The 72,089-nt window shown below is 44.5% G+C and overlaps 1 protein-coding gene across 1 annotated transcript; it reads left to right on the top strand.

Annotated features, from left to right (window-relative positions):
- Nucleotides 1–31,198: 31,198 nt before the first annotated feature.
- IL2RA (interleukin 2 receptor subunit alpha) lies at nt 31,199–71,265 on the top strand. The gene is made up of 8 exons (XM_067030197.1): nt 31,199–31,475; nt 57,845–58,027; nt 59,636–59,749; nt 61,935–62,156; nt 63,301–63,387; nt 63,731–63,802; nt 65,185–65,251; nt 68,748–71,265. Exons 1-8 carry the CDS (start codon nt 31,412–31,414, stop codon nt 68,770–68,772), a joined length of 834 nt encoding a protein of 277 aa, XP_066886298.1. The 5' UTR covers nt 31,199–31,411; the 3' UTR covers nt 68,773–71,265.
- Nucleotides 71,266–72,089: the final 824 nt, after the last annotated feature.

Below are 72,089 nucleotides of genomic sequence, written 5' to 3'. Positions count from 1 at the left end.
GAGCAGACATTGTATGATTTCTATTCTTTTAAATTTGTTAAGCTGTGTTTTATGGCCCAGAATGTAATCTACTTTGATGAATGTTTCATGTGAGCTTAATGTGTATTGAGCTGTTGTTGGATGAAGTGGTCTATGAATGTATTATATCCAGTTGATTGAAGGTGTTGTTAAGCTCTGCGATGTCCTTACTGGTTTTCTGTCCGCTGAATCTGTCCATTTCCGAGAGAGGGGTGTTAGGCCTCCAACTACAATAGTGGATTCATCTATTTCTCCTTGCATCTCTATCAGGTTTTGATACTGTCGTTAGGTGCATACATGTTATATTTTCTTGAAGAATTGACCCCTTTATCATTATGTAATGCCTTTCTGTATCCCTGGTAACTTTCCTTGCTTTGAAGTCTGCTCTGTCTGAAATTAATACAGCTACTTCTGCTTTCTTTTGATTAGTGTTAGTATGGTGTATTTTTCTTCATCCATTTACTTTTAACCTATATGTATCTTTATATTAAAAGTGGGTTTCTTGGGCTTCCCTGGTGGCGCAGTGGTTGAGAGTCCGCCTGCCGATGCGGGAGACACGGGTTCGTGCCCCGGTCCGGGAGGATCCCACATGCCGTGGAGCGGCTGGGCCCGTGAGCCATGGCCGCTGAGCCTGCGCGTCCGGAGCCTGTGCTCCGCAATGGGAGAGGCCGCAACAGTGAGAGGCCCGCATACCGCAAAAAAAAAAAAAAAAAAAGTGGGTTTCTTATAGGCAACATAGAGTTGGAAGACTTTTGATTTAATTTTAAAAACTTGAAAGGTTGAGGTGTTGGAAATATTTAGGAAGAAGTAGAAGAGAGCTGAGGACCCTCACCTTTGTGCTCTCCTGGTGGGCACGTGGTGATTCTTTAAATTGCTCCTGGTGTTATTAAAATGGTCTATATTGCCACAGCCATTTTATGACAAGTATGTGCATATTCCAACTTTCCAGGGTTTCAGCAGCAGCAGCAGTAACTTATTTGCACTGTGCATATGACTCAGTTCTGGGCTGAGTACAGAGAAGGAATTACAAAGGGGTATGGGGTGCACATAGGGGCCTACGGGGTGGAGGAACCCCAAGTACATCACTTGGGTCACTGAAATGGATATGTCACGACCCACATGTAATACACCAAAACATACCCAGACACATTTTCAGGAATGGGTACCAGTTGCCATTTCACTCACTTTCTCTCAAGAGACCAGCCATACACAGGTCAGTCAGAAGGAAGTTCTAAGGATATCTGTAGGCTAATTTATGAACCTGGTGAAGGCCGGGATTTTTTAACTAAGTACTGATACTTGTCACATTCCTCACCACAGGTAAAGACCCACCAGGGTGTCAGGATACCACTATTTCAAATCATCGACTAGATGACCTTAAGACCTCTTCTACTTCTGAGGCTCTACATCTAATGTCCTTTTAAGGGACAGGAAATGAGAGGAGGGTCTAGAACAGAGACATTTGAAACCTAGGAGGATAAGGTAAGGCCAGTCATTGGCCAAGTTATCACGAGCTGACTCCTACAATATCACCTGTGTCCACCCTCATCCACAAAGGAAGCATGCACGTTGCACGTATGGAGCACTCCCCTCTTGGACAACAAAGTCTTGCTCTTCGGGCCCTTTTCAGAAACTCTCTTTAAACAACCTTCCTCCTGTTAGCACATGCTTTCAACAGGCAACTAAAACTTTATCAGATTTAAGTTTTTAAAAATTACATTCATATCAAGGTATCACCTCACAACAGTCAGAATGGCCATCATCAAAAAGTCTACAGGGCTTCCCTGGTAGCACAGTGGTTAAGAATCCACCTGCCAATGCAGGGGGACACAGGTTTGACCCCTGGTCCGAGAAGATCCCACAGGTCGTGGAGCAACTAAGCCCGTGTGCCACGACTACTGAGCCTGCACTCTAGAACCCGAAAGCCATAACTACTGAGCCTGCATGCCACAACTACTGAACCCCGTGCACCCAGAGCCCGTGCTCCACAACAAGAGAAGCCACCACAACGAGAAGCCTGTGCATTGCAACAATGAGTAGCCCTCACTCGCTGCTCACTGCACAGCAATGAAGACCCAACACAGCCAATAAATAAATAAATAAAATTGCCATCTCTCAAACCACTAAAAAAAAAAAAAAAAAAAGGTTAAAAAAAAGTCTACAAATAATAAATGAGGGAGAGTGTGTGGAAAAAAGGGAACCCTCCTACACTGTTGGTGGGAATGTAAATTAGTGCAGCCACTATGGAGAACAGTATGGAGGTTCCTTAAAGCATAGAACTACCACATGATCCTGCAATCCCACTCCTGGGCATACACTCAGACAAAACTCTGATTTGAAAAGATACATGCACCACAATGTTCACTGCAGCACTATTTACAATAGCCAGGACATGGAAACAACCTAAATGTCCATCGACAGATGAATGGATAAAGAAGATGTGGTACATATATAGAACGGAATATTACTCAGGCATAAAAAAGAATGAAATAATGTCATTTGCAGCAACATGGATAGACCTAGAGATTATCATACCCAGTGAACTAAGTCAGAGAAAGACAAATATATGATATCACTTATATGTGGAATCTAAAAAAAAAAATTGAAACAAATGGACTTATTTACAGAACAGAAATAGAACTCACAGACATAGAAAACAAACTTATGGTTACCAAAGGAGAGGGAGGGAGGGATAAATTAGAGGTCTGGGATTAAAATATATACACTACTATATATAACATAGACAATCAATAAGGACCTACTGCATAGCACAGGGAACTATACTTAATATCTTGTAATAACCTATAATGGAAGAGAATATAAAAAAGAATATATATATATTTATGTATATGTATAACTGAATCACATTACTGTATACCTGAAACTAACACAACATTGTAAATCAACTGTATTTCAATAAAAATTCAATGAAAATAAAAATTACATTCCTATTCCAGCTCTGCCCACTTCTTACACACATTATCTTCAATGGACATGTGTTCCCAGATTTTCCCAGACATTCATGGCAATAATTTCTGATTTTACTTCACAGGGACTTACACTCCCTTGCTAACTTTTATTTTATTTTATTTTATTATTATTATTTTTTTTGCTCCGGATGCGCAGGCCTAGCAGCCATGGCTCACGGGCTTAGTTGCTCCGTGGCATGTGGGATCTTCCCGGACCAGGGCACAAACCCGTGTCTCCTGCATCAGCAGGTGGATTCTCAACCACTGCGCCACCAGGGAAGCCCCTAACTTTTATTTTAGAAGGGATTTTATTTCCAAGCTCTAGGCTTTTGTGCACTGACCACATGCATACTATTTAGTATCTCATATAAAAATATCCTCTGTAATAAAAATTTTAAGAAAATCTCTCTTACCATTTCTTTTTTTTTTTTTAACATCTTTACTGGAGTATAATTGCTTTACAATGGTGTGTTAGTTCCTGCTTCATAACGAAGTGAATCAGCTATACATATACATATATCCCTATATCTCCTCCCTCTTGCGTCTCCCTCCCACCTTCCCTATCCCACACCTCTAGGTGGTCACAAAACACCAAGCTAATCTCTCTGTGCCACGCAGCTGCTTCCCACTAGCTATCTATTTTACATTTGGTAGTGTATATATGTCCATGCCACTCTCTCACTTTGTCCCAGCTTACCCTTCCCCCTCCCCGTGTCCTCAAGTGCATTCTCTACATCTGCATCTTTAATCCGGTCCTGCCCCTAGGTTCTTCAGAACCTTTTTTTTTTTTTTTAAATTCCATATATATGTGCTAGCATACGGTATTTGTTTTTCTCTTTCTGACTTATTTCACTCTGTATGACAGACTCTAGGTCCATCCATCTCACTACAAATAACTCAATTTCATTTCTTTTTATGGCTGAGTAATATTCTATTGTATATATGTGCCACATCTTCCTTGTCCATCTGTCGATGGACACTTAGGTTGCTTCCATGTCCTGGCTATTGTAAATAGAGCTGCAGTGAACATTGTGGTACATGACTCTTTATGAATTATGGTTTTCTCAGTGTATATGCCCAGTAGTGGGATTGCTGGGTCATATGGTAATTCTATTTTAATTTGTTTAAGGAACCTCTGTACTGTTCTCCATAGTGGCTGTATCAATTTACTTTCCCACTAACAGTGCAAGAGGCTTCTCTTTTCTCCACACCCTCTCCAGCATTTATTGTTTGTAGATTTTTTGATGATGGACATTCTGACTGGTTTGAGGTGATACCTCATTGTAGTTTTGATTTGCATTTCTCTAATGATTAGTGATGTTGACCACCCTTTCATGTGTTTGTTGGCAATCTGTATATCTTGTTTGGAGAAATGTTTATTTAGGTCTTCTGCCCATTTGTGGATTGGGTTGTTTGTTTTTTTGTTATTGAGCTGCATGAGCTGCTTATAAATTTTGGAGATTAATCCTTTGTCAGTTGCTTCATTTGCAAATATTTTCTCCCATTCTGAGGGTTGTCTTTTTGTCTTGTTTATGGTTTCCTTTGCTGTGCAAAAGCTTTTAAGTTTCATTAGGTCCCATTTGTTTATTTTTCTTTTTATTTCTGTTTCTCTAGGAGGTGGGTCAAAAGGATCTTGCTGTGATTTATGTCATGGAGTGTTCTGCCTATGTTTTCCTCTAAGAGTTTGATAGTGTCTGGCCTTACATTTAGGTCTTTGATCCATTTTGAGTTTGTTTTTTTGTATGGTGTTAGGGAGTGTTCTAATTTCATTCTTTTACATGTTGCTGTCCAGTTTTCCCAGCACCACTTATTGAAGAGGCTGTCTTTTCTCCATTGTATATTCTTGCCTCCTTTATCAAAAATAAGGTGACCATATGTGCGTGGGTTTATCTCTGGTCTTTCTATCCTGTTCCATTGATCTATATTTCTGGTTTTGTGCCAGTACCATACTGTCTTGATTACTGTACCTTTGTAGTACAGTCTGAAGTCTGGGAGCCTGATTCCTCCAGCTCCATTTTTCTTTCTCAAGATTGCTTTGTCTATTCGGGGTCCTCTGTGTTTCCATACAAATTGTGAAATTTTTTTGTTCTAGTTCTGTGAAAAATGCCAATGGTAGTTTGATGGGATTGCATTGAATCTGTAGATTGCTTTGGGTAGTATAGTCATTTTCACAATGTTGATTCTTCCAGTCCAAGAACATGGTAAATCTCTTTATCTCTTTGTATCATCTTTAATTTCTTTCATCAGTGTCTTATAGTTTTCTGCATACAAGTCTTTTGTCTCCTTAGGTAGGTTTATTCCTGGATATTTTATTATTTTTGTTGCAATGGTAAATGGGGGTGTTTCCTTAATTTCTCTTTCAGATTTTTCATCATTCGTGTATAGGAATGCAAGAGATTTCTGTGCATTAATTTTGTATCCTACTACTTTACCAGATTCATTGATTAGCTCTAGTAGTTTTCTGGTAACATCTTTAGGATTCTGTATGTATAGCATCACGTCATCTGCAAACAATGACAGCTTTACTTCTTCTTTTCCGATTTGGATTCCTTTTATCTCTTTTTCTTCTCTGATTGCTGTGACTAAAACTTCCAAAACTATGTTGAGTAATAGTGGTGAGAGTGGACAACCTTGTCTTGTTCCTGATCTTAGAGGAAATGGTTTCAGTTTTTCACCATTGAGAATGATGTTGGCTGTGGATTTGTCATATATGGCCTTTATTATGTTGAGGAAAGTTCCCTCTATGTCTACTTTCTGGAGGGTTTTTATCATAAATGTGTGTTGAACTTTGTTGAAAGCTCTTTCTGCATCTATTGAGATGATCATATGGTTTTCTCCTTCAATTTGTTAATATGGTTTATCACATTGATTGATTTGCATATGTTGAAGAATCCTTGCATTCCTGGGATAAATTCCACTTGATCATGGTGTATGATCCTTTTGATGTGCTTTGGATTCTGTTTGCTAGTATTTTGTTGAGGATTTTTGCATCTATGTTCATCAGTGATATTGGCCTGTAGTTTTCTTTCTTTGTGACAGCTTTGTCTGGTTTTGGTATCAGAGTGATGGTGGCCTCATAGAATGAGTTTGGGAGTGTTCCTTCCTCTGCAATCTCTTGGAAGAGTTTGAGATGGATGGGTGTTAGCTCTTCTCAAAATATTTGATAGAATTCGCCTGTTAACCCATTTGGTCCTGGGCTTCTGTTTGTTGGAATTTTAAAATCACGGTCTCAATTTCAGTGCTTGTGATTGGTCTGTTTATATTTTCTCTTTCTAACTGATTCAGTCTCAGAAGGTTGTACTTTTCTAAGAACTTGCCCATTTCTTCCAGGCTGTCCATTTTATTGGCATATAGTTGCTGTAGTAATCTCTCATGATCCTTTGTATTTCTGCAGTGTCAGTTGTTACTTCTCCTTTTTCATTTCTAATTCTGTTGATTTGAGTCTTCTCTCTTTTTTTCTTGATGAGTCTGGCTAATGGTTTATCAATTTTATCTTCACAAAGAACCAGCTTTTAGTTTTATTGATCTTTGCTATTGTTTCCTTCATTTCTTTCTCATTTATTTCTGATCTGATCTTTATGATTCTTTCCTTCTCACTTTGGGGTTTTTTGTTCTTATTTCTCTACTTGCTTTAGGTGTAAGGTTAGGTTGTTTATTTGAGAGGTTTCTTGTTTCTTGATGTAGGATTGTATTGCTATAAACTTCCCTCTTACAACTCTTTTTGCTGCATCCCATAGGTTTTGGGTCATCGTGTTTACATTGTCATTTGTTTCTAGGTATTTTTAATTTCCTCTTTGATTTCTTCAGTGATCTCTTGGTTATTTAGTAGCATCTTGTTTAGCCTCCATGTGTTTGTATTTTTTACAGTTTTTTTCCTGTAATTGTTATCTAGTCTCATAGTGTTGTGGTCAGAAAAGATACCTGATATGATTTCAATTTTCTTAAATTTACCAAGGCTTGATTTGTGACCCAAGATATGATCTATCCTGGAGAATGTTCCATGAGTATTTGAGAAGAAAGTGTATTCTGTTGTTCTTGGATGGAATGTCCTATAAATATCGATTAAGTCCATCTTGTTTAGTGTATCATTTAAACCTTGTGTTTCCTTATTTATTTTCATTTTGGATGATCTGTCCATTGGTGAATGTGGGGTGTTAAAGTCCCCTACTATGACTGTGTTACTGTCGATTTCCCCTTTTATAGCTGTTAACATTTGCCTTATGTATTGAGGTGCTCACATGTTGGTTGCATAAATATTTACAATTGTTATATCTTCTTCTTGGATTGATCTCTTGATCATTATGTAGTGTCCTTCTTTGTCTCTTGTAAGTCTTTATTTTAACGCCTATTTTGTCTGATATGCGAATTGCTACTCCAGCTTTCTTTTGATTTCCATTTGCATGGAATATCTTTTTCCATCCCCTTGCTTTCAGTCTTTATGTGTCCCTAGGTCTCAACTGGGTCTCTGGTAGACAGCATATATACAGGTCTTGTTTTTGTATCCATTCAGCCAGTCTATGTCTTTTGGTTGGAGCATTTAATCCATTCACATTTAAGGTAGTTATTGATATGTATGTTCCTATTACCATTTTCTTAATTGTTTGCATTTTTTATTGTAGGTCTTTTCCTTCTCTGGTGTTTCCTGCCTAGAGAAGTTCCTTTAGCATTTGTTGTAAAGCTGGTTTGGTGGTGCTGAATTCTCTTAGCTTTTGCTTGTCTGCAAAGGTTCTAATTTCTCCATCGCATCTGAATGAGATTCTTGCTGGGTAGAGTAATCTTGGTTGTAGGTTCTTCCCTTTCATATCTTTAAATATGTCCTGCCACTTCCTTCTGGCTGGCAGAGTCTCTGCTGAAAGATCAGCTGTTAACCTTATGGGGATTCCCTTGTATGTTATTTGTTGTTTTTCCCTTGCTGCTTTTATTTTCTTTTCCTTGTATTTAATTTTTGATAGTTTGATTAATATGTGTCTTGGCGTGTTTCTCTTTGGATTTTTCCTGTATGGGACTCTCTGTGCTTCCTGGACTTGATTGACTATTTCCTTTCCCATATTAGGGAAGTTTTCAACTATAATCTCTACAAATATTTTCTCAGTCCCTTTCTTTTTCTCTTCTTCTTCTGGAACCCCTATAATTTGAATGGTGGTGCATTTAATGTTGTCCCAGAGGTCTCTGAGACTGTCCTCAATTCTTTTAATTCTTTTTTCTTTATTATGCTCTCCAGTAGTTATTTCCACTATTTAATCTTCCAGGTCACGTATCCATTCTTCTGCCTCAGTTATTCTGCTATTGATTCCTTCTAGAGAATATTTAATTTCATTTATTCTGTTGTTCATCATTGTTTGTTTGCTCTTCAGTTCTTATAGGTCCTTGTTAAAGTTTCTTGTATTTTCTCCATTCTATTTCCAAGATTTTGGATCATCTTTATTATCATTACTCTGAATTCTTTTTCAGGTAGACTGCCTATTTCCTCTTTATTTCTTTGGTCTGTGGGTTTTTACCTTGCTCCTTCATCTGCTGTGTGTTTCCTCTGTCTTCTCATTTTGCTTAACTTACTGTGTTTTGGGTCTCCTTTTCGCAAGCTGCAGATTCATAGTTCCCGTTGTTTTTGGTGTCTGCCCCCAGTGGCTAAGGTTGGTTCAGTGGCTTGTGTAGGCTTCCTGGTGGATGGGACTGGTGCCTGTGTTCTGGTTAATGAGGCTGGATCTTGTCTTTCTGGTGGGCAGGACTGCATCCAGTGGTGTGTTTTGGGATGTCTGTGACCTTACTATGATTTTAGGCAGCCTCTCTGCTAATGGGTGGGGTTGTGTTCCTTTCTTGCTAGTTGTTTGGCATAGGGTGTCCAGCACTGTAGCTTGCTGGTTGTTGAGCGGAGCTGGGTCTTAGCATTGAGATGGAGATCTCTGGGAGAACTTTCACTGTTTGATATTACATGGAGCCAGGAGGTCTCTGGTGGACCAGTGTCCTGAACTTGGCTCTCCCACCTCAGTGGCTCAGGCCTCACACCAGGCAGGAGCACCAAGACCCTATCAACCACACGGCTTGGAATGACTCTTCACACCAGCTAGTAAGAATCTGTTTATGTGAAGATCTCTTTCCTTTTGTCCTTCATCTGGTTTTACTGGCTCACAGGGTGCTGTGTGTGCAGGGGCTTCGCCCCTGGCCCTTCAGACCAGAGTCCCTGGTACAAAATGGCTGCCCCTGCACCTCAGCTGGGGGACTGTGTCTCTTACTATTTCTTGATTTAATTACAACTCAGTGATGGATTGTTGATTTATTCAATGGTTTATTTATGATCCTACTGGAATGCAGGATGCATTTCAAATTCTCTTTCTAGTTTTATAATTCCAAATAATGATTCCCCACATACTCTCATATTCCACAACTCACATTTTTAAACCAGAGGATTGTTTCCTAACAGGGAGCATGGGAATCAAACTGAAAGTGTGGAGTACACATATATGGTTAGAAAATGATAAAATGACCCTGGAGAAAATGAAAAAAACCTTTTCTTCTGTTTTCCCCACCTCATCTCTTCTACCATATTTCAAGGTAAGGTGGCAGCTCTGTGACTAAACAGTACCAACTGTATCTCCCCCATCAAGTAAAAAGCCCACAAGCATTAAAGAGGATGTCTTTATCAAAATACCTGTAATTGTGACCTTCAAAGAAACAGAACAAGAAGTGCTAGTGAATTGTTTTTTCACAACTATCCTTCCTTCATTTCCTTTAAAGCTAAGACCTCTTCCTTAAGCAAAAACATAGTTTCTCTCTATTACAAAAAAGTTTAAAAACATAATTTGTTTCCATCCATTTGTTTTCCTCTTCTGTGATAGCTGGTTTTCACTGCTCTAAGGAGAGACATTTTGTTTGTCAGAACATCGTCCCAGAAAAGAAAGCAAATCTGAAACACCGTCTTGAAATCTGATTTGGGTCATCCTCTTGTCAAAGGCCATAAAGGGACTCGCCTGCATGCCTCTATGCTTTGTGTGAGAGAAAGGGATGGAATTGAACAATCATTATAGGATCATATAATCTTAGGGCTGAAAGGGACTATAGGCCCCGTCACCTTATTCAATGCGTAATTCTTTTCTATTGATACTATACTCACAATGTTGGGATTTCAGGGTGCTAATTAATTTCACCTCTCTCCACTCTGAGTTCTGACTTCTTGAGGCCTGGTTGTTCAGCTTCCCTTGGATTCTGTGGTATACCCCATATCTTTCCATAATTCTCTCTCTTCCTGTTCACTCTCCTCTTTCTATTTACTTTGAGTGGATTTCTGTTAATCGCAATGAAATGTTCTTTAAGACACTCTGTCTTTGAGAAGGTTTATTTATTAGCCCCAACTGTTACTCTGAAAAAATCAAACCATATGCCTCCCCTGCTCCCAAACTCTTAATCTCAAATCTTAGTAACCATTTAAACCATGCTTCTCAACCTAAGCCTACAACAGAAAATTACCAGGAAGTTTTCTCAAAACTGCCAAGGCTCCAGCCACATCCCACACTGATTGAGTCAAACTCCAGGTGCAGAGACTTAACATCAAAATGATTTAAAGTCTCTCCAGATAATTCTAAGAATCAGCCAAGGCTGCAAACCATTGGAATGTGGCAAAAACCACACAATCTGCCAGCGTATCTAGCCTGTGGTGCAGTTCACATTCACCATAAGCTCTGTCTAACGATGATTTCTACTTTAAGAAAATCAGACATAGGAACATCTATTTTCTTTCAAAACAGAAAAATTAACAAGTAATTCTTCCTCTTTAAAGGGAAATATTTTCTTGCCTTCCAAAATGATTTTTTTAACTTTTCTTAAATAAACATTCCCTGTTGATTAAAAAATATGCTTTGATTGATTCAGCAGCCATTTAAAAAGTGAAAAGTCAAGCTACAGACTAGGAAAAATATTTGTGTTACCTATAGCAGACAAGGGATTCATTAATATAAAGGACTCAGAATATACAAAGAATTCCTAATAATCAATTTATTAAAAAAGACAAATGCAATTTTTCAAAAATGGATAAAAGACTTAAAGAGGCACCTGACAAAAGAAGATATCCAAATAGCCAATAAATATATGAAAATGTCCTCAACATTATCATTTCATTAGGAAAATGCAAATTAAAGCTACAGTGAGATACCACTACACATCCAACAGAATATCTAAAGTTAAAAAGGACAATACCAGGTATGGTGAAAATGTAAAGCAATTACAATTAGAATCTATACATCGTTGCTGGTAGGAGAATAAAATAGTAAAACCACTTTGGAAAACTCTTTGGCAGTTTCTCATAAGGGCAACATACACCTACTCAATGACCCACTTTTCCCACTTGCATGTATATGCCCAAGAGAATTGACTGTCTGTATCCACAAAGATGCTCTCAGGAGCTTTATTCGCTGGCAGTATTCAACTGGTTGGCAGTTTTATAGTCAACACACCATATGACTCAGGAATTCCACTCCTACCCAACAGACTTGAGAATGTATGTCTACAAAAAAAGTTGTACAAGAATGTTCACAGGGGAACACTCCTACACTGTTGGTGGGAATGTCAGTTGGTGCAGCCACTATGGAAAACAGTGTGGATATTCCTCAAAAAACTAGAACTACCATATGATCCAGGGATCCCACTCCTGGACATATACCCAGACAAAACTATAATTCAAAAATATATGTGTACCCCTATGTTCATAGCAGCAATATTCACAAGAGCCAAAACATGGAAACAACCTAAATGTCCATTGACAGATGAATGGATAAAGAAGATATGGTACATATATACAGTGGAATATTACTCAGCCATGAAAAAGAATGAAATAATGCCATTTGCAGCAACATGGATGCAAGTAGAGATTATCATACTAAGTGAAGTCAGAAAGAGAAAGACAAATATCATATGATATCACTTATATGTGGAATCTAAAATATGGCACAAATGAACCTACCTATGAAACAGACTCACAGACATAGAGAACAAACTTGTGGTTGCCAAGGGGAGGAGGATTGAGGGAGGGAAGGACAGGGAGTTTGGTATTAGCAGATGTAAACTATTATATATAGGATGGATAAAAAACAAGGTCTGGGCTTCCCTGGTGGCGCAGTGGTTGAGAGTCCACCTGCTGATGCAGGGGACGTGGGTTCGTGCCCCGGTCTGGGAGGATCCCACATGCCGCGGAGTGGCTAGGCCCAGTGAGCCATGGCCGCTGAGCCTGCACGTCTGGAGTTTGTGCTCCACAACGGGAGAGGCCACAGCAGTGAGAGGCACGCGTACTGAAAAAAAAAAAAAAACAAGGTCCTACCATATAGCACAGGGAACTATATTCAATATCCTGTGATAAACCATAATGGGAAAGAATATAAAACAAGAATGTCTATATGTGTATAACTGAGTCACTTTGCTGTACGGCAGAGATTGGCACCACATTGTAAACTAACTATACTTCAATTAAAAAATAAATAAAATAAAATAAAATAAAGAATCTTCACAGGAGACACTCATAATAGTCAAAAACTGCAAATGTCCATCAATAGAAAAATGGATGAACAATTTTGGTATATTTATATGGTGGAATACTATACAGTAATAGAAAAAAAAGAATAGCTTACTGATATATGGAATGACATGAATAAAACTCAAAAGCATTATGCTGAGTAAAAGAAACAAACCCCCTGAAAAAAAAATACACACTGTATGGATTCCTGTTATATGAAGCCAAAGAACAAGCAAAACTAGTCTATGGTGATAGAAATTAGAAAAGTGGTTACCTCTGGCAGGAAGGGGATATTGATTGGGGACACTTCCTAGGGGGTGGAAATGTTCTGTAATTTGGTTGGGATCGGGTGCATATGTGAGTTAAAATTCATCAGCCTGTACATTTAAGATTCGTGCATTTTAGTGTCACAGATGCTAAAATTATACTTCAGTAAAAATGTATTTAATAAATATTTACAGAACCACTGTTATGTGCCATGACCTGTGCCAGGCACTTTGGATTTGAAGATGAATAAGGTCTCAAAGAAATTTCCATCTACAAGGGAGCTGTTAAAGCTTTAGACAATCCATAAATAATAGATAATACCTTCCCTTTCCCTCCTTGGTTTACAATGAAAACTAATAATTTTTTTAAAAAGCAAAGGGACTTTCAGGTATCAGAATATCAGCATTATTACTGAGTAAGGATTAGAGAACATGGCTTTAGATTTATCACCCAAATCTAGGCGTGATTTGGCAGACCTTGGGCTCTGAAGAGTCCATCCGGGGAGGCTGGGTCTGCAGACAAAACCTACTTTCCAAGATTGGAAAGCTTCTCATCCTGACATTGGTGACAACAATGGGTGGACCTTGAGGGCATTATGCTAAGTGAAATACGTCAGACAGAGAAAGACAAATACAATGTGATCTCACTTACACGTGGCCTCTAAAAAAACTGAACTCACAGAAACAGAGCAAAGTGGTGGTTACCAGGGGCTGGGGGTTGGTGAGGAAAATGGGAAGATGTTGGTAAGAGGGTACAAACTTCCAGTCATAAGCTGAATAAGTTCTGGGGATCCAGTGAATAGCATGGTGATTACAGTTAATAGTATTGCATCATACACTTGAAAGCGGCTGAGTAAATCTTAAACGTTCTTCTCGCAAAAAAAAGAAACGGTAACTATGTGACCATTTAGAAAAAGGAATGGTAACCACGTGTGACTGAGGGTGTTAGTGCTAAGGTGGTGACTATTTTGCAATATATTAGTGTATCAAATCAACATATTGTACACCTTAAACTTACACAATGTATATGCAAATTATATTTTAATAAAGCTGGGGGTGAAAGGATTTCTGCTTAAGATTGACGCAGAGTAGACCCACTTCCGAAGATTGCTGGCTCAGGGAATGGTAATAGAAGAAAACAAGAGTGAATCTTTAGTGGTCTTGAATTTCCAGTAGATTGGCTCCACCCAGCTGAGGAGAAGAGGTCAGATAGATGTCACCCATCCATCAAGCAGGTCAGTTCTCCATGGAGAGGAGGAAGTTGGCGGTAGGATGAGAGGTCGGCTGCTTGCTCCAGCAGGAGACCCTCCCCATGAAAACATGAGGCCAGGGGCTTCCCTGGTGGCACAGTGGTTAAGAATCCACCTGCCAATGCAGGGGACACGGGTTCAAGCCCTGGTCCGGGAAGATCCCACGTGCCGCGGAGCAACTAAGCCCGTGCACCATAGCTACTGAGCCTGCGCTCTAGATCCCGCGAGCCACAACTACTGAAGCCCACGTGCCTAGAGCCCGTGCTCTGCAACAAGAGAAGCCACCGCAATGCGAAGCCCGCGCACCACAACGAAGACCCAATGCAGCCAAAAATAAAATAAATAAAATAAATTAATTTAAAACAAACAAACAAACATGAGGCCAAGGGAAGGGCTGAACCACCCACCCCCCGAAACAGGGAGACAGACAAACACACAAGTGCGAAATGTTCTGTCAGTGATCACAGCACATTTACCACAGGTACAAAAGAGAATGGTCTACTCTACTTATGGGTGAAGGTCATAAAAATTCAGAAAAGGAGAAAGATGGGCTTTGACAGATGAGAGGTGGAGGGTCCTCCCAGGGAGAGGGAGCTTGAGAAAAGCCAAGGAGGTATGAAGTGTGGCCTGACACACTTAGAGAACTTTGGGGAGTAGTAGTTGGCATAGTTAGTTGCTCAGAGGAGTGTGGAAAGAAAAGAGGTTAGATTACAAATGCCCTGGAGGCCCTGATAAGGATTTTGGAATTTACTTCCATGTAACATAGATCGTGATACAATCTGATTCCTATTTTAGGTGGAGGTGCAGACGATGGAGGAGCTCGGGTCAAGGAGAGGGATGCTTTGGGTCTGAAATAAATCCACTGAGTGGGGAAAAGAGGTGATGAATGTAGAAGAGTTAAAATCCAAAGGACTTAAGGGCTTCCCTGGTGGCTCAGTGGTTGAGAGTCTGTCTGCCGATGCAGGGGACACGGGTTTGTGCCCCGGTCCGGGAAGATCCCACATGCCGCGGAGCGGCTGGGCCCGTGAGCCATGGCCGCTGAGCCTGCGCGTCCGGAGCCTGTGCTCCGCAACGGGCGAGGCCACAATAGTGAGAGGCCCGCGTACCGCAAAAAAAAAAAAAAAAAATCCAAAGGACTTTGACCATCAATGGAATGCGGAGGAAGTAGAAGAGGAAACAGAAGAGTACTAGAGTCTCAGTTGCTAGGCCGGATGACCTTTGAAGGTGACAAAGGTCACGGAGTCCGGAGAAAGACTTGGGGGAAAAGATAATAAGTTCAGTTTGGGAAATGTTGAGTTTGAGAGATGTTGGGTACCTGGGTAAATCTCTCAGAGGCAGCCTGATGTGTCGTGTGTTGTAGCTGAGAGGGGAAATCTGGGCTGATGTATAGATTTACAAGTGATCAAAATAATTAAAGCTGTGGCTAGAGAGAGTGAGAATAGAAAAGTACCCCCCTTCTTGTTGGAGGACTCTGTGTCCCTGCCTGCTCTCTTTCTTGCAAGTTGCAATGCCTCTTGCCAAAGGAATTTAGCTCCCCACCCACTGGTGTCATGCCGGGGCCACGCAACTTGCTTTGGCCAGTGGTATGTGACGTACACTGCACCCAAAAAGCCCTAAGAGCTATAGCGTGTTCCTGCAGGCTCTCTTGTGTCAAAAGGCTGGCACGTGCCAAACAGGGGCTGATTTTCTAGCTGAGATCTGAGCATGAAAAAATGAGGACAGAGCAGAGTGTTAGTCTAACCTCATCCTGGAGGAGAGCCACAGTCCACAGCAGGGCTGTAGATGACCCTCAGCTGACATGCAGCAAGAGTGAGAAACTTTTGTTAGCCATTGAAACACTGGGGTTATTCATTACTATAGCAAAACTAATACTCACTCCTACCTCTCACCCCTTCCCAAATCTACTAGAATGTCAATTCCATGAAAAGCAGGGGCACGATTTTGTTCATGGTTATTTCCCTGGGTCCAAAAATGACGATTGGCCCATAATAGTTGCTCAACAAAACTTGTTAAAATGAGATGTCTTCTCTAATACCTCTGTCCTTCCCTTCTCTGTCCTTCTCATTTCACTGAGAACATAAAGCAACAGAAGAGATTCATCTCACCTCCCACCACCACATTTACCAGCAGACCTACCTCTGACCCATGATTTACTCTCTTCCCCCTGTTACAGTGGAAGGACTGTCTATGCTGCTATCTCAGGCTGGTCCCTTCACCTCTGCACCAGATCCTCTGACTTCTCTTACTCAGACTTTGTGCCTGCAATCTTCTCTTTCTCTCTCTCTCTTCCCCTCCCTTCAGCATTTTAATCAGCATACCACTATACTGTAATAACTCCTTCTTAGAAAACAAAATAATCTTTTGAAAAACCTCGCTAATTGCCAGGGGGTAGCGGGGGAGGGATGAACAGGTAGAGCACAGAGGACTTTTATGGTGGTGAAACTACTCTGTGTGTTACTATCATGGTGGATACACGTCATTATACATTTGTCCAAACCCATAGAATGTACAACCCCAAGAGTGAATCCTGATGTCAACTGTGGACTCTGGGTGATGACGACATGTCCATACAGCGTCATCAGTTGTAACAAAAGTCCTACTTTGGTGGCGTGTTGCTAGCGCATGTGTGAGGGCAGGGGGTCGATGGGAAACCTCTGTACCTACCACTCAAGTTTTCTGTGAACCTAAAACTGCTCTAACATTGTCCTTTCTCCCCCCCCAAAACCCCTCCTCAACAGCCCCACAACTCCCTCCAGCTACTGCCTTACATCCTCTGCTCCCCTTTAGGACACAGCCTCTCAAATGAGTTGTTCACGAACCAACTACACCACATCTCCCCCTGGATGCCAAAGAGCACGGCCAAAACAGAACTCTTAATTCCAGTTCTCCCTCAGAACCCTAAACCAACTCCTACTCGTCTTCCTGATCTCAGTCAATGGCGACCTCTTTCACAAGTACTCAAGCCAAAGGTCTGAGTCATTCTTGATTCTTCTATTTTCCTGACATCTTCATCCAATCAATCAAGCAAGTCCTATGGGCTCTACATTTTTTTTTCCCAAAATGATAGAAATTTATTTCTGTCTCAAACAATCAAGAGCCTAGAGGCTGGAAGACAGGTTTCTCAAAGTCAGCATCAATCATCCTTTCTTGCTGCTCAGCCGTCTTCTTCCAATGACTTCTGCTTCATGGACCAAGATGGCTGCTTTGTTCCAGCCCCCAGGAGGAGAAAGGGGCAAAGAAGTGCATGTCCTCCCTTTACAGACACTCTCCATAACTGCACTCCATACTTGTGTTTACAGTGTTAGGGTCAGAATTTAGTCATCAGATGGGCAAGATGGCAGCAAGGGAGGTTGAGAAGAGAGTCTTGATTCCAGGAAGCCATGGGCCCAGCTAAAGATGAGAGGGAGGGGACAATCGATACTGGAGGATAACTAGCGGTCTATAGCTCAGACTCCTTAAATGTGTTCATGATTTCACTAACTACCCTGGGAGAGAGAACTTGTATCTCCCATGTTACAGATGAGGAAGTTGAGGCAGAGAGAGACTGAAAGATTTGCCCAGGCATGCTTTCTGTCCTCTTTCTCTCCTTCCTTTGCTAACTTCCTTGTTCCTGCCCTGGACCTGGAACATAGCTCTCAGTTCCCCTTGATTATTTTCAGGGAGCAGGGTCTTTTCTGACTGATCGTGGGTTTGGTCACTAGCAATCTGGGCCACCTGTGGATCTGTGGTACCTGTTCCCTATGGGCTCTACTTTTAAAATGTATCCCCAAAGTGGGCACTTCTCACCGCCTCCAGACCAAGCCACCATCATCTCGCTTGGACAATGGTGATAACCTGGTCACTTTACTCCTCTGCTTTCAACTTTCCTGTGGCTTCCCATCGACTCAGAATAAAATCCCAAACTCCTGACCTGGTCTACAGACCCTGAAACAAGCCACCCCTCTTGACATTTCCAAATGCATCTTACCTCTATCTTCCGGCTCCTCCACTCACACCATCCTGCTTTTGTTCCTAGATGTTGAGCTCATTCCTGATTTTCCCCCAAAGAGTTACATGCCTTGTTCCCTCACTTCACCCAAGTCTCTGGCCAAGTGTCAGCTCCTCCAAGGGGCTTTTTAAAATATATATTTTTAAAATTTTTTGGCTGTGCCACACAGCATGCAGGATCTTAGTTCCCCGACCAGAGACAGAACCCGCGCCCCCTGCAGTGGAAGCACAGAGTCTTAACCACTGGACCACCAGGGAAGTCCTGAGGGGCCTTTCTTGACCTCTTCACCTAAAGAAGCAACCTCTCCATCCCCATCTCCAGCCTGCTTTACCTACCTGTACCGTTTTTCTTTGTAACGCTTATCACCATGGAACATTACACTGTAGGTTCATATGTTTATTTGTTTATTGTCTGCCTCACCGGAACTTAAGCACCATAATAATGGCAAGGATTTTTGTCTGTTTTATTCTCACTATAAGGCCAGTGCAATGTGCCTGGCAAACAGTAGGTATCAATAAATAGCCGTGGTAACAGCAAATGAGCTCAAAAATGAGTTCAGCAGAAAATGAAGAATTCCCTTCTTTGTATAAAACAGCCAGGTCGCCAAGGTAGGAAATACAGGTAACAACAGGCAAGATAGGGATTTTTCAGAAAAAGACGCGTGAGTCAATTAGAAATTAGTCCTGTCTCCAGCCAGGATGAAATTAACCTAGTCTCAACAGCTCTCAATCTTGTCATTTTGCAAACAAGAAACAGAATATGTCGCTGTAGTTTGGGAAGGAAAAATATGAGGTTACTCAAAAAGTTTTGAACTTCTCAGAAAGAAATAATTTCATCAATTCGAGGTATTGTTAATAACCCATCTAGCCATGACTGATGAGACAGATACTTGGATTCCATGAATTTAACCACTTGCTAATGTCACTTCTAGATTCTTCAAATGAGCTCCTTTGCTCTGTTTTCATCCTCCAGGTGTCATAAAAAAAAAATTTGCCCATTATGAAATAATCTTCTGGCTTCATTACCCCCAAAAGTCCCTGCTTTATTTTTTGTTTTGTTTTGTTTCATTTTGTTTTCTCAAGCTCTGAAACTAGAAGTTGCCAGAAAGAATTGTGGAAAAACTGCAAGTTTATAAACAGAGGATCAAAGTTGCTCAGAATCTAAAGAAGCAAAATGTTATACGCCTCCCTCCATGCCCCTCCCCCTGGTTGGCCTGCCCCGCTGAGTTCCTGGAGGCCCATCTGCTCTTAAGAAGAGGTGAGTCCAGAGCTTAAGAGAACACACTCAGCTCCTTACATCAGCTGGTTGATTGCATCCAATTCTCTGGATTCTTGGTTGAAAATACTGACCATCTCGCCTCCTAAAACTGAAGGTGTGAATATAGACCAAACTCTTGGTGTAAGTGTGGACTCAGATATGCCACAATCAAATGATTTCTTCCGAAACTCAATTTCATAAAGTAAAAGCCTGATGAAAACCAGTGAAGACTGATACCATATTACTCTTGTCTCTCAAAAGCAGAGCTCTGAATGGGTTCCCCACGCAATCTTCATTCAACAGATTCTTAGTGAGTTTCTGTTCTGTGCCAGGTACTGCTCTGGGAATGAAAGGGCACGTGGAGGCATTTCCTGCCTCTAAGACACGTAGAGTTGAGTAGGAATGATCAGATGTGTCTCCAGAGACCCTGAACACAGTTGTAAATTGGGAAGTGCCCTGAGAGTGATGGGATGTGGTGGGAGACCTGGAGACCCAGACATGACACCACTCCCAGCTAATCGTAAGTGTGGGCATTTCACAGCCACAAGGAGAGTCTGTCTTCGTTTGTAAAATGGAAATCCTGATAGTACAGGGACCTCATCCAATTTCTGTGAGAAGTAGGTGAGATAATACATGTGAAAAGCTTAGCACAGTGCCTGCCCTGTAGCATGCACTTCATCAATGTCAGCGATTATTATTGGTATTACTGAGACACGGGGAAGAGAGGGCACCTCCAGACAGAAGGATTAGGTGAGATTCCCTTTAGGACACATGTAGCGTTTGAGCTGGATCTTAAAGAGTGAGTTAGATTTGGACTTAAGGATTTGGCAGACAGAACCAAGAACAGAGGGGGCCATGCTAGGGGATTAGTGAGCAGTTGATGATTTTCATTTTGTTTGCTTTTTCTGTAGCAGAGACAGCATGAAGGAGAATGGTGGGGAGAATTCATGTTGGAGAGATAGGCTAGGGCAGTTGATGAAGGATCTTGAATGCCAGGCTAAGGAATCTGGGCTTCATTTCAAGGACATTAAGGACATTTCTAAGATTCTAAGTTTTCGATAAAAGAAAGGGGAAAATTACCATGTTCTTCAGAAAGATTAAGCTGAACATAATGGGTAAGAATTATGGGAGGAGCAAGAGGTATTAATACATTTGAGCCAGGGAAGCCACTTGGGAACCTAAGTAGAGGTCTAGACAAAAAATGATACAGGTATTCCTACATACCCCCTCCAAATACCCACTGAGCTCAGATGGAGCCCAGAATCTGCTCCAGGCAACTATTGGTAATTGATCAGCACTGGCTTGAGAGATAAAATGTATTACTACCCATCCCTGAACTAGAGCCACAATGGAAGGGGTGAGGGGGTTTTGCTGATTTCCATCTAGCAAAACTATCCTGCTCTCAAACAGAAAGGGAGAAAAGGAACCTCACTTTTTGACAACCTCTGTGGCATCCAAGAGGAATAGTCTTCATAAGCTACAAAATGATAGTAAAGTCAATTTTTAACCATTAGAAACAGAGGACTTGGTTTTTGGTTCATACAAACCAACTGTTCGCTCCCAGGATTTTAGGGGCAGGACAATTCACAGCAATCAAACAGTTCCTTAGAAACTAGACATGTGAGTAGGGGGAGAGGTATTTGATTCAAAGTGGATTGTGATTTTCCATGGTACCCTTCTACTAGTAAAATCTGGTGGAAATTACAAATTGTAGAAATTCAACTCGGTGTCTCAATAACAGGATGTACCTGTAGATTTCGTAGAATTTTCAGCAGCATTCTCTTGACACCAGTTTGAGAGAAATAAGACTGTTTTCACAGAACCAACTGGGGCCAAATCTGAAGCAGCATTACATCAACACTGTTCATCCTCTCAATAACGGCAGGCATCAGTCATGGCAGATACAGTCCACCATCTAACAAACACCGATTGAAGACCTCTGCGCTCAGGCCTCTCTTGCATTAATTGATTCTCTACTTGAGGGATTATCAATCTGACAGATATGTTTGCAGTTAGCTGGGAGCTTTTCCGATTCCCAACCCCCCAAATTAGATGGTTGCCAACCCCCAAAATTTGAGAGCAGGAACACTTTCAGATTCCTTTGTGCATCTCCCAGTACTCATTGAATTGAATTATACTAAAGAATGCTCCCCTGGAGTGCATGAACCATGGAATAAAGTAAATTGTGGGACCTCCAGTGGAGATTTCAGGTCCACAGCTAAGAGATAAGGGGCATAAAGGCCTGGGACACCCCAGGCCTGAGAAAACCACCCCTTATGGAACCACATAAGGCATACCCACTATGTAAACAACAGGCTCCTTGTACCACTGTGGTGATCACACTGCCACTATCCAAGAAAGCAAAGGTTCTCTTCTCTTGGATTCTGACTCTGAGACCACAGCCCAGCACATCGCTCTGCTAGAGAAAGGAGGGTGTGAGATGAGAGAGCAAGGCTGCTTTCATGTGGTGCAGCTGGGTGAGGCAGGGCAGGCCTGGGCGGCTAAGCATCCCTGCAAACCCATCAGTCATTTCCCTTGTCGAGGGCCCACCTCCTTTCCTCTTTGAGTAGATCGTGAGCACCCTCTGAGCAGGGATATGCCTCAATTTCTTGGATTCCCCAGGTTCTATCACAGCACTTGTTTAACTATAGGTGATCAGTCAACATCTGTAGATGCATGTCTTGACAGAAGCGAAATCCTTTTATCCAAGTCTCACCTTCTCTCTTTCTTGGACTTCCCTTGAAGATGTTAGAAAAAATGAAATGGTAAAAAGGGCAGAAGCAGGAAAGAAAGGGGAGAAATCATGTGATTCTGAGCTAAATAGGCTTCCCTCTTGTCCCAATCTCACAGAGAAAGCTGTGCTCAGCATTTGAACACATCCTCAAAGCGAATGCAACTCCAAAAGGCATGAACAAGAAATGGGCATTTGACTCAAGATTTTTGTGGAATGTTGGGGAAAAGGGTGAACATTGCAAAGCAAATCGCAAAGTGTTATCCTCCAGTGATTTTTTAAATCTCTTCTGAGCTCTCTATTATCCCCCCAAAGTTTCCCTTAATTTTTCACTCTATCCTAATCCCCTCTCTGCCACTTTCTCTCAGCCCTCCTTCCCCCTCATTCATCCACCATTTCTTTTTTCTGTGGAGCAATTTTTCTCGCCCTTGGCTTCTCTAATGTGCATACCCATACCCATCCTTGCAAGGATGCCTTGGAGAACTAGTGTTTTAATACCCGAAAGCAGTAATACGTGGACTCAGTAGAGAGCTCACCCTAGCAAACTTTAGTCTCCAGGATGACCCCCTCCCACCATGATCAGGGGCTAGCATCACCAGGTGGGACTCACCATGGCTCACTGTGGTCACTTATCTCTTTCTTCCTTACCCCAGCCTTCTCTTATTTCATCCTTTTTAATTTCTGCATTCGTTCTTTCATGACCCACTTTTTTCATCTTTCTTTCACAGGAGAATCTGTGCCACTTGGGACTAGGGGCATTGTTGAGATGACAATTGACAAGCCATAATGTCAAGTGAAGGAAAAGTGAAAGAAGGTGATTGATTTCTCACCGCCTCTTCCTCTTTCACCTGCTACTCCTTTACCCCCCCTCCCCAATCTAGATTCTGATAAATAGAAACAGTTTGTTATAAGCTCTTCATTAGTGGGATGGAGGGAGAGATTGGAGAGCCAAGGCTTAGGATGCTCTGGGTGATAAATGACAAAGACAAAGTTCCTGTCTTCAAAGACCAAACAAGAGAGTGGGAATGAAAGAACAACCAAGAGTGAACAACTAACATCTATCCATTAATCCAGCTTTTTGGAACTCACCTAACCGCAGCCTCACACACCTGGATCGAATCATCTACCATCTTCTTCCACCTCCACCTCCCCCCCGCCCCACCCCCCACCCCTCCGCCCTCTTTATTTCACATTTACTAGCAACTTTGCCTGGGAGTGTTTAAGGGAAGGAAAAGATGAAACTCAAATCAATGAATTTCACTTCTGCCAAAGCTCACAACTTCCATCCTCTACCTCTTGCTTCCAACCAGGTATTAAAAACTGCATTTTTCCTTTGCAAGAGATTCTGACATCAACCCTTCCACCATATTCCAATTTGCATCATCACCTCATTCAGCTCCTCAGTATTTCATGCCCGAAGAGCATCTCAGCATCTCTGTCCCTCTAATCTCCCCTGCAACTTAAATCTCTCCTGCACCAGCTCAGGCTAATTATGTCACTTGAATAATGTCCCACCCCTCTTTAGACATTATCAGTGGCTGAAGTCCAAACATTTCATTCTGTCCTTTGAGGTCCACCTCAGTCTAAATCCAACGGACATTTCTACCCTTGGCTCCCACCACCTGTGTACCTACCTCTGTTTCTATTTGGCCATAGACCACGCCTTCCCACCTCAGTATCCACCTACCGAGGTGACAGCCATGCTTCAAGGACAATTCTTAGCCGGTCCCGATCATATCAACCCAGTAGTTTTCCCTTCCTGAGTTGCTATTGCTCTTATCATGATCGTTACTATTTGTCACCTTTTACTGCTACAAAATAGTCACAAACCTCAGATAAGGCAGTGCGGGTCAGAAATGTGTTGTCTGATGCAACGAACAGCCCCTTCTGGGAAGTACCCAGTGTTTCTGATAATAGAATTGAGCAATTTCCTGAAAAATTGAGATTCAGCTAGCACAGTTAACCATCTCTCCTGGGAGGAACTTAGTTACCTTTAACCAAATGTTCCTTCTTGAACATAATCAATGTTAACTAGCCACCTTTTCTTCCATAAAGACTCTCTACCGGGCTTCCCTGGTGGCCCAGTGGTTGAGAGTCTGCCTGCCGATGCAGGAGACGCGGGTTCGTGCCCCGGTCCGGGAAGATCCCACGTGCCGTGGAGCGGCTGGGCTCGTGAGCCATGGCCGCTGAGCCTGCGCGTCCCGAGCCTGTGCTCTGCAACCGGAGAGGCCACAACAGTGAGAGGCCCGCGTACCGCAAAAAAAAAAAAAAAAAAAAAAAGAATCTCTACCAGGAAAGAAAACTTTGACCTGGATTGATTGGAAATTACCTCCTTGCAGTAGGCCTGAAACAAACCTCCGACACGTGCTCACAAAGAATTTGTCTGAAGTTGCTTTAATAGATGCCAGTTATATTTTTATGGGTATGTATCTTAAAAAATTGCAGTTGGATACCCACGTGTGTTACACGGTGTGTTGGGTCACGTGAGTCCAGCTTCCTAGAGGCCCATAAGTTGGCATGAAGCTCTTTAATCTGAGGTCCTGAAAGTGACCGAGAGTCTCCTGAAACGACCTGCCAAATTCCTGGGGATGTGCTGATCTACATTTTTTCCAAGGGAAGAAATCAGAGATTCCATCAGATTCTCAAAAGCCTAACTGCCCCTCCCCCCACCAAAGATTAACCAGCAGACTAGAGGAAAAAAAGGCATAGGAATAGTGGATGATAGAGTCAGTCTGTTACGGAACCAGGTTCATCTTACGCAACACAGCAAGACAAAAACGCTGGGACGCTGAGGTTTGAAGCAGAGACGGATTATTCACAAGGCAGCCAGGCGAGGAGACGGAAAAACAAGTCTCAAATCCGGCTCCCCAAAGGAGAGGGGCCAGGGCATTTATGGTATGAAGACTAAAGAAGCAGGGTGGTCTGAGGCGTAGGGAGCATGGGAAAAGCTGATTGGGAAAAGGTGTGATGATGGTCGTTCTGTGCAGTCGTAACTAAGCTACGGGCCTCTCCATGTTCAAAAGGTCACCACGTGGACACGTGCACCTGCCCAGTTGAAGGGTCGGTGGTCCTGTCTAGTCATAACCAGCTCAGCTTGAAATCGACACAGCTGACTCCAAACTCCTAAAAGACAACTTGGGCAAATATCTTATTGTTTAGGCTACATGCTACTTCAAGGACGTACAAGTCTTAAAATGACCTTGATGAGTGAAGATGGGTGAAATGGATTTAACCCAGGGTTTTGAGGCTAAAGGATTAGAAAGTGACAGTCAAGTGTCTTTCCTTCTTAATCGTAAATCCACTAAGGGCAGCAGCTTTGCTCTATGGAGCCTCAGTACGAAATTATACACAATTCACGACAAAACGGATCTGCTTTCTCCTCCTCTCCTCCCATCCCTGCCTCGACACTGTGCTGTCAAGGTCAGGATACAAGACTGAAAGTTCAGCTCAGTGCAAACTGTAAAAGATAACCAAGTTATTTGTCTTACATGAGTCCATCTTAGCTCCGAGAGAGACCTGGTCTTCTTATTTTGTTAGAAAAATTCAGGGGACTTTGTGATATATTTTTAAAGCTTTTCATTAATATGAATGTAAATATTTCATCATTGCAATCCATTAAATACTTAAAGATATTTTTTTCTGCTGCTGTACTAGTGGACTAGGTGTTGCTTAGCTACTTGAACTTCAGCGACGTCTTGGTTCAGAGGTCAAGACGTTTCTGTGAAACTTTAAAATAATCTTAAGAAGAAACCTGGATTGAATAATATGTCAAACAATTGAATCATGTATCTAGATTTCGTGTTCAGAGCCCTACATTTTGAAAAGGTAAGGTAAAACGTTTTTGATTAGAAGCTCACAAAATGCTGGGGTTTTTTTCCATTTATGATGAGTCAGACTGAGGCTATTATGATGGTTGTTCTTATGGGATTTGAGAATGGGTGAGTCCTTCCTAAGCAAGCCTGCTGCCCCAAGGAAATCACCGATACAGGAGCACGTGATGTTTGATCGGTCTACTGGGACCAATGATATTAGTCAGGGTAAGCTAAGCTGCTGTAACAAAAGACCCAACAAGAATGTGACTTGATATACAAAAAAATCTACCACTTTCTTATATAGCAATTTGAGGTACATGTTCCGGGTCATAGGTAGCTGTGCTCCAGGCATTCAGAAACCCAGGTGGAGCACCCAACTTCCACGATTACTCTGGTCATAGCATTCAGCCAACTGGAAAGAAGGGAAGCCAGGCAGAGGTGTTAAACATCACTGCCGCTAATATTTCCTGGCAAGAACATCACCACAGAACCACACTTAGCTCCAGGAGGCTAGGGAATGTGTTCTAATCATTCACCCAAGACGAAGGGAAGGATGATTTGGGGGACCTGCTGGCCGTCTCCCTCCCACCAACTGTCATGGTGTGGTTGTCAACTTATTGGTCTCTAGTCTCTGTTCTGTAACTGGGGTTTTAATTTCATCATGTGTTTATGATATTATTCAGTTTAACAAATCCCCACGTTTATATCATGTTGACTTGGCTCTGTGACTAAAAGAGTTTTAACATGGTTCTCCCAATGGGACTGACTTAAACAACATGTCCTAACATTTCAAAGTGAAAATGAAAAATTCCAACCTGAAATTTCTTAAAAATGGAGAAGTGAGCTTCCCAAGATAAAATAACTGATCATTTTTTTGAGCAGTATGCAATTTCTACATTCCAGTTCAGGATAAGATGTCAAATGCGAGCCTCTGATACGAGGCTCTAATTCAGCAACACCACTCATAAAAATTATAGTTATTTGACTAAAAAGCCCCCCCAGACAACTATAGGAAGAAAACCTCCAGTTGAACTAATATGAAACCCATCTGCTAATTAGCAGTGGGGGTGGGAATAAAGCTTCTAAATTATAAAAACGATCCCCCCAAATCACTATTTTTGTTTTCATAGTTTGTATATTATTTAAAAAAATAAAAATATAAAATAAAAGATGTTTAATCTATTTTGCTATTATTTTGTTACTAATAAAATGGATTTAACTCTTCTAATTATTGTGAGGAGGGGTTGAGGGAGGTTCTGTTGTAAAGCAAAAAAAATTAAAATTCAAGTTTTGATTATTTTACATAGCAGTGAATTAATCTGTGAGATTAATGTTTGCTACTTACTTCAGTCCAAATGTACCTTATAAGTCTTGGTTAATATTTCTTTGATCCTCAAAAATTTGTAAATATATATCACTAAATTTAATTTTACTTTAACTTATAGAAGAAAAAGAAACTGATATAAAACTGAAGGTTTTGAGGATTTCCCTGGTGGCACAGTGGTTAAGAATCCGCCTGCCAATGCAGGGGACACGGGTTTGAGCCCTGGTCCGGGAAGATCCCACATGCTGCTGAGCAAATAAGCCCGCGCGCCACAACTACTGAGCCTGCGCTCTAGAGCCCGCATGCCACAACTACTGAAGCCCACGTACCACAACTACTGAAGCCTGTGTGCTTAGAGCCTGTGCTCTGCAACAAGAGAAGCCACTGCAATGAGAACCCCGCGCACCGCAACGAAGAGTAGCCCCAGCTCACCACAACTAGAGAAAGCCAGCACACAGCAATAAAGACCCAACACAGCCAAAAATAAATAAATTTTAAAAAAATAATTAAAAAATTAAAAAAACTGAAGGTTTTAGTAAACTTTAGGTAACTGTTACTTTCCAAGAAGAAATATTAATTCCTAAGACTCTCTATAGAGTTTAAAAACATATGAAGCACCTTAAAAGCTTGGAGGTCATTATGGTTTGTTTGCTTCTTCATTGCATGTGTGCTCATTCGGAGCTTGGCTGGATTGAACATTTTGGCCTCATTTTCCTTTTACTGCTTTACTCTTGAAGGGTGGGCACTAACCATCCTCTTCTCCTTCCCTTTCTGAATAATTCAGCTAAAGCTTTCTGGTGGAGTAAAGGAGGGGAGACAACTGTGTGACCGGTGGGAGGTGACACAGTAGCCCAGAGTTGGGGGGTGGTCACAGCCCAAAGCGGGGTGAGGAGGGTGTCTTTATGGGGAGACCATCCAAGATGAGGAGTCAGGGTCCAAGCAGAGCGGAGCAGGGGTCCCCACAGGGAGCAGCCCAGTGGGGGGAGTCAGAACCTGATCAGGGTGGGGGGGCGTTCACAAAGACAGGCAGATACACTAGTGTTATCGGATCCCACGCGGGGGGAGAGGGCTGACACCTAGTGCTGGTGGCAAGGGTGTCAGAGCTCACACAAGGGGAGGAGGTCATCCCCAAGGGGAACGACTTGGGATGGGGGTACAGCACCCAAGCAGGGTCAGAAGGACATCCATGGGGGCGGGGGGGGGTGACCTGGTAAGAGCCGTCAGAGCCTGATCAGGGCGAGGGGCCCATTCCCTCAGAGTCTGGGGGTGGGCTCAGAACAGGGATTCAGAGACTGAGCGGGGAGAACAGGGTACCTGTGTGGGGAAGGGGATGGCAGCAGAGATGAGAGACTGGTAACATACAGGGGGACTGATCAAATGTAAACAGACAAGGGCTAACGAAGCCGATTTCCCACCATCAGGGAAGAGAGTTACCAACACATACAGAAAAGGAAAAACACTAGAATTCAATCCTGTGGTGCTCAGTTGGAATTGGGATGTTGGGATGTATCAGTGTGAACTCATGGTTTCCAATATGTATAGATGGATACAGAAATAAGTATAGATGTAAAGGGTGTGTGTGTGTGTGTGTGCGTGTATGCATGTATGTCTTACCTCTGTCCCTAGCTCTGTTCATTGGGGGAGCCTAGGAGTAGTGCTGCCCCAGTAGCAATGAGCATATCTTGGCATCAAAACACTATTTCCCTCTGAAGGAACACGGACTCTTTGGATTAATGGCTGATTCCAGTACTGGGACACAGAAAGTACAAGATGAGCCTGGAAAAATCTCCTTATGCTCCCAAAGCAAAGAAGTACAGAAAGAATGATGGAGATGTGTCAGAAGGACACAGAAGCCACCTTGAATGGACTCGCAGTGGACAAACAGGAGACGGTTTGAGCACTGAAATAAACGACAGCGATAGATTATAACCTAGTGAATAAAATAGAAAATCCTGAGTCTGTATTCATAAATAAATGAATAAATTGAAAGTCTGATGTGTAACACGATATTTACATCTTATCACCAAGTCCTTATTTATTACAAAGAGGGTTAGGGTTAGGGTTATAGTGACTGTAAAGTGGGGGCCCCTGGGAGGCACCACTTGGATCAAGGGATCAAAGTGAACATCGTCAGTTCTGTATTTGGAACCTCACAGTGGCAGCTACTCTTCCATCGTTTGTGGGGGGGAGTTATTTATATTATACTACCAATTTTTCTGTAAGTTTGTTTCAAAACTATACGATGATACCTGTAGCCAGGCAAAATCTCCAACTTAATAACAGGGGCAGCCGGCAGATAACAGGAATTGCTGCACTCATCCACATGGTTGAAATGTTTCCAGCAACGAGCATAAGCCTGCTCTGGAATCATAAAAGATGATCCTGTCACATTTCGATAAAGTATTGCACTCCCGGAAAGAGATCAGTTCATGCTTTTCTCTGCAAACTCTGGTACTTAACCCGGAAACCACTCTTAGTCCATGTGCAGCCTTTCAAGGCCCTTTTCAGAGATCATAATTGCCTTTCTTAGAGAATATCAGAATGTTCTTAGAGAATTATCAACGACACATATTGGAACCATGAACTGCTTTAGCTTGCCTGGATGGTTCTTCCTTTTGACAATATTTTCACTTGCTTTCTAATATTTTTAAAATTGTATTTTACTATAACTACATGATTACATGAATTTCCACTTAGCAAAACATAGTCAACCATTTCATGAAAATCAGAAGATAGCTCTGATCTCTAACAGGGAAGGGACTTCCCTGGAGGTCCAGTGGCTAAGACTCTGCACTTCCAATGCAAGGGGCCCAGGTTCAATCCCTGGTCAGGGAACTACATCCCACATGCCGCAACTAAGAGTTTGAATGCTGCAACTAAAGATCCCACACATGGCAGCAAAAGTCCTGAGTACCCCCAACATCGAAAACCAAAGTCCACATTTTAGTAATGATCCTTGTTTTGGTTTTCTTTGTTTTACAAATTTATTTATTTATTTATTTTTGGCTGCATTGGGTCTTCATTGCTGCGCGCGGGCTTTCTCTAGTTGTGGCGAGCAGGGGCTCCTCTTCGTTGCGGTGAGCGGGCTTCTCATTGCGGTGGCTTCTCTTGTTACGGAGCACGGGCTCTAGGCACACGGGCTTCAGTAGTTGCGGCGCACGGGCTTACCTGCTCCGTGGCATGTGGGATCTTCCCGCACCAGGGCTCGAACACGTTGTCACCTGCATTAGCAGGTGGATTCTTAACCACTGCACCACCAGGGAAGTCCCCAGTAATGATCTTTTAAGAGAAAGACCTATCTGGTGGCAGAACATCTTATAAAATGACAACTTGGGCTTCCCTGGTGGCGCACTGGTTGTGAGTCTGCCTGCCGATGCAGGGGATGTGGGTTCGTGCCCCGGTCTGGGAGGATCCCACGTGCCACGGAGCAGATAAGCCCGTGAGCCATGGCTGCTGGGCCTGTGCGTCCGGAGCCTGTGCCCCGCAAAGGGAGAGGCCACAATGGTGAGAGGCCCGCGTATCACAAAAAAAAAAAAAAAAAAAAAAAAAGCTAAAATGACAACTCACATGCAGGAACTCAGAGCACTGTGGTGAAATAATTATGGCTAGTACTGATTATAAATCTTGGGAGAGTATTCATGAGTACTGAGTATGGAGACCCCACCCGGATGCCCAATAGACTTTTTAAAGGGATCCGTGGTCAGACAGCTTTAGGAAATTCCCGTCCAGGACCAAGACTGCTCTCCCACACTCCTGATGTGGCCTTACCCCCCATCTTGTGTGGCACCTGCCCACTCCGCCGGGAGCTGCAAGTCTGGGGAAGGACCTCAGTTTCACAGTGACATCAGTTTATGAAACTCTAGCTGAGACCACTGCCAAGAAGTGCTTGCTCACCCTCCTTCAATGGTGGGGGAATCTCCCTCCCCTTTTCAAAGGGACGCTGAAGACAGGATTCATACACGAACCCCAATCCTTCCCACCAACCCCGGCCCACACCTCCCAGCAACTGAACGTGAAAAAAAAAAAGCTGGTTAAAACCACTTCCTATATTTGAGACTAGAGAAGAGAGTGGTAGTCACGATTTCCTGACTGAACAAACCAGGCTAATACTTATATAGAGCAAGTGCTGGCTGTCCTAGAGACGGATGGACCAGCAAGGGTGACAACTTGGGCGGACTGATCCTTCCCCAGCCTCCCAGCGCGATGCCAGCACGAGGCTGAAAGGAAACCCAGCATTCTGCAGAGAAGTACCTTTTCTTCCTGGCCCCCACATCGGCAGCTGATCCCAGGGGCGCAGAGGATGGAGCCAGGCTTGCTGACGTGGGGATTCTTCGTATTCATCGTTGTACCTGGCTGCGCGACAGGTAAGGGTCACTGGTGCCCTCGGAGTCCCGGGAAGGCTAAGGATGTCGACTCACCCCAGCCACAGAATCCGAGAGGCACCTAAGTAGAAAGTATGGGAAGGGGGTTGAATCCTGGGTTCTACCCCTATGTCCACAGCCCACCGGGGGCCTGTTTTATGCCTCAATTATCGCCGACCTATAAAGAGAACTTGGAACGGTGGGCTCTTCTGTCGCTCAAAGTCTTTGACGGCTGATTCTGGGAAGAATAGGGTGATGTGATATTTGAATGTTAGCAGATACTAATGAGTAGAGTCCTCAAGAACTTGGATTTTCCACTGAATTCAGTTTTGTACTGCACCCACCAAGCTGTAAGATAATACTAAAAATCTACTAGGAGTCTAAGACCAGGTGGATGTCTGGCAGATATCGCTAACTCATATATGAAACATTGGGATCATTTAAGATCTCAGAAAAGTTAAGCCTCAAGGATGTATACTTTGTTTTTTACTGCCTAGGGAAATAATACCTAGGAAGTTTCTTATATGTGTAACTTTATAGAAGTTTAGAAAAAATAAGCATATCACTTTCAGAACATTAATTCTTCTTATGTTCTTATGTATATATATGCATGTATGTATGTATGTGGGTATATATATATATATATATGTATATATATATATATATGAAAGTTTTTAATTCCTTTCATCCTTTCAAAAGGGTTTGTCAGTTTTTTCTTTTAAACAATAAGAAACCACCAACTTCTACCTCAAACCTCCTTCCTAATTGAGTGTGAACTTTCTAAAAACGTCTTCCCTTGCTTATGCAGGAAAACAGGTAAGATATCAGAGTCTATGATTTTATATCCTTCGTTTCTAGATATATAATGATGCTAAGTGGCCACAGAAAGATCTGTTAAGAAGTGAAACAGGATGATGCATAAGGAGTCTTTTTTGCTTGTTTAGGGGAAATGACCAAGTCACTGGGCTGTGAACTGACCCAGGTGTGGGATCTGCTTGACTTTAAAGTGAAAAGTGGGTGTGATTTTAGGAAGGCTTATAATGAGATTTCTACCTCCACAGGGTCTTTGCAAAGTGGGAGGTCAAGCCAAGCCAGAACAGAAAAGTCTTTACATTTAATCATGCCCCATCTCTGGGAAACACATTTCAAGTAAACGCGTGTTATCGCCAGCTGATGATGACTTACCTGGAGATGTGAATGGTCTTGTAGCAGTGAGGACTGCTTCATACACTCACATCTTCAAAAATCTATCTAATACGTCTTGTTCCCCTTTTCAACACTGTAGAAAATACTAAAATGAACAAGACATAGCCTCACTCCTTAAGAGAGATATAGCCTAGTAAGGGGAAGAAAGGCATAGATATAATAACAGCAGTATGGGTGGAATGGGATAAGATCTAGGGGAGCAAGGGTGTATCAGGGAAAGCTTCGTGAAAGCAGCAGCAAAAAGTGCCCTGAGGGGGCAGTGAATTTCCCTGAGTGGAGAGTCCAGATAGAGAGGGGCACAGGAGCAAAGACGCAGCAGAGCATCAGGGAAGAGCCCCCAGCCTTGGACCGGGATGTGGGGTTGCTGGGGATTAAGACTGGAAAGGTAGGATGGCGTCAAATGAATGACCCAAGGCCTTAGTAGCAAGTTGAAAAATTTAAACTTCATTTGGGAGTCAATAAAAGACTATTTAGAAAGTAAAAATGACCATTTATAGAGTACCTTCTATGTGCCAGACGTATGTCTTCTTTTACTCTTCATAGCCCCTTTGCAAGGTGGATGTCACCAACCCATGAGATGAAGAAGACCTCAAAACTCAGAGGTCACACAGGCAGTGACAGAGCCAGGACTCAAACCCAGTTTTCTCAGCCATGTGCTCTTTCTGTTCCCTGCAGACAGGGTTCAAGCTCTACAGAGATGATTCCGTGTAGAGAGAATAGGTGCACAGACAGGGCGTGAAATGGTCCCATCCAGAAGGCAAATGAGGACTTGGTAGCTAGAGAGAATGACACGGGCTGAGTTTCTGGGATCCACATATGGCTTAGGAACCACTCCAGGGTAAGAAATAATCTCATCTCAGACTTTTTCCTCCCAGGGGAACCCAGTCTTCAAATAAACAAATCTTTTTATTCCTCAGAAGGGAGAGGTTGCTAATGAAATCAATCAGACTGTCAACAGATGCAATTTCTAGCTGATTCATAAGGCAGATTTTCAGTCTGAAAATTTCCAAAGCCACCATTTAAAATTGTGATGGGTGACAGGGGATGTATTAGTCAACGTGAGTGTTTTGAGTCTCTGTATTACTGGGTCCTGGGATGTGGTTGAAAAGAGAATTCTCCTGATGTTGCCAACAGGCACGTTATTGAAGGTGCCTTTCTCAACATTGTGGAAATTCTGAGAGTTTATCTATGCCTTGATCATCTTTCTTTCATTCTAGGAATTCTGTGATCAAATCTTCATGCCCTAGACTCAAAAAAAAAAAAAAAAAAAACCACACACAATGCGGAAACCCATTAAGATGATATCTTTGTCTAATTATCCCTTCTTGTAAAGATGACTGCCCACACTGGAATTTCCATCTTCACATTTATCATTAAAACACAAAATGTTTTAACTCTTCATACTTAATCATTCAATTTCTCTAGATCCCAAGGTGTTATTACCACTGTTTCCTTGCTCATCTTTAAGATGTACTTTGGAGAAGATGTATATATATATATATGGGGCTTTGGTAAACTTAGGAAGTACCTCATGAAACAGTTGCAGTTGCTACTTTCTTTAAAAACAGCATGTCTTAAATAGGCGGTGCTCTTTATCACCCGTACATCTGCTCCTTTTGAGATCTGAGAGAATTAAGGCACCAAAAAGAGTTGACGTCACTGATGGACAGTCAGCTAGAGATGCTATAGAGGATGGCTGATGAGCTCTACAGCTCCTGCACTCAACTTCACTCATCCGAAGAGAAGACTTCTTAGCTTCTTTGGCTAAAGCCCTGAGTAGTCTGGAGGCTTCTGTGTTGTTTCTTGTTGAAGTCATTCGTATCATAACGACAGTCACCCTTAAGTCAGGCTAGCTCTCAATGTGGTGGTCATTCAAGTTCATTTCCCTCAACGTGGTGGTCATTCAAGTTCACTTCCCTCAACGTGGTGGTCATTCAAGTTCACTTCCCTCAACGTGGTGGTCATTCAAGTTCACATTCAAGTTCATTTCCAATGATCAGTAGAAACCGTAAAAATAAACAGAGTTCCTTTGGGAAGGGGGGCCATGTCACCTGAGGTCAGTGGATAGAAGAGTCAGGGATACTGAACTTTGCAGGGAACAGAAAGTGGTCCAAGGCACCTCTGAACGACCATCGTTGGAGGAGGTGAAGGGCATGATTTCTGGCAAATTTCTATACCTCCCTGGGCCTCAGTTTCTCTGCAAAATGAAAAGGTTGATGGAGCTGATCCTGAGACTGACTTCTAGCTCTATCGCTCTATGTCAAGAATTCTGAACAGGAAATAAAATAAGCTCTGTCGAAAGGCCTTTTCAAGCTGGCGTACTTTTGGATGAAAAAGTTTCCAAACCGAAGACATACACAGCAGGGTCTGGGTTAAGAGACCTTTGTGGGCCTAAGTGCCAAGGCTGACGTATCATTGTAGGTTATTTCCAACTCCTGGAAGGTATCGTGCAGCACTCAGGCGAGGTTGTAAAAGTCAAGGCAAAAACACTTCTCACTGCTGGGTGAGGCTTCTGCTATTTGCTTTTGGGGCAATTTTGCCCTCAAATGATTTCCTTGCTTCTCACAGGGGAGGTCTTACATGAGTGGGAACCTCCTTCTCTTCTTTTTATCCAAGGCCATTCCCTATGAGAAAAGGAAAGAGGACTTTAATTCAATCGATTGTTTCAAAAAGCTATAAGCCCTGCATCCCTGAAAGTGGTCAAGGCTTTCCAGTCACGTCAGGGGAGCCACAGAGGGGCGCGTATGCTGGCTGGGAAGATGGACGGGGTGGGATTTCAGTTGTTCTCTGCTGCCCTCCAATCTCTATGTTTTAACTTCCCCTCCTAGGAAGTGAAATTAGGGATGTGTGCCTTTCATACTTTTCAAATGTAAGAGCACCCAGTAGATTCTTGGCTTTAGGAGAGGATCTTGGCTTTTGTTCACCATCTGCTCCCCTGCCCCAGACTTTAGGCGGCAGTGAGAATCAGAAAAGGAAGGAGACTTGAGTGGAAAGGTGACAGAGGTTGGGTGGGGGGCGCCGCTGAAAAGGTAAAATTTTGGGAACTTCCCTGGCGGTCCAGTGGTTAAGGCTCTGCACTTCCAATGCAGGGGTCGCAGGTTCGATCCCTGGTCAGTGAACTAAGATCCCACATGCTGCATGGCAAGGCCAAAAAAAAAGGTAAAACTTTGAACTGTGGGTTTATTCGTGTCTGGTGAATGTCCAACAGCCAAACAGAGTAAAGAGTTCCTCTATCCTTTTCCTCTCCATTAACTCCTGGGCTCCCTTTCTCTGCAAGTGTTTAAGCAGAGCCTAAATGAAAATTTGTCAGAAGTGGTGTAGAGGGCTTCTCTGGTGGCCCAGTGGTTGAGAGTCCGCCTGCCGATGCAGGGGACACGGGTTTGTGCCCCGGTCCGGGAAGATCCCACATGCCTTGGAGCGGCTGGGCCCGTGAGCCATGGCCGCTGAGCCTGCGCGTCCGGAGCCTGTGCTCCACAACGGGAGAAGCCACAACAGTGAGAGGCCCACGCAAAAAAAAAAAAAAAATTGGTGTAGAGATTTCCCAAGCTGAGCATGAGGCTGAAGGAATGGCCTCTGATCCCTTTGGACTTAGAACCTAGGATTCCGTCTCTCCAGGCTAACAATGTGTGTCACCTTGGTACCAGTCATGGCCCACCCAGGGGCCCCCTGAAGCCACTGGGGTCTCTAAACTTCCAGACACCCTCCTCTCTTGTTCTTCATCCAGGCAGATATCAAGGGAAGAGAGATTGGAGACCCTTAACGAGCTCCCTCATTGCCTCTTTGGCCACCCTTTCTAGTTATTTCTTCAGGGAGTTCTGCTTAGGTGGAGTCAGCCGCTGCCCCAAGTATTATCAAGGGGGCAAAAAAATGGTCCATAGAACCTCACCACATAAAGACAGACCTCATTTGTCACTCCTATACATACATCCTGAATCTCCCAACAGGAAGAACAAAGTGATAGCAAGACTCCATCTGGCTTAATCTTTCTTGAGTGGTGAGTCCTTGAACAAATTTGATGAGTGCTGTTAACTGTCTCCTTAGAAAACTGTACATATGCACAAAATTTTGAGGATAAAATTTGGGGTTGTAGCCTCCCTATCAACCAGGGTCTCCAGGAAGGACCTCCAATGAGGTTCTTTAATATCTGAACAGCTATAGTTGTGAGCACAAAGGATGAGACACAGGAAGTTATGCTCCCTGGTAAGGGAGCCTTAGTTGGCTTGGCAAAAGCAACCTAAAAGGCCTGGGTGCCTAGACAAGATAGTAAGAAAAAGGTACCAAGGACACAAGGCAAGCAAGAAAAGTGGAGAGCCAGGACTAGAATCCAGGCTTTCCAAATTCCAGTCCAATATTCCCCTTAGGTCTTCATGTCAACTCTCAGTGACATCCATCCATCCATCTTTCCATCCATCCATCCATCCATCCATGCTTTAGGATTACCAAGATGGAAAAGGTCTTTGCTCCCAAACTGCTTCTGGCCTAAGACTGGAGATAAAACATCTGCTGAGCAACTCCCACCTTGAAGACTTGCCAATGGAGGCAGCAGTGTTTGCTAATGAGTCAACAGCCATCATTGAATTCCCTCCCCCTCTCAGTCTTTCAAATAAGTCACCCATTTAGGGGAAAACAATAATAGAATCATCTCTAGGTATTTAAGGTATTTTCCACTCTAAGATTACTCAGGAAGTTTTTGGCTGTTTGACTTGTTTGGAGGTTACTCTGGGATTTGCCTCCATCAGGGAGAAAACACAAGTCCAACTGGGAAATGTATTTAGAGCAGTGGTTTCTAGCACAAACTGCACATTAAGTGTGCGTCTGGGAAACTTTAACAAATGATGCCCGAGCCTCACCCAAGAGCAATTAAGACCAATTAGGTCAGACTCTCTGGGGATGAGAATTGGACATAAGGATAACATTATTTTTAAGCTCCTCAAATGCTTCAAGATGCAGTTAGGATTGAAATCCACAGAATAATGATTCCATGGTTGGTCCAATTCCACCGTTTTATTTCTATTCACTAGGAATAGGTGCCCTAGCACAGTATTTCCCAAAGTTTAATCTATTACTTATCACCTAGGGGCTTGTTGTGAGGCAGATTCTGACTCAGGATGTCAGGGATGGGGGCTGAGATTCTGGTTTAGGCTCCCTGTGAGGCCCATGTTGCTAATACCGGAACCCCATTTTGAGTAGCAAGGCTGTCACAGGAGAGAAGAAATATGTGTTGTGTCCACCCCACACAGAACTTGCAAGGAAAATGGGAAAAACAGTCTGGGAAAGACACAAGATCAAATATTACAAAGTGGTATTGTAGCAAAGTTGACGCATGCCACAGCGACCAAAGCAGGGTAAGGTACTTCGCGGAGCGTTCAGAAAGGCTTCTTGGAGAAGGTGGCTCTAAGCTTGTGCTTGTGAATCTCAGAAGGGGCTGGAGGGTGGTGCTTCCTAATGATGTTGCTACAGTTGTATAGGCGGGTCATGCTCCTTGAGTAACAACTGAAAATTGAGGTGTTAATCAGAGCAACGAAACAAATGGCCCATATTTCAAATATTGGGTTGCCCAAAATGTTTGTTTGGGGTTTTCGGTAAGATGGTACGGAAAAACCCAAAGGAACTTTTTCTTATTTCGTGTTGGCTGTGTGCTGAGCAAGATCAGGCTCAAATGGCTAGTGATGATCTGATAAAAACTAGTACTTTTGCTCTGACAAGAAGCACCTGTGTTCTCCTCCTCTCATTTTGATCCTCTAGTGTCTACACACCTTGTTGGGGTCTGGTAGACTTCATTCCCACAATGGGTCACTGAATCAGCATCGCCAGGACCACATGACACCTCTGGGTAACAGTCAAGAAGTCCGGGGTCTTATCCCCCTACATCCAAATTATGCCCCGACCTAGCCCTGGCCAACGGCACACCACAAGGCCAGAGCTCTGGGACCTCCATCCTGACCGCCCACGTGACACTTTGCCCTCACCCACCCTGGCCACGCGGCTTTCCATCCGGGGCCTGCACTCTGAACCCAGTGTCAGGTACCCAGGAGGATTTCAGGCAGCAGAAACACTAAGGCACCAAAGTGTGGATGCCATGGGTGCCTTGTGTCTTTTTTTTTTTGGCTATGGCGCGTGGCTTGTGGAATCTTCGTTCCCCAACCACGGACTGAACCCGGGGTCACGGCAGTGAAAGCACCAAGTCCTAACCACTGGGCTACCAGGGAACTCCCCAAGAAACATTTTAAACACGAATGATAATAACAAGAGCTAATATACACAGCCTACATGCTCTCTTACAGGCATTATGTGAAAACGTAGTGTTCCTTCGAATAATCCTCAAAATCAGGTCGGACTTGCTCTCACCCCCATTTTGCACCTGGTAAACTGAGGCTCACAGAAGTAAGTTAGCCCATGGAACACAACCGGGATGGAGAGCGAGGATGTGAACCAGGCTGCAGTGATGCAGAGCCCGCGTTCTTGACGATTCTCCTGAACTGACTTTAGGAAACAAGTTTACTTTTGCTTTTTCTAAAGTGGAAGAGAGTCTGCTCTGAGGAGGTCCCGCTGCTGCTGTGGTTGTGCGTAACTGAATGAGCCTGTTCCTACAGACTCCGACCCCAGATGCCCAGCAGCGATCCCTCCATCTCCTCTAGGAGCTGACCTCTTCAGGCACACAGAGACCCTGCAGACTTAAATTCTCTGAATCCCGCTCTCCCCCTCCTTCTACGCCCCAAACAGCAGCTCGGGTTGTCTTTCCTGCATTTGACTGTGCTTGAAAGAAAGCACTCGAGTCGAGCCACGTCTGCCCCAGACGCCCACGAAACAGAGGAAATTCTGAGCACCTCCGGGCATGAGTCAACCCCACCACGTTCAGGAATCTCTGCCCACAGAATCACCCACTCTTTTCTGTTTGGGCCCAAAATAGATACCTCCTTCAGAAGTCTTGCTGCTTTTTGTATCCTCAGCAATAAGAAAACAAAGGCAAGGATAGGTGTGCCTCTGAGGCATGATGGTGGGAGTCTTCTCTGCTGTGAAGTATTTCAGAGTGCGAAAACACTGCTGCCAAGGTAGACAGCCAGGATGGGTGTGACAGGTAGAGGAGGGACACAGGAGGGTGGATGGGGACAGTCTTGCCTGTGGCATCACCTTCAGGCACTGCTTCATTCCTTTGTTGATTCATTCATTCGGCAAATATTTATTGAGCAACTACTATGTGTCAGATACGGGGTTAGGAGATGAATGTAACCCAGTCCTTGGCCTCCAGGAACACACCATGCAGCAGGAGAGAAATATATCGCACAGATAATGCCAACACAAGCTGAGATCTAAAATGCAAATACAAAGAGAGAGTGGATGGAACACACAGACAAATGTTTGTTCTTATACGAGTCCCCGTACCTCTTGAATCAAGAACTGCCTCACCTTTACACCAACATTTGGGACAGAAAGGAGGGCTGAGAGCATTACTTGGTCATTATCAACTACTGAAGTTATTAAAATCAAACACCGCAGATTTTGAATTTATCACAACATAGAGGATGTGCAGAAGCTTTCTTTTGCTCAAGAAAGTCCCTGACCGAGAAAGTGGGAACACTTCAGGTGGGAGTAGTTACATTCCTTGAAGAAGAAACTGATGGCTCCCACAGCCCCCAGGTATGGCAGAAGTACCATTTATGCACAGTGCTGACGGATGGCACATCCTCAGCGGAGTGTGAACCACTCCCCAATTCTAAACGCCCAGGAAGGACCTTCCTCTCCAAGGAAGGGATGAAGGAAACCTAGTCAGTCCGGTTACCTTATATACTTAAAAGCAAAGCAACAGTGTTTCTTTAAAACATTTTATATATATATATATATATATATATATATATAATGTGTTTATACGTATACATGTTTGTGTACATATATATGTACTATGTATATATACATATATGTGTATATATGTACATATATGTGTGTTTATATATGCACACGTGTATATAATATGTATGTGTGTGTGTGTGCGTGTGTGTGTATAACTACATATACATAGTTTCATGAAATGAGGTTCTTGGAGCAAATTGGCCCATCTCCTCAGAGAAAGATCATGACACCAAATAAAGGGCAGCGGAGTCATTTCTAAGAGATTTGCTTGAAATCCCCGGAGGCTAAGTTGACGTCAGGTTCTTCCTGCCTCGGGGCTCTGTGAGTTTCCCGGGAGTTTCGGGGGAGGCTGTGCATCTGGCATCTTTCCTGGTTGCGGCTGGGGCTGTCGCGGCGTCCCCGTCTGATGAAACCCGCCAGAAACTCAGCTGCACACCCAGCTGAGTGTGGTAGCCGCTTCCGGTCCCTGTGGTAGTGACACCTCTGTTCAGAGCCTGATTTAGAATAAAAGGATCTTTGTGAAGAGAAAACTCTTTATTTTAAGTGGAAAGCAAAACAAACAACTACAAAAAAAAAAAATTACAAACCCCAAAACCTTTTAAAAATAAAAGGGCAGTTTCCGCTGACTCCCTGCTGACACCCAGGAGAGCACGGGACCGCAAGGGGTGAGCATTTCGGCTGTGATGTGCAAATGGGTCGTTGTTTATCCCACTTTTGGCTTTTTCAACGCCTTTCACTGGCCATCAAGTTTCACTTTCCCTCTCGCCAGGGCTTCCTTAATCTCACTCCTCTAGCCTGAGCTTGCAGTGGGCTTGTGCAGAAGGTCTGCGAGCAGAGCTGTCAGGACACCTCCTCCTCCTCCTGGGAGAGTAACTGTGTGCGCTGCACCTGTTACCTCACAGTAGCCTCACAATGACCCTGTGAGTCAGGTACCACCATGATCACTCCCATTTTACAGATGAGGAGACTGAAGTCATGAAGCAGTCATTCCTGCACCCAAGAAAGAGATGGAGGCGGGTTACCGGCCCCATCCCTGTACAAAGGAAGCACACAGTCAACAGGTCTCATTAACTCCCCTGGGCTTCTTAGGTAAGCCTTCCAGGTCTCATTTTAAGTCACTCTTTGATCCATCCCCAAATTAATTCTCCTGAAAACAACTTTTTCGTGATGCCTTTCCCCTGATCAAAGAGATCAAATCATTCCCCGCTGCCTGTGGGGCACACTTCCTCTGCCTGGCATCCCATATTCTTTCTGACCTGGACCACCTGCATGTCTGCTGCACATCAGGCCCCCCAGCTCCAGGCCCCCCAGCCCGCAGGTCTCCTATTCTGCAACAGTAGTTTCCTCACCTATGATTTCAAAGCCTAGGGGCATCCTCCCCTCTTATAATCTTGCGCGTCTCATCGGCCTATTTGGAATTCTTCCCAACTGGAAAGCATCTTGGGAGAGCAGGAAGGGCTCATGAACTTGGGATTCTGCAGGCTTGGATTCAGATCCTGGTTTGAACTTGTGTGACTCTACTTTCCTTTAAAACAATCGCTGGGTACCATTCTCTGCAGGCTCCAGCAGGGTGGGGGCATCTGATGGACACGGTGTGGCAAGCACTGTGTCGAGAAATGGCGGGTGGTTCGGGAGTGCAGCGGAATGCCCCAAACCAGAGACGGGTCCAGGAGGCTTCCCAGAGAAATGTGACAACGAGGGAGGCCTGCAGGGCAAGCAGAAGTCGAGAAGGTGGAAGCAAATTCGTGAGCAAGGTTAATGACAAAAGACAGGGCATGGTCCACCAGGCCGGAGAGCTCAGGCGGGGGGCAGAGGTGGAGGTTGCTGAGGCTGGGCTGTGGCCTATGTCATGGAGCCTTGCCAAGTACAGGGGCTTCGACTGTATCCTGGGAGGAATGGGTAACACAGAGCGGCACGGGCAAGGGAAGGATGCGGTCTGGACTTTACAGCGTTGGCTCTGGCGTCCGTGCGTATGACGGCAGGAGGCGGAGGGGGAGGGCGTGCAGCCCTGGAGGGCGCTGAGTGACCTAGTGGGGAGCTGGTTGTGGGCAGGTTCTTCTAACCTCCATGGGCTTCAGTTGCTGTGGGTATAAAGTGGGACGCAGCAGCCTGCCTACAGTAACCAGGATATAGTAGGTGCTCAGTAAACATGGCTTGCTGGGCTTCCAGTCTGCACAGCCAAGGCCCAGAGCACCTCGCCACAGGGCTGTCTCACAGACTTCTCAAACTCAGTACAGCCAGAGCTGTGGCCCCAGGCCTGCTCTTCCTCCTCTATTTCGCATTTTAGTGAAAGACACTACTATCCACCCAGCTGCCCAGGAACGCTGGGCAAAATCCTTGTTCCTTTCCCTTGGCTGGCACTCCCTACAAAGCCCCAGTCCCTGCAGAGTCCAGCCCGAATGGTCTCTGTATGTTAGCACCCAGCATCTGCTCTTCAAGCTCCAGCACCCACCCCACCCCAACATGCCCGCAATGGCCTTCCCACCATGCGGGACACATGTGGGACGGGGCGGCAGGCGGTCAGAGGCTACAGTGGCCACATGAACAGGATGCAGCCGAGACACAGGGAGGAAACTGTGGGCGAACGGGGTCACGAGCACCTCCACCTGTGAGGCTGCGGATCCAAGCGCTGGCCTCACACCGACTGGCTGTGCGACTCCGCGAAGGTCACTGACCCTGTCGGGGCCTCACCGCTATCGTGAATGACACAGAGCCAGTAAGAATGACTATCTAATAATTAATCATATTTAAATGTTTCTTATTTATAACTATATTAATCATACTGTAGTACTTTGTATATCTTAATTTATTATACATTTAATATTTTAATTAGAATAATGTGCTATATAATAATCATTGTATTAATTGTCATGAATATTCCTAACAGCCTACTTCATAGAGGGCTGTGAGGACCAGAGAGGTCCATATATGTACCCAGATCAGTGCCCGGTGTACAGTGTCTCACACACCTTGGACAGAGCGGGGCACTGTCTAAGCATGCGAGGAGATGGATAGAGAGGGGTCTCTAAGCCCCTTTCTGTCCCGACATTCTACGGCTTAATAAACACCCTATAGCAGAGTGAAAAGTCACCCCTTCAGCCCTGTGCTGACCGAGCCATTCAGCCCCCCAGCGGCCGGCAAGCTCCCCTACCTGCATCCGGTCCGTTTGTAAGCAGGACTGAAGGTATCCGTTCACACTACGGAAGGAAGTCTATCTAGTTCACGCTGCAATTACCACATCCTTGGCGAGTCCCATCTCTCCTTTTCAACGCACAGCAATTCCCAGTGAATCATGGTAACAGGTCTTAAGTTCCCATGTCCTTGGAAAGTGCTGCCACCTTGGGTTTAAATTCTATAAGAAGCCCGACACAAATGCCCCTGGCAGGACCATCACCTGTGGTCGTAAAGCCTGAGGTGTCTGTTGAAAGGAACAGCACCCACCTAGGGCACTGAGCAGAGGGCAGGATTTCGGTGCTACCTAAGAATTTAGGGAAGGCAGGAATGGTGTAGAGCTGGCCCTTTAAAGGGCGCTCTGGGGAACACGGAGGCTGTTTCCTTCAGTGCTGGCTGAGGGAGGACAGCCCAGGCTGAGTCCACAGACCGGATTCATCAAAAGCCTTTCAGCTGAGGCTGCTTTTCTGAGGCCAGTCCCTGGAGTACCAGGGAGGGCTTTGGGTCTCATTTAATCGACGATCTTAACATAACCTCCTCCCGACCCTGTGTCACCCACCCCATCATCCGTCCACGCTGACACATCCTCATCCTTCTCCTATTTATGGGGCAGCACCTGCCGACATGCAGATTTGGGAAATACGTTCAGGCTGCTGTTCGTCTACCCTGAACCCGACTTAAGCGAGTCACAGTGGACAAGCAGACCAGGGCTGCCCCCCAAAGCACCACGAACCCCAGAACCTAAATCAGCACCTTCCCCTCCGGGCAGTCTGTGGCCTCCATTTCCCTGTCTGGATTGACATTCTCCATGCAAGGGTCTGATCCCCATCCAAAACGCATGGTGATGTCTTAGTCCGTGCACGCTGCTCTAACATAATACCAAAGCCTGGGGGGCTCAGAGCAACAGAACTTCATTCCTCACTTTATTCCTGGAGGCTGGGATCTGAGATCAGGGGGCCTGTGTGGCGGGGTTTGGGGAAGGGCCGTTGTGTCCCCACATGGCTGGGAGCAGCGAGGATGCCGGCTCTCTCATGACTCCTACAGGGGTACAAACTCACCCCTGAGGCTCCACCCTCATGGCCTCATCTCACCTCAAGGCCCCACCTCCGAACACCATCACGCTGGGCAGTAAGGATTCGGCATACGAATTTGGGGGGTTCGGGGGCCTCAAACGTTGAATCCAAACAGCACACACGTGTGTCTTGTTTAAAACTGAGTGTGGGGCTTCCCCGGTGGCGCAGTGGTTGAGGGCCCGCCTGCCGATGCAGGGGACGCGGGTTCGTGCCCCTGTCCGGGAGGATCCCACGTGCCGCGGAGCGGCTGGGCCCGTGAGCCATGCCCGCTGCGCCTGCGCGTCCGGGGCCTGTGCTCCGCAACGGGAGAGACCACAGCAGCGAGAGGCCCGCGTACCGCAAAAAAAAAAAAACAACCCCAAAAAACAAAACTGAGTGTGATTCTTGAGAGCAGTCGCAAGGAAGGGTGTCCCAGAGTTAGGGGGACGGCGGGCATCCCCAGGACGTGGAGTGGAGGCAGCAGGTGCGGGTTCCTGCTGGCAACACCTGACCCGGCTCCTCCCAGGCTCTGCACGTGCGGATCTGGGGTGCCGGCCGCACTTAGGGTCTGTGTCAGCGTGGCCAGCTGCTGCCTGACACCCGAATGGGGCGACGGCTCTGACGAGTAACTCTTTGTCTGGACGTCTCCATCATGTCATGTGACCTTTTCCTTTTTCCTTCTTTCCCATGTTTCCCTTCGGGCCCTGAGTTTCTACCCAGCATCACACTTACCCATCTGGCATTCTTTAGAATTCCAGTGGAAATTCCATGGTTATCCAGTTGAAAAATCTCCTCGACTCCATGGTCTAATTTCTCAGAAGACTCCCCTGGGGGAAGACAGCGGGTGGGTTTCACCAACGTAGCACATTTCTGCTAAAAACACGATTTCGTCCCAAGAAATGGGTTTCAAAGATTTGAAGGAAAACTGCTTTTCGATTTCAGAGAAAAGACACGGGTCTGTTTCTATTCCCCTTGTTTTTCTTATCTGACAACCTTTTCATTTTCATCAGGTTGACATTCTGCGGTAAACTTGTGGTTAACCCTTTCACATGCAGAAGTTTGTTGTCAGCTAAGGCTCCCAGGGGCAAAACACAACCACCCCAAAAATTTCATTCACAGAAGCATTTGAGACCCCGGAACATGAGAGCTTTGATTCAGGGACAAGGCCCAGCTGGGTCTCAGAAACTGTGGGTCAGACACACACAGAACTCACAGATGAAGGATGCTAATTACTGCAGAATGAGCCCAGTTGCACTGAGACCTTCCCCTTCAGAGTATACAGCCTCCTGTCTTATTCCTACCCAGGGAATCAGGCACCTTTTCTTTGATGCCATTAAATTGCCTTAACCCGTCCCCCCAGCCCTGAGCACAAACAAACTCGGCTCTGCCACGTTCCCCTCAGCATTTATGCTGAACAAAGATGGATACGTGTCTGAATTAATTGATTAATAGACCATAATATTGACGCAATTGCCAATACACTCAAGCATTCATTCAGTGCCTACGGCTGCCCACGTTGAAGAAACAGTTTAAATAAATAGTAGGTGACATGGACAGCCAACAGCAACCAGAAATGACCGGAAGTTTTCAAACTAAACCACGGCGAGCTAGTCGGCAGCGATCAGGAAGTTGACCATGTTTTATTAGATGTGAAGGCCACTGTTAATATAGGTGAGAGGAAGGAAACCAATGCAGAATTCTCATAAATAGTCCTTAGAAGACGAAGTCAAAAGAAACTCCGTTTCCTTGCTCTGACACAATCAAGCTTTAAGTAACTAACGTTTGAGATCATTTTTTTTTCCAGCTCACAAAGGAACCTTACATATTTTATCATTTGGTCCTAAAAACAACACTGCTCGAGAGATAATAATAGCAATGATCAAGACTTGTGGGACATTCTACAGATATCAAGGTCCTTTCACTTACACTGTTTCCACAGACACATTTCTGTCATTCACACCCTTGCCATGCACACTCCAGCAAACATTCCACTTATAGTCCCCTGAACCCGGCATTCCCCCTGCCAGGGTGACCTAGTCTGCTGAACCTGCCAGGTGAACCCCGTTCACCCTTCAAACGAGGTACAGCCAGGAGCAGCCTTCCTCCTTACCTGGCTCACAGGCCAGGAAGGATTCCACCCCGCATCAGGGGCACCACGCCAGGAGGCCCAGAAAACCAATCAGCATGGCAAAGGCAGTGACCCGGAGTATCTAAGAAGCTCCTAGGGTCACAAGCTCCTAATGGCTCGGAGGAATCTGCCATCTGCTATTTGATTGGCAGACTCAGTCCCCCAAACAAAGCAAAGAAATGCTGTCAATCCCTCCTGACAGGAGGGAGTCCAGTGTTTGACAAACCCACTTCCCAGATTAAAGGAAAAAGAGGGAGGGACAGTTGTGGTACCCAGAGGTGAATCACGGAGGCAGAGAACACCTCACCTGCAGGCATTTATTGTGGCACTAGCGCATCAGCTCTGTGTTCTGGGACCCTAGGATGCTTGGCTTGATGATATTTTTAATTTTATTTATTTATTTTTGGCTGTGTTGTGTCTTTGCTTCTGTGCGAGGGCTATCTCTAGTTGCGGCAAGCGGGGGCCACTCTTCATCATGGTGCGTGGGCCTTTCACTGTCGCGGCCTCGCTTGTTGCGGGGCACGGGCTCCAGACGCGCAGCCTCAGTAGTTGTGGCTCGCGGGCTCAGTAGTTGTGGCTTGCGGGCTCTAGAGCGCAGGGTCAGTAGTTGTGGCGCATGGGCCTAGTTGCTCCGCGGCATGTAGGATCTTCCCAGACCAGGGCTCGAACCCGTGTCCCCTGCGTTGGCAGGCAGATTCTCAACCACTGCACCACCAGGGAAGCCCGTTGACGATACTTTAAAGACGTATCGGAGGCGGGGAGACACGGGAGGTGGAGGGAAATGATAAGATGCTACTGCTCTGGCAGGTCTGCAGTTGGGAGGGCTGCAGGAGAGTAGTGAACGTTACAGAAGAGAGGGGGTGTGCACGAGGCTCCCGCAGGGGTCCAAGCAAGGACTCTTGAGAAGGGTTTGGACCTGACGGCAAAGGAAAGTGGAATTTAAGGGAGCTGCTGAAGTGTCACATCACAGGAATGTCAGGGTCACCAAGAGAAACAAGGACAAGAAGAGGAACAGAGGATTGTTTGTGTGTGTGTTTGTTTTTAACTTTTTTTTATGTATAAAATTTTTATTTTGTGATTTTCTCAGGATACATTTCCAGATATAGGATGCGTGGGTAAAAGATTATGAAGATTTTGATAACTATGTATTGAAGCTCTGTATTGTAATGGTTAAGATGTTGGGCTTTGGAGTTTAGAATGAGCTGGGTTCAAATTCTAGTTCTGTTTGATCTTGGACCAGCTACTGTAAATGTTTTTAACTTTTTAGTTTGAGATAATTACATGCAGTTGTAAATAATAATATCGAGAGATCCAATATAGCCTTCATTCAATTTCCCTCCAAATTATAGCATAATATCACAACCAGGAAATTGACCTCGCTACAATCCATCAGTCTTACTCAGATCTCACCAATTTTATATGCTCTCATCTGTGAATGTGTGTCTTTGGCTCTACATAACTGTCCCACATGTGCAGATTCATGTGACCATCACCAGAGCCAAGAAAGACAGCAGTTCTCATCACAAGGATCCTTTCCGCTGCCCTATCATGGCCACAGCCACAGGCCTCCTTCCTCCCTAACCCCTGGCAGACACTAAGCTGCTCTCCATCTCTATAATTTTGTCATTTTTAAGACTGCAAAATAAATGGAATCACACAATATGTAACCTTTGAAACTGGCTTTTTTCACTCAACCTAATTCCCTTTCTGCATATAATTCTCTTACGATCCATCTTTCTGCACATAATTCCCTTGCGATCCACCTTTCTGCATTCTGTAGCTGGCATTATTATCCTGTAAAAAAACGTGTTTCTTCCCTACCCACCCCAAGCCACACTTCTTTAGTATCACTCTTGATTGCTATCTTTTAAAATTATTTCATTATTTTATTACTTCCACCATTGATTCTCTTGGGTTTACTAGACACACTACGGTATAACCTGCAAGCAGAGATAGCTTTATTTCTTTTCTTTCCAGTTTTTATGCCCCTACATTCTTTCATCTGATTGAATTGACTAAAATCCCAATGGCAATGTTAAGTAGAAGCAGAAATAGTATCATTACCTAGAAGTTTTGAACAGAGTTGGAGTACAAGAGGATGGTCAGATGGAAAGGCAAAAGGCATTCCATCTAGACTAGAGCTCAGGGCTAGAGGTAGGAATTTAGAAGAGGCAGCACAGCATCCTGTCAAGACCACGGCTCGGAAGCCTAGATGAGCCTCCAGCTCCATCACTGTGGGTCCTCTAGCTGGGCGACCTCGCTGGGTGACCTCAGGCAATTCTTCAAACCTCGCTGTGCCTTGATGTCTCATTTGTAAAATGGCAGTAATCGTGATCATGTCTACTTCATAGTATAGTTGTCAGGATCAGATTAGTTCATATGTGTGAGGGCTTGTTACTGTTACTTAAAAATGAATTAATAAACATGTACTCAAACTTTCTCAGTTTTAATTTCTAATATGGCAAACAATGATGGATGTAACCCACAAAAACAAAAGCTTTGGGGGGGGGGGTCCTCAGTAATTTTGGAGAGTATAAAGGGGTCCTGATACCAAAAGGTTTGAGAATCACTGCCTTTGTCATACTGGTTGTTAAAAATTGAAATACTTCCAAGCATCTGCTGCTTTGAACCTGTCAAATGACCCTCCCTACTCATTCCCCTGGCTCCTCCCACATATCACCACTGAAGGGTTACTGTGTGGCAGACAGGGCCCCAGGACCCTCGGCTTCATCCTCATTGGCATCCTTGGTTCCTGACTCTGCTACCCTGCTTGTTCAACATTTTTTTTTTTTTTTTTTTTTTTTTTTTGCGGTACGTGGGCCTCTCACCGCTGTGGCCTCTCCCGTTGCGGAGCACGGGCTCCGGACGCGCAGGCTCAGCGGCCATGGCTCACGGGCCCAGCCGCTCCGCGGCACGTGGGATCCTCCCGGACCGGGGCACGAACCCGTGTCCCCTGCATCGGCAGGCGGACTCCCAACCACTGCGCCACCAGGGAAGCCCTCGTTCAACGTTTTGAATCTCACTCCTACAGAGAAACCAATTGCATCGCCCTCTGAGCTTTTACGGTGACCTGAGGTCCATGCAAACCTTTTTTCCACACTCTGTCCTCTTCTTCCTTGCTTCTTCCTGGGACATTTACGTTTGCTATTTGAAAGAATTTCCTGGAAGTAAAAGTGAGATTTTTTTTTTAAAAGGTAGACATGAGGACAGCAATAGTGAGCTTTCTTGTGATTCTGATCCCATTACCTTGAGCTGTGTGACTTGGGCGATTGACTGAATCTCTGAAACTCAATCTCCTGTTGAACAAAGTGGGGTGATGATATGTCCCTTTGAGGGTTGTAGTGAGCATGGAAGGTGATCTCTACACGTGAGCACACAGGCAGGGCTCAGATGTGAGTTACTATTATATACATAGCCCCAGATGGAAGGCCTGAGCTCTCTGACGTCAAAGATAATGATCTGAATTAAACCACAACATCTCACAAACACTTCCCAGTAACCCAGATACTTTAGACATAGCTCTAACTCTTAGCTAGAGAGAACCTTCCATAGCAGGGTGAGAAGCACACTTGTTCCTGAAGATAATGATGAGAAAGCACTGAACTGGGAGTCAGGGCTCCGTTCTACTCCCAGGTTTGCCACAATTGGAGGAACGGCACTCAGCCTCGGTTTCCTTATCAACAAAAGGGGAGATTAACCTAAATCATCTTTGGGGTTCCTCCCAGCTCTCAAATCCTGGGATCCTATTGAGAGGAATAGTCAACATGTCCTATAATATTTTATTTTGAACCCAAAACACCTGCTTTCTTATAAGGCTCAGGCTGCTGGGTGGATTTCCCAAGGAATTTGGAGACTGTCTTTGACATTAGGTATATCTTGGGGTTCTTCTCAGATCTGACGCAGAAGATGAATACCTTTAGGTCAAGAACTACACAATTTCTTTATCCAGTGCCCCCAAACTCTTGATGGACTCCTATGTCCCTTGCATAAAGCTTAGTAAATCATCATCTAGAAGTTTCTGTGCTTAGTGAGTTATTTTCATGTTCATCCCCAATCCCTATTGTATAGACGGCCAAGCAAAAGGACACAAAGATGAAGCCCTGCACTCAGTGCTGGCTGGGCTGTACGGGTAAACAGAACTTGACCTTGATTCATCCACAGAGCAAAGAATCTTATCTCAGACCCTGTCCACATCCTTTTGAAGCCCCTTCCTTTTCCTTATCTTTCACGTTACACAGGCCACAAGGGCCAGATCAGTGCTCTCTCATTTTGAACAACATCAGAAAATAATTTTTTAAAAAATTAAATCACCTTGCCCACAGCCATTTTCACCCACCCACCTTTCCTCCAGCCAGGGGAGTTCTCACTGCACCCTCTTAGATGCTTTGCCTGGGAACGAAGTGTTCTGTAAGCAGATTCAGCCCCACCTGAGGGCGCCGTTCTTGGTCCCCTGGGGGAGGCGGGCCCTTCGGAGGGGGCAGAAGAGTGGGGGGGAAGACGGGGCAGCCACTGCTGGGTGCTGATTGCGGCTACAGCCCCGGCAGCATTGGGGTGCTCGAGAGAAATAGTTTCAGCCTCCACACTCACCCCACTGTGCCCAAATGTGCATTTAACAAGCCCCCCAAGCCACGTGTACACACATTAAAGTTTGAGAAGCTCTGCTGTGAACAAGTGAAGCAGAGTCCCACCAGCTGTAGGAAACCGACTTCCCAGCTCAAAGGACCGGCTGCCTTCCAGGTGTTGATATTTCTGGTTAACTCGAGGAACACAAAAATATATCGGCACAAAATTTACCTTAGTTCTATTCCCTTCTAAAAGCAAAACAGCGAGACACCAAGGGGTAGCTTTATTTAGGGGAGTGGAGTTGAGGTCATATGCTAAATGAGAGAAAGGGTGTCAGGATTCCAGATCCAATCAGGAAGCCCTGGTCTGCATCTCTTGTCTCTCTTAGTGAGTGACAAGCCACTTAGAGGAAGAGAAGGGAGTGCCTCGTTTCACCAAGTTTCTCATCGTTTATTGGAAACCCAAGCAGTAGAAGCTGTACAACTGTCCTTCTGGGAACAGTGGCGGAAAGGAGAGAGCAGATAGATGCCTGGGAGACGGAAAAGCTGGTCTGAATCCCTAAATCTGTTGCTGTGTAACCTACGAATGCCTAATCTTTCCCTCCCTAGCATGGGCGTGGTGAGATGTAGGAGATGAGCCTCTAGCAATCCAGTGGAGGGAAAACAAAAGGCAAAACAACACAGAAAAAAGGCGAAGCGTGTCCCAGGGTCCCTCACCCTCAGCCACCTTCCTCCCAGACCTGTCTGGTGACACAGCCCAGAGCAAGGTGGCTCTCAATTACTGTCGCTAATGTCAGCTGAAGAAGCCAAAAGCAGCCATAAATTCCTGCATTTCAGTTGAGCAGGGAATTCCTGGAGGCAACAAGCCTACAAATAACCCAAGGGAAGATGCACCTGGGACAGTGTTGGAGGCTGGGTGGGTGCAGGGGGTGGGACATATGGGGTCCTGCCTGTGTCTTTCCAGTTACCATTCTTAGCAAAAATTTGAAATAAGATGTGCAACACTTTCAACATCGGAAGAGCTCAGATGATGTGAATCCTCCAAATTTGTACATCATTTTAAGATTGTCTTAAAATTCTAGGTCTTTGTGTCTTGCCAAATTTCTACCAAAAAGTGTGTTGGATTTTTTTTTATTGTAATTGCATTGAGTTTATTGATCAATTTAAGATAAGTTGACATCTAAAAAAAAAAAAAAAAAAAAAAGAATCTCCCAATCCATAAACGTTGTGCATTTCTCCATTTATATAATTCTTTATGTTAGCAGTGTTTCAGAACTTTCAGTTTAAAGGCCTTGCGAGTTTTCAGTAAATTTATTCCTGAGTATGTTATGTCTTTTCAAACTATTGTAAATGGGATTGTTTTAAAATTTTTAATTTTCTAATTGGTTGCTCACAGTATAATCACAAGTGATTTTTGTATATGGAGATTGTTAAATTTGCTAAGTTCTCATAGTTATTTTGGAGATTTCTCAGTAATTTCATGTAACCAACCAAGTCGTCTGTGACTAATGTTTCTTACTTTGAAATCTACTCTCTGATATAAATATAGCCACACCTGGCAACACACAACAGATGCTTGTTTTTGTAAATAAAATTTGGTATAACTATTCTTCTCTCAGTCTCTACAGCAGGGTTCTAAGTCACAGGGTCCTGCCCTGTTCATATCAGCCCAGCTGCTGGATTAAAAACCCGAAGAGTATCCTCACACGCACTTCTGCCCCCCTCCTCTCTAGAGCCCCATCCCACAAATTCCACCCATGCCAGCAGCCTAGGGCTCTGATTTTTTCCCCCTTCAGGTCAGTGAGGCCACCACTCTGCTGGCTCCACTTTGGTGCTACCTGGCAGGAAAGTGCCCCAGGAGGAAAGCCATGGCAATGGTGGGCTCACTTCATGTGCTTCCTTCCTCTCAAATAATGCTATGCTGCACTGCCCGTTGCTGAATGCCTGCAAACTCTTGTTCACATATTTTTTTTCTGGTTTTAAAGTTGTTTTCAGCAGGAAGATAAATTTTGTCATGGTCGGAAGCAGAAGTCCTCATGGGCTGTTTTTCTTTTTCCCTTCAATTATTTTATCTAGCTCAGGGAATGTCCATTGTGTGCTTGTAAGTTGTTCTTTTTTAATAGGCTTTACTTTTTAGAAGTTTTAGGTTCACGGTAAAATTGAGAAGGTACAGAGATTGCCCATATACTCCTGACATCACACATGCACAGCCTCCCCCATTGTCACATTATCTACATCCCCCACCAGATTGTACGTTTGTCACCATTGATAAACATACACTGATGTATCGTCATTGCCCAAAGGCCATAGTTTACATTAGGGTTCACTCTTGGTGTTGTATATTCTACGGGTTTGGACTAATAGGTATCCATCATTATGAGGTCCTACAGAGTAATTTCACTGCCCTAAAAATCCTCTGTCCTCCACATATTCATCCCTTCCTCTTCCCTAACCCCTGGCAACCTACCAATACTTTTTACGACCTTCATCATTTTTCCTTTTTTAGAATGTCATATAGTTGGACTCATACAGTGTATAGCCTTTTAAGATTGTCTTCTTTCACTTAGTAATATGCATTAAAGTTTCCTCTATGTCTTTTCATGGCTTGAGAGTTCATTTCTTTTCAGCACTGAGTAACATCCCATTGTCTGAATGTACCACAGTTTATTTATCCACTCATTTACTGAGGGACATCTAAGACTGCTTCCAAATTTTGACAATTATTAATAAAGCTGCTAGAAACATCTGTGTGCAGGTTTTTTTGTGGACTCAGCTTTTCAACTCCTTTGGGTAAATACCAAGAAGCATGATGGCGGGATGGTACATTAAGAGTATGTTTAGTTTTGTAAGAAACCGCCAAAACTGTATTCCAAAGTGTCTGAACCATTTTGCTTTCCCATCAGCAATGTATGAGGCATTCTGTTGCACCACATCCTCACCAGCATTAGGTATTCTGAATTTTGGTCATTCTAAAGGTGTGCAGTGGCATCTTATTGTTGTTTTAATTTGCATGTCCCTGATGACATGATGTGGAACATCTTTTCATATACTTATTTGCCATCTGTATATCTTCTTTGGTGATGTGTCTGTTCAGGACTTTGGCCCATTTTTTTCAATCAGGGTTCTTATTGTTGAGTTTTAAGAGTTCTTTGTATATTTTGGATAACAGCCCTTTATCATATAAACATTTTCTCCCAGTCTGTGGCTTGTCTTTCCATTCTCTTGACAGTGTCTCTTAAGAGCAGAAATTTCTTTTTTCCGTTAAATCAGAATTTATTTTTTTAAAGCATATGGTAACAAGAAAATAAAACAAACACCCTACTCCTTTTTTGTTTGTTTGTTTTGTTTTACTTTTTTTAAACTTAAGTGTAGTTTATTTACAATGTTGTGCCAATCTCTAGAAATTGTTTTATTTTAATGAGATCCAGATTCTCAATTCTTTTTTTCATAGACCATGCCTTTGGTGTCGCATCTAAAAAGTTGTCACCAAACCCAAGGTCATCTAGATTTTTCTCCTATATTATCTTCAAGGAGTTTTATAGTTTTGTGTTTTACTTTTAGGTCTGTGATCCATTTTGAGTTAATTTTTGTGAGGGACATAAGATGTGTGTTTAGATTTTTTTTTTTTTTTTGCATGTGGATGTCCAGTTGTTCTAGCACCATTTGTTGAAAAGACTATCTTTGCTCCATTGTATTGCCTTTGCCCCTTTGTCAAAGATCAGTTGGTCTATTTCTGGACTCTCTATTCTGTTCCACTGATCTATCTGTCTATCCTTTCACCAATACCACACTGTCTTGATTAATGTAACTTTATAGTAAGTCTTGAAGTCAGGTAGTATGTTCTCCAACTTTGCTCCTTTCAGTCAATATTTTTTTTTAAAACATCTTTATTGGAGTATAATTGTTTTACAATAGTGTGTTAGTTTTTCCTTTACAACAAACCTTTCAGTCAATATTGTGTTAGCTATTCTGAGTCTTTTGTCTCTTCATATAAACTTAGATTCAGTTTGTTGACATCCACCAAATAAGTGGCTGGGCATTTTATTGGGATTGCCTTGAATCTATAGATCAAGTTGGGAAGAACTTACATACTGACAATATTGAATCTTCCTATCCATGAACATGGAATATCTCTCCATTTACTTAGCTCTTCATTGATTTATTTCATCAGAGTTTTATAGTTTTTCCTCATGTAGATCTTGTACATAATTTTTATTTTTTTACTTATACCCAAGTACTTAATTTTTTGGGTGCTAATGTAAATGGTATTGTGCTTTTAATTTCAATTTCCTCTTGGTCATTGCTGATATTTAGCAAAATGGTTGACTTTTGTATATTAGCTTTGTATCTTGTAACCCTGTTGTAATCACATATTAGTACGAGGAGGTTTTATTTTTGGTCTATTCTTTCAGATTTTCTACATAGATAACATGTCTTCTGCAAACAAAGACAGTTTTGTTTCTTCCATCCCAATCTGGATGCCTTTTATTTCCTTTTCTTTTCTAACTGCATTAGCTAGGACTTCCAATATGATGTTGAAAAGCAGTGGTAAGAGGGAACATCCTTGCCTGGTTCCTTCATTTGGCTTTTCTGATTATTCTGCTAAACATCTTGTTTTAGCAACAGATTTACCTTCCGATACTTAAATTGTTGGTTGCTATTGACGTATGATAAGTGCCAGCGAATACTGATGATATGGGCTGTAGGGAGAGATGAACTTTTGCAGGAGTTAAGGGTTAAGGTAAAACTCAGCCCAGTCTCTATCTGGACATTTTCTTTTTCTGGACAGGAAAAAAAGGGAGTGGAACTAGTACCTATTCTTTTTTTTTTTTCTTTTTAAATTAATTTTATTGGAGTAAATTTGATTTACAGTGTTGTGATCATTTCTGCTGTACAGCAAAATGGTTCAGTTATACATACATATATACATTCTTTTTCATGTCCTTTTCCATTATGGATTATCACACAATATTGAATATAGTTCCCTGTGTCATACAGTAGGACCTTGTTGTTTATCCATTCTATATATGACAGTTTGCAACTGACTAGCATCTATTCTATGCCTATTATGTGCCAGGTGCTCTGCAAGTTACCTTAATATGTTATTTCATGTAATATTTAAAAGAAATCAGTAAAATAATTATTATACCCATTTTACAAAAAAGGAAGCCAAGTCTTAGATAAGTAAAAACAATAAAGCTGTATAGCTAGTAAGCTGGTAGAACTACAATTTAGAAACCTATCCTTCTCCCCTTTCCACCATGCTGTTTTTCTTGCCTTATTATGATTATTATAATTCCTGGAATTTACATTATGTTACATGTTCCTCTACAACTGCTGGCCCAGTGAGCCATTCAAACTGCTTTTGTTTAGTCCCTTCTTGGTTAGAGGTGGGACAAGCCGTCCAGGTTCACCTCACCTTCTTAAGGGTGTCAGGAGGGTCCCGCATCTTGGATGGGGTGGTCTCCAGGATGACAAGATGCTGGGTGGACTGTGAGGGCTCAGAGAAGCTCCACTCCACCCTGAGTGATTAACAGACGATCGGCAGATGGTCCTCTGCCAGCAGCGAGTGCAGCAACCTGCCCGGACCCCGTGCCCGTTCGCTGGGTGGCGAGGCCAGCTGTGGGAGCCCTGGCTGCCTCCCTTTTTTCTGTTTCCTGTGGTCCTTCCTGCCCACTTCCTTTATCCAGCCTGTGACTTTTTCCTGAAAAATCTCATCTCTTGAAGCAGGAGTTTGTCGCGAGATATACAATGGAATCATTGCTCTGATGAGACCAGCACCTTTTCCTCCCATAATAGTTGGGCGTTCAACTATTCGAATGTCTTTAGTGGGAAGCCAGTGACTATTTTTGGGGGCAAGGGAGGGTCAGGTAGGTCTTCGTGGTGTGATAAGGAATTTGGTAAACTTAGAGGTGGGTACGTGGGTGAGAAACACACATTTCCTACTCACCAGACATTGAGTGAAGCACTTTACAAATATTTCTTCAAAAAAAAAAACAACCTTACAGAAAGTCGAACAATCTTTATTTCCTTCAGAGTATTTCTCACAGACACATTTCATCCTTCGATTAAATCAATGTGGTTCGTCCTTCCCTTTCCTCATATCCCTTGTGCCCCCTCATTCTATACTTGCTCAGCAGGAGGCATATTCAGAATAAAACCTCATTCATTTCTATTCGTTTAGCTTAAAAGACACTGTAGTTTGGAGATGAACTTGGCTGAAGTTAAATTTTGAACCATCTCTGATATAAAGGTTTCTAAAGAAATTTCAACAGCCTTAGTTTCTCTCCAGGAAAGAGTGGGGTACATACAAACCCCTTAAATCGGGTGAAGGAACGTGTGACTCGATCATATGCCCATGTTTGGAAGCTCCTGGACTCCTAAGGTGCCTTTTTGTCTTGGCAGATGCTTGTCTTGAAGACCCACCGAGTCTCAGAAATGCCATGTTCAAGGTCCTCAGGTATGAGGTAGGCACCATGATAAACTGTGACTGCAAGAAAGGCTTCCGCAGAAGGTTGCCCTTCATGCGCTGCACAGGAAACTCCAGCCACTCTGCCTGGGAAAACAGATGCCACTGCGACAGCACCTGTAAGTGTTTCCATTTGTAACCCCAGAGGGAAGGAGTAAAACTGTAGCAAAGAGGGAGGCAGGGCTTCAACTATTATTCGCACGGCCCTATAGACAAAAACTGGCCGCCCCATCTACGTGAAAACTAATGTTGGTGGTTCCCAGAATGGTCATTCACTGAACAGATATTGAATGAGTGTCTCCTAGTTCCAAGGCCTGTTCCAGATACTTGGGGATATGACAGACCCAGCGCTCAAGGAACCTATACTTCGGGGGGAGGGAGGGAGGACAGACATTACACTAATAATTACTAAACAACTAAAAATAATTCTAGTTTGCAATGATGTGAATGTAGCTTGTGCCACTGAACTGTACACTTAAAAATAGTTACTATGGTAAATTTTATGTTATGCATATTTTATCACAATTTTTTTATTGAAGTATAGTTGATTTACAATGCTGTGTTAGTTTCAGGTGTACAGCAAAGTGATTCAGTTTTGTGTATACACACACACTTTTTCAGATGCTTTTCCGTTATAGGTTATTACAAGATATTGAAAATAGTTCCCTGTGCTTTACAGTAAATCCTTGTTATTCATCTATATTATATATAGTAGTGTGTATCTGTTAATCCCATACTCCTAATATATCCCTCTCCTACTTTTTCCCTTTGGAAACCATAAGTTTGTTTTCTATGTCTGTGAGTCTGTTTCTGTCTTGTAAATAAGTTCATTAGCACTACTGATTAGATTCCACACATAAAAGATATCATATATCTGTCTTTCTCTGACTGACTTACTTCACTTAGTATGATAATCTGTAGATCCATCCATGTTGCTGCAAATGGCATTATTTCATTCTTTTTTATGGCTGAGTAGTATTCCACCATACACACATACACACACACACACACACACACACACACACACACATACTACATCTTCTTTATCCATTCATCTGTCGGTGACATGTTGCTTCCATGTCTTGGCTATTGTAAATAGTGCTGCTATGAATATTGGGGTGTATGTATCTTTTTGAATTAGAGTTTTTGTCTTTTCTGGATATATACCCAGGAGTGGGATGGCTGCATCATATGGTAGCTCTATTTTTAGTGTTTTAAGGACATTCATACTGTTCTCCATAGTGGCTGCACCATTGTCATTGCTTTAGGAGGGCCTCTCTCTAACTTTTAAATGAACTGCCTTGGGAAACAGAGGAGTGGGCAGGCTGTTGAATTAATAGCTCCTCTCACTGCCACACTCAGCCCCACGTACAGTGTTGATGGGGTTGATGGCCAGAATGGAGTCCCTTTTGGAGAGACACACAGACACAAACAATTCCACCAGAAAAATCTCAGCTCCTTCAGAAACACGTTGTAGGCCACTGACATCATGTACAGGAAACCTGACTGACAGGCCAGTGCTGCACTGGCCATGAACAGGACCCCTGAGAGCCCCCCAAGGGCAGGGTGTGTGGGGCTCATCTTTATAACCCCAGTATCCGCCGATATTGCCTGGCAAATCACAGGCCCTAGAAAGACTCTCTTTTTGAGCAAATGAATACATGAAGAGCGTGTTCTCTTTTAAACTTTTGTGAAGCTATCTTCTTCATTCCATCCATACTTTCTAGCCTCCCCTAAGACCCCAGGAAAACAAGTTACTCCTGGACTCAAAGAACAGAATGAAGAAAAAACCACAGAAATGCAGAGCCAAATGCAGCCCACAGACCAAGCTAACCTTCCGGGTAAGAGGGGACCCATTCTCTTGCAGGTACAGGATGTGTGCCCCAAAGGAGGAGGGTCTATCCTGCTGTCCTCTTTCCTAAGGATGTCGTGTGGACAAGAACTATTGTGTAGTGTTGGCAGGCTGTTTGCTCAGCATTTCAAGCCACTCTTACAGCAGCCAACCTGGGCTCTGGGTTGCCTCCGGGTTTGGGAACTGGCCAAATAGAACTCAAGTCAATTCAATTCAACTCACTTCATTCAATTCAAAAAGCATGTTTGGGGATAAACTGTGTCAGGCACTGAGGCCAGACAATACAAACCTGAGTAGACAGTCATCCCTGCCCTCAAAGAGATGCTGTGTTTTCCCCCTTAAGTGCAAGGCAGTGAACTCCAAGCAAAGCAATTTACTTCCAGACATTTCTTACAGGACAGGGTTGTGAAGTGGGCGGTGCCACACTCGTGCCTCTGGAAGCTGCGGACAAACACCTCCTAGCTAATAGGCTGTGGCCCAGCGAGTTGCTGTCCCAACTTCCCAAAATTAATAATGTTGAAGTCAAGCCATAACATCAGGAAGAAAGAGAGCCCATTAGGAAAACCGGGGCCTTGTGGGAGACCAGCTGACCTTACAAGACCCCATGGTCCTATGCTAATTTTATAACCTTATGAAGAACTTTATGACGTTGTGTCGTTGTATATAATCTCATTTGAACTTCAGAAGCCAGTGAGTCAGGGAGCAGGAAATATTACTTCAATTCACTGAATAAATTGAGACACAGAGACATTTAAAGACTTGGCTAAACTCACATAATAGGATTGAAATAAGGCCTCGGGTCTCCTGAATTAGAACAGGGATCTTGCTACTGATTATTTAAACTAGTCTGAATTTATTTTCAGCTTCTATTAATTAAAAAAATAAAACCCCAATGACTAATCCAAGGACTACTCTGCAACATGTTGTTTCCAGCCCTTTTCACTCTGACTTTGTGCTGGAACAAGGTTTCCGAACACATTTAATTATTTGTTTCTCTCTGTTTCTCCCACATCACCTTCCACAATTACTGAAAAATTTCTCAAGAGGTCAAAGTTTACTGTCCTTACTCAAGAGATAGCCAGCTGGCTCTGGCTAAGGGCTAAGACAATTCACAGATTGTCTTAATGTGGAGGTTTTCACTTGAAAGAAGCAAACCCAATTCAAATGGGTTCAGACAGTTATGAATTTTACTGACTGTAAAGGCAATTTGATTCTGAGACTGAAACACACGTTCAGTCATGATTTGCAAGGTGCTGCACTGAGCAGACCACCTGGGACGGGACCACTCAGCCTCCTGCTGCAGAGCGTTACAGAGGGCGCTGGGAAAGGTTATATGGGTCCTTGGGGTTGTGGAAGGTCAGAGCATATATGCAATTTCACACTTCTGGGCTTAGAGGGACCTGTGGTCCATATGTCCAGATTTGGCGGGGGCGGGGGTTGGATTCTGGGATTAAATCAGAGCAGGACATGATCTCTGAGGTTAAAGGTCAGCCAGGCTTGGGTTTTAGTTGGGTGAGTGGAAAGTTACTGGGCATGGGAGTTTTCAGAGCCCTTAAAAGGGCCCACCTGGGTCAAGCTTCAGGCATGGCTTGATCAGGGATCAGGCTCCATTTCTCCAAGAACATCTCAGTGCTCCTCTCCTCCTGGCTTTGGATTTGTCCCCAGTCCTTCCACCATGGCCCCAAGATGACCACCAGCTGCAACTCACTTAGCAGTGGAGATCCAGACGGTCTCCACATTTCATTGGCCCAGATTGGCTTGAGCCTGCCTTTAGCCCTAAACTGAGACCACCGTTCGCACGCCTGTCCACTTATCAAATCTCTCACCATCGGCAGAAGTAATTGCTCCTTTCTCTGCATTCCGAGAACAAGCGTCTGTCTCTTGGCTGTCATCCTCACCACATTCTGGCTGTATGTGCTTCCTTACCAGATCCACTGTCTGCTCCTTGCAGGGGGACTGGGTCTTTATGTCTTTTCACAACGTGTCCAGCAAAGGTCCTAACACATAGATGTTATCAATACTTAACTGGAAGGAAGGAAGGAAGGAAGGAAGGAAGGGAGGGAGGAAGGGGACAAAGAAAAGAGTAAGAACCATGGTCCAGTCTCTAGGAAGAGGCAACCTGGACTCACAATGTCTCCCCAACTTGCCTTTGGAATTTCCTCTCCCTCTTCCAGGTCACTGCAAGGAGCCTCCACCATGGGAACATGAACGTGAACCTTTGAAGAGAACTTACCATTTCATGGTGGGGCAGACAGTTTACTACCAGTGCACTCAGGGATTCAGGGCTCTACAGGGAGGCCCTACCAAGAGCACCTGCAAGATGATCTATGGGAACATGAGGTGGACCCAGCCCAAGCTTAAGTGCATAAGTGAAAGGGAGAACAGTCAGCTTCCAGGTATGGAGATGTCCCCCGCCAGGCCCACCACCTTGCTGCTTCTGTTGGGCGGACCAGGCTGGAATCCCTGACCCACCCGCTACGTGACCTTGGGCAAGTCTCTTCCTCTCTTGGGGCCTCTTTTTTTTTCTCATTCTAGAAAATAGACTAGATAAACTCCAAGGTCTTCATCACCTGAGGTCCCCTGTACCCTGATGGGGATAAATAGCAGGAGATGGAAGAGGAAGAAAGGTCTTCCAAAGCCCCCTGGGTGCTACCTCACTGGCGATCCTGCTGTCCCCTTTTCTAGCTGATCCTGAAATTTTCCTTCTGACTCTAAGCTACCAAAACTTCCTCAGTCAAAAAGGAAAGTCCACATGCCATGCACACATTTCCAACTTGCTGATACATAATGTAAATCTATTATTTGTGCCATGCCACACCATGAGCATGCCCCCCTCCTCTTGTGTGAGGCCCACCTGAGCTTTGCCAAAGTGCAAATGTGCAGGGAAGGGACTTTTCAAGCACAAACACACATGCACACGCAGGCACGCTCATTCACACACACAGACAAGCCACCTACGTTGAGGTCTTCTGCTATTTTCATTCTGAAATCGTCTTACTATTTCTACAATCAAAAGTCACTTCCATTTGACACTACGTGTGAGTGGTTTCGTTGCTCACCCCCGCTTCCCAGACCCCACGTCTCCCTCTTGGATCTTCTAGGGAGGCTGCTGTGTTTCTTTCCCATAGCCTGACCCCCATGAGCCACACTGCACTCCAGGAGTGTCCACGAGCACCGGGGAACCTGTCACAGAGAAAAGCTCTCCTTTTGTGCATTTCTACTTCATTTAATGGTTTGATGGTATTTGTACTATGATGACCCGTTTCCAAGCCACAGAAGGAAACCAGAGCTGAGTAGGCAGCGTGGGGAGAGAGTTGCTGAGTTCTGGAGAAAGCCAGGGTCAGGGTCACAAAATTCCCTCCCGCCTGCTCTGCTGCGGCCACGGGGCCACTTTGCTGTGACCCTAATGGGGAACCGAGAACTGAAACTCACACCTCAGCCAGTGCATGTAGGGTCAGCTGCGGAGGCCAGGGAGGGGGTGGACGTGAGACCTCCTCTCCCTACCTTCTGTTCCACAAGCATCCTTACTCTCTCCTCCAGGTGATGAAGAGCCTGAGGAGAGCACGGATGCTCCCCCTGGCAGTGAAACTTCTTTTCCCTTAACAACGAGGATGGCAGGTACCACAGGTACGGCTGGAGTTTCTTGAAAGATAAAATGTTGGCTATTAAACCATGATGGAGGATAAGGGGAGGAGTTGGCCTGGAGCTGCCCGTAGGTGCTAGAGATGATCACACACCTGCGTGCAACCTCCCAGTCCTCAAACACCACCCGTGTCAGAGGAGGAACAAGATGAGGCCGGCGCCTCGAGACAGAAGAACGAAATGTTCAAATGTTGGCCCCAGGCTCCCCTGGTCTCTCCTAGCTCTCCAGTGGCTTCTGAGCCCCCAGCCCCGAGAAGCCTGGACTCTCCCAGCCCTGTGCAGCCCCACGACCAGCAGTCACTAGCACCCTTCTCTCCCTTTTGCACAGATTTCCAAACACCCATAGAAGTGGCTGCGACCGTGGATACGTTCATATTTACAACCGAGTATCAGATCGCAGGTGGGTAGTGACAAAACGTGCACCAGACAGAGACCAGGGGACGTTTGCTTGGTGGGTTGGTGAGTTGCTTGGTTAGTTACTATAAACTAGCTCTTTACACTACATAATGTTTATAAAAGTCAAAGACGAATCCAGATAGTAACATGACTCAGAATCACAGGCACCGGTTGTAGTGAGTTAGGAGTGAGGTCTCAAACCAGCCTCAACCAGTGCCTCCCGACCAGATCCTAGAGAACGACGTGTGAGGGGAGGCCAGGGTGCGGGGACGTGGTGGAAGAGAGAAGAAGCATGCCATCAACACTCCAGGTGTTTCCTGGTGGGAGGCAAAAACGGGCTTTGAGAAAAAAACAAAACAAAGACCAAAACCGAGCTCTTAGAAACAGAGCAGAATGCTGGTGACCAGGGGCTGGGGGTGGGGTAAATGGGGAGGCGGGTGTCAGAGGGCACAAACTTCCAGTGAGAAGAGGAGCAAGTCTGGGGATCGAACGTAGAGCGTGGTGATCACAGCTTAACAACGCTGTATTGCAGGCTTGAAAGTTGCTAAGAGTAAATCTTAAATGTTCTTGGCCCAAAAAAGAAATGGTAATTACAATACATTTTGCAATGTGTTAAGTGTATCAAAGCAACACGTTGCACACCTTAAACTTAGACAATGTTACATGTCAATTATATCTCATAAGGGGAGGGGGCTGAGTGGAGAAAAACAGGCTTTGAGGCACATCTAAGACACATAGACAGATGGACGTATGGGTAACTTGACAGCTTCAGGACCACAGAAAAGCAGCATCTGGGAAATAGAACATTTTCAGGAGATGCTAAGTGTTTATCATGTATCTTTTTTTGTTTGTTTTTTTGCGGTACGCGGGCGTCTCACTGCTGTGGCCTCTTCCGTTGCGGAGCACAGGCTCCGGACGCGCAGGCTCAGCGGCCATGGCTCACGGGCCCAGCCGCTCCGCGGCATGTGGGATCCTCCCGGATCGGGGCACGAACCCGCGTCCCCTGCATGGGCAGGCGGACTCTCAACCACTGCGCCACCAGGGAGCCCTATCATGTATCTTTATATTTCAACATTTCTTTTACCCATCGCGGGGCTCACTCACGGCCTCTTTAAGTGAGGCCGGGGACTCTGAACCTTTCTGAAGAGGGTGCCTGTGGAGCCCCCCGAGCAAAGGCTTGTGCCCTTCTAGTCCACACCCCCAGGCCCTGGTCCTGGAGCCTCCAGGGAAACTCTGCCCGGAGGGAGCCGCGTTCTGAAAAGGGGCGACACAAACCGCGGCGCTCACCTCTCCGCGAGCCCTTTGCTGGGGGTGGGGACGGATCCAAGGGGACGGGCTCTCTCAGCCCCGAGGGCCCCCTTCCCTGACCTGCCTCTCCGTCCACAGTGGCCGGCTGCCTCCTGCTACTCATCAGCATCCTCCTCCTGAGCGGCCTCACCTGGCAGCAGAGATGGTGAGTCCCGGGTGAGGAAGGAAGCCCCGCCCACGCTTGGGGGGAGGAGGAGCGCCGCGCGGGAAAGCACCGGGGCAGGGACCCCTTCCCGCCGAGCCCAGCCCCTTCGTCCCTGACCACCAGGGCTTTGGGGTAAAGCAGAGGGAGAACTGGCCAGTGCACGCCTTCCCAGAGTCGACCCACAGTTACAGCCGCAGGGAAACGGGAAAGCCAAGGAAGCGAACATCCACTGAGCGCCTACTGTATGCCAGGGTCCATGCTTATCTTGCGAACATTATGGCAACCTGAAACCTTTGCTACGGCTCCGCAGGTTAAGGCCGGTTAAGCACCGTGGACAAGGTTGCACAGCAAAGGCCCAAACTGCAACCTTTGTCGAGTGCCCAGTACCTCTTTGCCCCTGTCACCTGGCAGCGGAGAACCAAGGGCAGCGTCAGCCCTGGTCCTCTCCAGCGCTCCGCACTCCCCAGTGCAGACGCTCACACCAGAGCCCCCTAGACCGGGAACCTGACCCACGCTACCCCACGTGTGGACTTATTTGCATTAACTCTCCCCAGCTGCAGAGAACAACCCGGTGAGATTTTAAAAATACCAATGCTTGGGTGGGCCCCAGATATCAGTACTTTTTTTTAAAATTGAGATAAAATTCTTCATTTTAACCATTTTAAAGTGTGTAATTCCGTGGTTTTCAGCACTGTTGTGTATACACCACCAGTATCTAATTCCAGCACATTCCATCACCCCAAAAAGAAACCCCACATTTCCCAATTCCCCATCCCCCCCATTCCCTGGCCACCACTGATCTACGTTCCATCTCTATGGATTTGCCCGTTCTGGACATTTCATGTAAATGGGACCATGTACGTACTGTATGCCCTGTTGTTACTGGGACGTTAGTACTTTTTTTTTTTTTTTTTTTGCGGTACGCGGGCCTCTCACTGCTGTGGCCTCTCCCGTTGCGGAGCACAGGCTCCGGACGCGCAGGCTCAGCGGCCATGGCTCACGGGCCCAGCCGCTCCGCGGCACGCGGGATCCTCCCGGACCGGGGCACGAACCCGTGTCCCCCGCATCGGCAGCGGACCCTCAACCACTGTGCCACCAGCGAAGCCCCACGTTAGTACTTTTTAAAAAGCTCCTCAGTCGCATCTAATACATACACATCCAGTTTAGATAACCCCGAGCTGGACCCGTGGTTCTGAAATGTGAGTGCATCAGAATCTCCCAGGGGGGCTTGTTTTTTTTAATTGAAGTACAGTTGATTTACAGTGTTTCAGGTTTACAGCAAAGTGATTCAGATACATAGAAATACACACATATATACTTTTGCAGATTCTTTTCCATTATAGGTTATCACAAGATACTGAATATAATTCTCTGTGCTATACAATAGGTTTTCATTGTTTATCTATTCTATATATAGTATCTGTTAATCCCAAATTCCTAATTCCCTGTGGGCTTCTTAAAGCAGAGCCTGCCAAGCCTACCCCCAAAGTCCCTGATTCAGCGGGTCTGGGGTAGGGCCTGAAAATTTACATGTCTAACAAATGCCCAGGTGATGCCAATGCTGCTGGTCCAGGGACCAAACTTTGAGACCCACTGCACTAACAGTGTTAAGAATCAAGAGAGTGAAATCATTTTTTACACACACACACACACACACACACACACACACACACACACACACACACAGAGTCAGTCTCTCCCTCCCTTTAGACAGAGGACTATGGAGACCTAGCTTGTCACTCTCCCCACCTCCCAGGGCATCCCCTACCCCCTCTGCACCAAGTGCACTCTGCCAACCCTGATATAAACCCCCCAGAAGACCCTGAGAAGACAGTCACACACACACACACACACACACACCTCGCCAAGAACCAAAGCCCTCCGACCCCACAGCCTGCCTAGCCAGAGAGAAATCATCAGATTCCTTCCATTCTTATCTTGATCGTCAGGCCCACAATAAACTGGTTTTCCTTGCGTCAGTTAAAAAGCACAAATGATTGCAACGCAAAGGAGAAGCCCTCTAGGGTTGTTGTGTTAGGAATTATTCGCATACCCGGCAACCTACCAATCCCTCTACGTGTTAGCCGATTCCTGAGGCGTTTCTATAGGATTCCGTGAGATGATGCAGGTAAATTGCCCAAGATGTTATCTTTACTCCACACACAGATTCTCTCCTTCCCTCACTGACAGGACCTAATACCTATCAAGGATCTTTGTATTTGGTAGCTTAAAGACTCAAACCTTCGGACACAAAGGGATGAAGCTATTTGGGAGTGGGAAAGGTTTGGACTTGATGTTGTGAAACCAAGAACTGCCTGAAACTATATGAGTTTCCAAGATCTCCCAGAATTGCAATCTTCCAGGAGACCTAAAACCAGACACCTCAAACTGACCCAGAGAGCTGGTCCAAAAGCCTTCCTAGAATTGAATTTCATCTGATGGTGCCCTCTTGTGGCCAAACAGAAATACTACATTTGATTTAAAAAATTTTTTAAAGCAATTACTAGGAGCTGACTTACCCCAGCTCCTGAGAGCCAAAAGCCAGATGTTGTGGAATTTTGACAACTGCTTTTAAGCATAGCCGTTATTAAAAATTAAAGTATATAAACTTACAGTTAAATAAATTATATTAAAAACAAAGGCAGGGACTTCCTTGGTGGGGCAGTGGCTAAGAATCCGCCTGCCAATGCAGGGGACACGGGTTTGATCCCTGGACTGGGAAGATCTCACATACCGCGGAGCAACTAAGCCCGTGCGCCACAACTACTGAGCCTGTGCTCTAGAGCCTGTGAGTCACAGCTACTGAACCCACGAGCCTAGAGCCTGTGATCTGCAACAAGAGACGCCACCGCAGTGAGAAGCCCGTGCACCACAATGAAGAGTAGCCCCCGCTCACCACAACTAGAGAAAGCCCACGCACAGCAACGAAGACCCAACACAGCCAAAAATAAATAAATAAAAAATAATTTTTTTTTAAAAAAAAAGGAGGAAAAAATCGAGAAATACGTGAGTCAAGTTAGCAGGATTTGGTGGCTTATCAGAAGTGAGGGTTAAGGAAGAGGGTTGACTTGGGGATGACACCAGATGTTAGAGTGTTACGGGGGACTGTTGTCACTACACACTAGGATGACATGTAACGTGAGGGTCATGTACCCCGTGGGGAGTAGCCCTGGAGCAGACCCCCTCCTGTAGCCCCTTCCCTAAGACCCACCCAGCCTCCACACCTGTAATGGTCTGGGTCTCAGGCTCTTTCTCAGCCCCACTCACCGCAAAATGATTGGATCATCACGCTGTGAGGACCACGGGGCTGACAGTCTTGACCTCTAGAGGGGTGGTCAGCATGTGGGAAGGTCACAGTATCCTGGGGTGGGATTTAAAGTTAGAGGGTCAATGGGGGCTTTTGTTGAATGCACCACCCACATCAGTTTAGGGTGCAGACCACATTCTTCTTGGTGTGGTATTACACCCATGACTATGACTTGTTATATCACTACAGGAAGAAGAATAGAAGGACAATCTAGAAAACCAAGGGCAGGAAGAAGCCAAGAAGAACCCGCAGATGTCATGGACCACAATCAAAATCAAGGCAGCTAAACACTCATCCAAGAGGCATCTCCTGATCCCATGGGTTCTGGAAAGCTCTGAAGTCACATCACAGGACACCAGGCACCTGCCACCCCATCGTGAAGCCAGCTCTGTAGTATCAACGAGTGAGCTTGACCTGCACGTAGGCAGCAAGTCCAAGGTCACTGGAGGAAAGGGGAGGAAAAACCAGAACTCTTGGTCCTATTTTCATGTGTATGTGTTCATTAAAGCATGACCGGCATGGAACTCTCTCCATACCATGTAAAATACAAAGAAGAGTAGCTTCATGCTAAGTTCATCCCAACTTCCCAGTTTAGAAATCCCAAGGAAAACGCTAGCACTAATGTAAATAGACACACATGTTCTCTACCCTATGTAACTGGACCTTGTTCCTTGGTCCACATAGGTCCTTTCCCAGCCTCTGGTTGACTAGCCCATTCTCCTGATCACATCCTTTAATGAATGCCCCCTAAGAACTCTGGACTGGTAACTAGGAATCCTTCTGACCTTAGCTCAGTGCTCTAAATTAGCCCCGCTCCACTGAACCTTCAATTCTGAGTTTCTAAAGAACAGAGTCCATGGGGGAATAGTCTTTGGGTAATACCAAAAGAGGGCAACCAAGCCCTTGGAACTGTAGAGCTTCAATATTTGAAAAGATTTCACTGGAGTTAATGTCGGGAGAAGGAGGATAAGCTAGGTCCTAGAAAATGGTTTATCCCGGTCCAAAAGCTTCAGCTGTACACGACTGATGGGCCACTTCAAGACTTAGTTTCTCTCGGATTGCTATAAATGATACTCTGTGTTTGGCCAGCATGAATTTGATGTTTACAGAAAGACACACAATGTGCAAATGTGTACATTTTCAAAGAAGTGTCATAAAATACTGATAAGGGAGCAATACATTCAATGTTTATGGAAGGAAAGAAAGAAGGAAGGGGGGGGCGGAGAGCATGTAATTATGGACAAGGTCACACCAGTGATCCTCAAGCTGTTAGCACAACGTTGAGCAAATCAAAATCACCTGGAGGCCTTGTTAAAACATAGAAGGGGGGACTTCCCTGTGCGCAGTGGTTAAGAATCTGCCTGCCAATGTAGGAGACACGGGTTTGATCCCTGGTCCGGGATGATCCCACACGCCGTGGAGCAACTAAGCCCGTGCACCACAACTACCGAGCCTGCGCTCTAGAGCCCGCAAGTCACAACTTCGGAGGCAGAGTGCCACGACTACTGAAGCCCGCGCACCTAAAGCCCGTGCTCCACAACAAGAGAAGCCACCACAATGAGAAGCCCACGCACCGCAAGGAAGAGTAGCCCCGCTCTCTGAAACTAGAGAAAGCCCACGTGCAGTAACGAAGACCCAACGCAGCCAAAACTAAAAAACAAAACAAAACAAAACAGAACAAAAAACACGGAAGGCTGGGCCCACCTGCAGAGTTTCTGAGTTAGCAGGTCTGGGGTGGGGCCTGAGAATTTACATTTCTAACAGGTTACAGGTTATGCTGATGATGCTGGTCCGGGGCCACACTTTGAGAACCATGGGGTTTACGCCCCCCACCCTCAACTCTCACTGGAAAAATCAGCCTCAGGGGCTGAGATTTCAGTGCAGATTCAGACTCTTGCCAAAAATCTCAATTCTCAATCAGTTGACTTAGATGTCCAGGTTAAACAAAATCACATAATGAAGATTAATGAAAAATTTAAATCAGCAGCCAGTTTTCATTTCTGAAAGGGCAGGAAAATGTTACGAAAAAAATGGGCTGGAGTCAGCAGGCCCATATCTAGATTAAAGAACCATTTTCTGTCCTTTCTGTGACCAACCAAGTACCATCAGTTTCCATCGTCAACATCCCCCAAGTATATGTTTTCTGGGGAAACTAATGTTAAGAGGAATATAAGACCAGAAAAAAATTTTTTTTAATCTTATTTATCTTACTTGAATAAAATTGGATTATCATTACTCATTTTGGGGGAGGGAGGTCTATGAGATCAAAATTTTTTTCATAATACAGTTGACCCTTGAACAACACGGGTTTGAACCTCACGAGTCCACTTACATGTGGATATTTTTTTAAAGGAAATTCTACAGTGCTACACAATCCATGGTTGGTTGAATCCGCTGATGCAGAATCAGGGATACAGAGGAACCACAGATACATAGGAACCATGGATACAGAAGGCCGACTATAACTTACACGTGGATTTTTTTACTGCACAGAGGGTCATTGCTCCCAACTCCAGTGTCAGCTTCAGGGTCAGCTGTGATTAAGATGTTATTTACCTTTTTCACTCTCATCCTCTTACAAATGTATGGTGGAGTTTTCCAGAAGCTACATGATATGTGATGATGTCATCGCTCTGGTGTTAACACATAATGAGTTTACTACTGCTGTTTATAGAAGAATTAATAAATAAAATTTTTTAAATTTCCTGGTTTTAGTGTCTAAGTGTGATAAGTATCACTAGATGTAACTACGTAACAAAAAGTTTTGAGGAGCCTCAATACTTTTTAATAATATGAAGAGGTCCTGACAGATGGCTAACAAGCACATCATCATTGGTCATTTCAGAAATGCAAATCAGATATATATATATATTTTATATATATATATATATATGTATAATGGAATATTACTCAGCCATAAAAAAAATAAAATAATGCCATTTGCAGCAACATGGATGAACCTAGAGATTATAATACTGAGTGAGGTAAGCCAGACAGAGAAAGACAAATATCATATGATATCTCTTATATGTGCAATTTTTAAAAAAGTGATACAGGGGCTTCCCTGGTGGCGCAGTGGTTGAGAATCCGCCTGCCGATGCAGGGGACACGGGTTCGTGCCCTGGTCCGGGAGGATCCCACATGCCGCGGAGCAACTAAGCCCGTGAGCCATGGCCGCTAGGCCTGCGTGTCCGGAGCCTGTGCTCCGCAACGGGAGAGGCCACAACAGTGAGAGGCCCGCATACCGCAAAAAAAAAAAAAAAGTGATACAAATGAATTTATTTACAAAACAGAAACAGACTCACAGACATAGAAAACAAACTGATGGTTACCAAAACCGGGGGGGGGGGGGATAAATTAGGAGCTTGGGATGAAAATATACATGCTACTATATATAAAATAGATGACCAACAAGGACCTACTGTATAGAACAGGAAACTATAGTCAATATCTTGAAATAACCTATAATGGAAGAGAATGTAAAAAAAAAGAATATATATATATAACTGAATCACTTTGCTGTACACCTGA

The sequence above is a fragment of the Kogia breviceps genome, chromosome 3 (assembly GCF_026419965.1).
Source record: "Kogia breviceps isolate mKogBre1 chromosome 3, mKogBre1 haplotype 1, whole genome shotgun sequence".
NCBI classification, from domain to species: domain Eukaryota; kingdom Metazoa; phylum Chordata; class Mammalia; order Artiodactyla; family Physeteridae; genus Kogia; species Kogia breviceps.
The sequence above is the reverse complement of the archived record's forward strand: the minus strand, read 5'-3'. Positions and strand labels throughout refer to the sequence as shown.

Coding starts and splice junctions, on each gene's coding strand:
- IL2RA (XM_067030197.1), top strand. CDS start 31,412: ATGGAGCCAGGCTTGCTGACGTGGGGATTCTTCGTATTCATCGTTGTA. Junction 31,476..57,844: donor TGTACCTGGCTGCGCGACAG/GTAAGGGTCACT, acceptor TTGTCTTGGCAG/ATGCTTGTCTTGAAGACCCA. Junction 65,252..68,747: donor CTCACCTGGCAGCAGAGATG/GTGAGTCCCGGG, acceptor ATATCACTACAG/GAAGAAGAATAGAAGGACAA.